The following is a 72089-nucleotide window of genomic DNA, read 5'->3' on the forward strand; positions in this document are numbered from 1 at the left end:
AACTGATATCGGCGAGGACTACAGTTGGACTTGCCACATCCAAAAACTGTAGGTTCATTTCTTTTGATACTTTTAATCAGTCATGGGCCCACGTGTCACTGTAAATTAAATTTTATACTTTGGTTATTTGTATTACAACATGTATGAATTTATTTTGCTTTTACGCTGTAAAAATTATTTACAGAGTATTCTAAAAATATTGTTTTATTAGAAAATTGAATATTTTATTCTAATAGTCATAATTTCATTTTAAATGAATGTTTTAGACATCCAAAATTATTTTTGATTATGAAATATGTGTTTTCCACTTATATACTACATTTTAAATGATTTTGAGATTTTTGGGAAAAATGACCAAAATACCCCTATGAGACGAAAATTATTATTTTATTTGTTTTAAGTTGGAAACAGCTTAAAATCTTTTAGAAAACGATATTCAACAACGGTTACTCACAGGGGAAATGAGAAGTTGATATTAAAGCCTTGCGGGGTTACGGTTGACATTCTGGGTAATGAGTGTCGATCGAGACGTCGTGGCGGTTGTCACGGGCTCGAAGGGAGTACCGAGTCGTGATAGTTTTAATGTTTAAACTTTATTTGATGATGATTTGAGACATTATGGAGAACTAATTTAGTTATCTAAGATTATGATTGAAATCAATACATAGTTTGAATTATTTATCTCTATTTTACTTATGTTTAATGATTTTAAGTTGTTTATTCTATCATGTTCTTAATCCTTCTAATTGTTTGATCAACAATTAGATTGATCTGGAAACCTAAGTTAAGCCTTGACAAAAAAGATTTAGGGTAGACCTTGAATAGAATAGCGTATGATCAAATGCACTTAGTTGATTAGGTGGTTTGATTTGCATATAAGGTAGACATATAACTATAACTCATACGTAGCTAGGATTAGAGCACGAACTTAATGAATCTTCTTCTATTTAATTTGCATATATATATATAATAAGTTAGTTGCAAGAGATATTTTTATAAGAAACTCAACAGAGACTTGTAAATAATTTAAGACTCTAAGTTTGCAACTTAATCCATTAAACTAAGTTAAGAGAAAGAGATAATAATTAGATGAAGCATTGAAAGATATCATAATCTTAGATCTGGTAGTTAATTGAATTTTCTAAACAAATTTGTTGATTAATTGTAAATTAGTTTAGTTTTAAGTTTGTTAGATTTAATTTTGCTTTTTAATAATTTAATTTGTATTGTTTGGATAAAATTAGGTTGTGTTAATTTTAGTAATTAACAGTAAGAATTAATTCAATTTTCTGCAGAATCGACACTCTACTTACCATTATATTGTCTGTTTGATATGTATACTTGAGTGGGTAGAAAATTAAACAAGTTTTTAGCGTCGTTACTAGAAAATTGATTTTTAATTCTTTCTTGTTAATATTAATACCAAGCATTCCTAATCTTACTTCAAACTTTTTCTTTTAATTTTCAGGTACTATTGGTCATTATATGTGAAGCACTAGAAATTTGGAAATTGTTCGTTTTGATTCAAAAATTGAAAAAACTTTTCAAAGACTTTAGAGGAAAAAGCAACAAGTTTCTACTCCAAGGAAAAAAATGGCTGATTAACAAAGGGAAAAGACCAAGTCTTTGAGGGAATATGTTGTCCCACTGGTACAAAGTCTCCACTCTAGTATCCAAAGACCTCCTACTCAAGCCAACAACTTTGAAATTAAACTAGCCATTATTCAAATGATTCAGACTTTTGTTTATTTTAGGGGTTGGCCTAATGATGATCTTAATGCTCATATTGTGAATTTCTTGAAAATTTGCGACACATTCAAGGCTAATGGTGTTTCTAATAATGCCATAAGATTGAGGTTTTTCTTTTTCTTAATGAGAGAAATAGCAAAGAGCTGGTTAAATTTGCTTCTTATTAGTTCCATTAATACTTGAGATAATTTGGCTCAGAAATTCTTAGCAAAATTCTTTCCACTTGCCAAGATAGCAAATATGTGGAATGATATCACCTCTTTCATGCAGTTTGATTCTGAATCATTATATGAGTTTTGGGAGAGGTACAAGGATTTGTTAAAAAAGTGTCCTTACCATGGGTTACCTAAGTGGCTGTAAGTTTAGACTTTTTATAATGGGTTGTTAAGACTTATTAGAACCACCATTGATGCTATAGCTAGAGGTGCACTTATGGGTAAGTCCATTGATGAGGCTTATGACTTGCCTGAGAAAATGACTTCTAATAACTACTAGTGGCCATCGGAAAGATTAGGTGCAAGAAAAGTTGTTGGAGTTCATGAGCTTGAAGCAATTAATGCTTTGACTTCATAATTGGCTTCTCTTATAAAGAAAATTGATAAATTGAGTTAATGTTGTTCAGAGCCGCTTTGTGACTTGTGAACTTTGTGGAGAAGGTTATTCCAATGATAATTGCCTTACCTATTCTAAATTTTGTCAGTTTGTTGGAAATAAGCAACAAAACAACAATCCCTATCCCAACACTTATAATCTCGGTTGGAAGAATAATCTTAATTTCTCATAGAGCAACAACCAATGATCTTCATTAACATCTAAGCTAAACTTGCCACTTGGATTTCCACCTAGAGCTCCTATGCTAGAGAAAAAGCCTACAATGAAGGAGATGTTCATGCAATTCATGGCAAAGACAGATGCCTACATGATAAAGAATAACGCCTTGATGACAAAGACTGATACCTACATGACAAAGAATAATGACATCATTTAAAGTCAACTAGCATCAATGAAAAATTTTGAGATATAAGTGGGCCAACTTGCTAGTGCAATAAATAATAAACCTCAAGGTACCTTACCAAGTGACACAAAGCCCAAACTAAGAAAAGAAGGTAAAGAACATTGTAAAGTAATTACTCTCTAAAGTGGAAAAGAGATAAATAAAGAAGTAAGTGGTAAGGATTTAAGTTCTGAAATTTCAATTCAATTTGATGAAAAAGAAATTGAAAAATATGCTAAAAAAGAAATTGTAGTTGAAAAATCTATTGAAAAGTCAAAAAAAGAAAAATCACAATTAAAAACTGCTCCCACGCCTCCACCACCTTTTCCTTAAAAATTTAAAAAAGAAAAACTTGAGAAACAATTTTAGAGATTTCTTATTGTGTTTAAAAAGTTGCATATTAATATTCCTTTTGTCAAAGCTATGGAGCAAATGCCAAGATATGTTGAATTCTTGAAAGATATCCTGTTTATAAAGAGGAAATTGGGTGAGTTTGAAAATGTAGCACTTACTGAGGAGTGTAGTGCCATTATTCAGAATAAACTTCCTTCAAAACTTAAAAATTCAAGTAGTTTTAGTATTCCTCACACTATTGGTACTCTTTGTTTTGCTATAACTTTATGTGATTTGGGTGTAAGTATAAATTTGATGTTACTGTCCATTTATAAAAAATTGGGTTTGGAAGAGATTAAGCCAACTTTTGTGACTTTACAGCTTGTTGATTGATCCCTCTCCTATCCTTGTGGCATTATGGAAGATGTTTTGGTGAAAATTGGTAAGCTATTTTTCCAGTAGATTTTATTATACTTGACATGGAAAAAGATTATGAAATATTGATCATCCTTGGGAGACCATTCTTGAGAACTGTCAGAGCTTTAATTGATGTGGAAAAATGTGAGCTTACCTTAAAGGTTGAAGATCAAAAGGTAACATTCAATATTTTTAGAGCTTTAAAATTTTTCACTGAACATGGTGAGTGTTTCTCAATTAATGTGGTAGATAGCATTACTAATAATGTGTTTATTGAGAATTATTCTAATGATCCACTTGAAGCATGTAATAAAGATTATATTATCTTAATTAAGTTTGTTGGTCAAATTTTAAAAATATGGCCACCTAATTAGATTAGGCAAATTTAATTAAGGAAAGTTTTACTAATTTGTTGGAGATTCTAGTAAAATTAGTAATCTAAAATTAGTAAGAATATAAACACAAAATTATAAAATGGATAAAACTAATTCCTAAAAATGTTTAGGACTCATGATCAAATTTAGAAAGTTTCCTAATTTGATTAGGACCAAATTTGGAAAGTTTCCTAAACTGTTAGGACAAATTTGGTAAGTTTCTTAAAATGTTTAAGGCCTTTAAAATGATCATAAAACCTTTTTAAAATGTTTAGGATGGATTTCTAAATTAGTGAAGTTTCTTAAATCGTTTGAGATTTTAATTAAAAAAGTTGAATTAAAATGAACGTACTATTCTAAAATAAATTCAAATGAGATTGGAATTGGCTAAAGTTATTAATTAGATTACTCTCTTTGGTGAGTGATTTCAAATATGTGTTTTCCAAATCATCTTTTATATTAGAGGACATCAAATTGTTCAAACTTTGATCTTCAAATGTTGAATGATAAATTTTGAATGAAATGCAAGATCATCATCATAAAGAACATGTCTACTTTTACATGTTCATAATTAGATTACGGATGTATGAGGATGGTTATGGACTATAGACCCAATGTGATTGTGGATGTTTGGTTAAATTGCTATCTTTTATTCTCTAGATTTGTAAAATTCTCTCCTCATCTTACTCTCCTTGAATATAAAATGAGGTTTCTAAATTCTCTTATAATTTGAAAATAGGATTAGATTAGGAAAAGAATTTTGTAATCCAAAGATGGAGATCTAAAGCACCATGAAGATTAGAGGAGGATGCAAGCTAAGGCTTATAATGCATAATGTATTTTATCACTTTGGATTTGACCAACAAGTTTCCTTTGATGACTAAAGGAAACTAGAGTAGAAAAGTTCACAACCATCTTAGTAGAATAGCATATGATAGATTTACTTTATGCGATAAATTAAATGCTATACATGTTAAATAAATGAAACCCGAAAAGAAATAATAAAATCCCTCATGAAATATTGAGTCACATGCCACGTATGATCAAGATGCTTTCCACCTTCATAGCAAAAATTAGAGTTCTTCATATCAGAGACTTGTTGAGTAAACTCCAGGTCAAACATTATTAAGAATATGTTTATACTATGAAAGGTGGGTCTTACTTAACTAGTTTTATAAAATCCGAATGCTTAGAAACTTGATTATTATGAAACTAGAGGCAATGACTAGGCGAAACATATACGATATGTTTTGGCAAAGAGTTGCCACCACTTAATTGAATCTATGAGTCACATAAGTGATGTGATCAATAAGCTAAATTATCCACCTAACTAGGCTTATCATGGCTTGTTGGGCAAACTTAAGGTCATGGTAAGTTGAACGGGGTTCTAGCCCATCAGAAAGATTCTAGTAAAGACTTTTTGAAATGACTTTGAGGGTTATCATTTTAAATAAAATAGTGGGAGAGCTATTTAAAATATTAAAACCTTATTTTAAATAGTCCATGCATAATATTTACAAATCATTTATTTATTAAGGCTTACTTATATACATTGCTATGGCTAAAAACCTATCACTCCAGAGCATCTTGGATGCAAAGCAAACCCACTAGACCAAACCTAATGGAATGTTACTAAGACTGAAGAATTGCTCTCAAGAAAAAGGTTGTTTATCTGTAGTAAGCTTTGCCATAAACCCTTGTTGAGGTCAATGGAAATAAAGCATGGAATGCTCATTAAACTCATTAAGCCACATATATGATATTGGCTACTATGACTCCAAAGCTTCAAAAGCAACATAAGAACATGTATGCTAAATGTATGACTTTGCAAGCAAAAAAATTGTTTTATAAACAAGGTCATTCCAAATAAAATCATATGAACTATATGCATTCAACATAAAATTCTAACTTATCCTTTGAACTAATAGAACAAAATTCTAGAGAAACAAACTCTCCACAAATACAATACAAGAGCCCGTTCTAAGATCATGGGGGACGAGCATTCAGAAAGGATGGACAAAATTGAGAAGAAGCAAGAAGAAATCATGGGTCAGTTATCAAAAATTTTGGAATTGATATCTACAGATAAAGGAAAAAGAGCGGCAGGGAGTTCTGGTACACTAGAAGACGTTTAACAGACAGAAGCCCATACAGACCCTGTGTATCCACTTGGATTTACACCACCACTTGCAAGGAATGCGTCTATTCCCATGCCATCAATGGGTCAATATCCATTTTTTGGGATGCCAATGTCTACAGGGCCACCACCGACTTATGCCCAACAGAGGCCAATTGGAGGGGCAAGTCCTTCAGATCCCATCTCTGTACCTGATCTGGACGATCCAAAGGAACAAGAGAAGCTCAAATGTGGATCCGTTGAATCGAAGGACAATCCCGATACTCACCAGAAATTTGACCTTTTTGAGGAAAGACTATGCATGATAGAAGGAATGTGAATGTATAGTTCTATGGATGCAATTGAACTCTATGTCTTGTTTCAAATGTGGTTATACCCCCAAAATTCAAAGTTTCAAACTTTGAAAAGTATGATGGAACCAAGTGCCCGATCACACACACCACCATGTATTGTAGAAGGATGGCCGCATATGCTCATGGTGACAAACTCTTGATACATTGCTTCCAAGATAGCTTTACTGGTGCTGCAGCAAAATGGTACATCCAACTGGACCGCAATCGAATCCACACGTGGAAAGACCTTGCTCGGGCGTTTGTAGCTTAGTATAAGCACGTTACAGATATGGCTCCAGATCGCATTTCTTTACAAAACATGGAGAAGAAACCCACTGAAAGCTTCAAAGAATACGCTCAAAGATGGAGGAATGTGGCCTCTCAAGTTCAGCCACCATTGATTGAGAAAGAGACCACTGTAATGTTCGTTAACACCCTACGAGCCCCTTACTATGAACGATTGGTTGGTAGTGCCACAAAGAACTTTGCTGATATGGTGATTTCAGGAGAAATGATAGAAACTGCCATTAAGCAAGGGAAGATAGAATGAGGTGATACGATAAACACGAAGAAAGGGGGAACTTTTAAGAAGAGAGAGGGAGAAGCCCAAGCCATCACTTCAGGATAACACCAAGGAGGAATATACAATCCCTACCAGCCATACCCACCATACCCCTATTACCCAGCTGTGAACAACACTTCATAAAGCCCATACCTATATCCACCCATACCAAATGCCTTTCCTAACTTGTACCCATATACTCTCATCCAACGGACACCTTACCCCACAAATATTCACCCACCTACTTCCACACCTGTTACAGCTTCAACCACCCAACAAATAACACCTTCAAACAACCATACTGCTAGTGAATCAAGAGGATGGCGAAACAAGCAAGAGAAAGTGCAGTTTGACCCAATCCCAATCTCATATGTTGAACTCTTCACTCAGTTAGTTGCAAACCATCTAGTGGCACCTCTTGACATAGAGCCATTAAAACCTTCATTCCCGAGATGGTATGACGTTTTCGCCCACTGTGATTATCATTATGGAATCGAAGGTCACACGATCGAGAATTGCACAGCATTCAAGTATAAGGTGCAAGGGTTGATTAATGCAGGAATCCTGAACTTTGAAAAAAAACGGAATAGAATGTCAACAACAACCCACTGCCAAACATGCTGGGGTAGGGGTAAATGCAATTGAAAGGGAGGTGTATGCTAAAAGGAACATTCGGGAAGTGGAAACCCCCATGGAGAAAGTATTTAAAGCCTTGGTAAAGGCCAATATGCTCGAGGTTTGGCCGGAATGTTCTAATGTGAATGACTCGGGAGATATCCAAGGACCATATTGCTTGTATCACGAAGGATGTGTGGGGCATTTAATCCAAGATTGTAGTTCTTTTCCGGAAGGAAGTGCAAAGAATGATGGACGAATCAAGGATTGAATTTTATGTGGAAGCTTCAAAGCCAGCAGTAAACATGATAACCAAGAAGTCCACTCACCCAAGAAAGATAAAGCCTTTAACTATTTTCTATGAACCAAGAGAAGGGTTTGTGGAAGACAGAACCCATGCCAAAATGACCATCGAAGTCCCTAAACCTTTCCCCTACAAAGATGACAAAGCTGTCCCATGGAACTACAATTGCAATGTACAAGTTTCAAAAGCGGGGAAATGGATAGTTGAATCTTAAAGATGATGCTGCAAATATAACTGGTGTTGGAGGGATTACTCGCAGCGGACGTTGCTATTCACCGGAAGCATTGGATAATCTTAGGAAGGAGAAGGGAAAGGAAAAAGAGCAAAGTTCGAGAGAAAAAAAAGGTGCAACCTCAAGAATCGACAAATAGCTCAAAAGTACCAGTGTTAAAAAAAGAAGCTGTCGAGTTCCTTAAGTTCATTAAACATAGTGAGTACAATGTGGTTGAGCAATTGAACAGGTTGCCTACTCGTTTTTCACTATTATCTTTGCTCCTCAGCTCGGAACCACATAGGAACTCTTTGATGAGGATTCTGAACCAAGCATATGTGGATCACGACATTTCAATTGAAAATTTAGACTACATCATTGGGAATATTTCAGTGGGTAACATAATATCCTTTAGCGATGAAAAATTCCCTTCTGGAGGTAGGGAAAACTACAAAGCCTTGTATATCACTACCAAGTGTAAAGGCTGTACCGTCATAAAAGTGCTACTTGATAACGGATCGTCCTTAAATGTGATGCCTATGAGGACCCTGGCCTGCTTACCCATCAACATGTCCTACATGCGAAAGAGTCAAATGATCGTGAGAGCCTTCGACGGAACAATGAGAGAAGTAGTAGGGGACATTGAGATACCGATGGAAATTGGCCCGTGTACCTTTACCATTGAATTTCAGGTTATGGATATCACTCCTTCATACAATTATTTGTTGGGAAGACCTTGGATCATATGGCTGGGGCCATACCTTCATCTCTTCATTAGAAGGTCAAGTTCATCGTGGATGGGAAGATTGTCTGTGTTAACGGGGAAGAGGACTTACTTATAAGCAAGCCAGTGGATACTCCTTACGTGGAAGCTGCGAAAGAAGTGCCTGAATGTTCCTTCCGATCCTTCGAGTTTGGTAACACCACATATGTTGGAGAAGGAACCACACCGCCTATTTCGAGGCTTTCCAAAACCACCAAGATGGCTGTCAGTCAGATAGTAGGGAAAGGATACCGAGCGAGGGCAAGACTGGGAATAGAACTACAAGGCATTAGAAGGCCCATACGTGCTACCAAAAATGAAGAAAGGTTCAGCCTAGGGTATAAGCCAACTAAGAAGGAAATAGAAAATATGATAGCCGAAAGAAGAAAGGAAAGGTTGGCTCGCTTTAAGGGGCATGAGTTGGAAATCCATGGAATGACATATCCTCATCTCTACGATACATTTCAATCTGGAGGCTGTATCTTTCTTGAATCACTCACCCTTGGGAGCCGAGAACCAGTGTCAGCTTTAGGGGAAGCCTTTTTTGATTTATCAATATGTGCAACGGAGGAAGGTGAAAAGCAGCCAGGAAATGCGGATGGGATTCCTACTACATACCTCGGGCCATCGAATTTGAAGTTGAGTAGTTGGACCACCATGAGTTTACCAATCACTTGTGATTTAATTTCAAAGTAATGCAAATTAAACATCCGTTCTTATGCCCAAAAGCATTGGAAATTTTATGTATCGGGCTTTTTATCATTTATCATTCTAATAAATTGACATGCGTAGTGCATTTCTCATATCTCTCTTCATGGTTCACCATTTCCATTCGTGTCATTTCATCCCTTTATTTTAACTATTTATCTATACAATAGCTCTACATATTTCAATTTTCTTTACCTTACAAGACTCTAAATAATGAATGTGAAGATGATAATGACAGTGGTTTTGAGGTTAATTTTGAAAAAGGTATAAGTGTCAGCAAACTTGATGATACAGAAAACGTTGAGGATTATGATTTAACTCCGGACTTGTTAAGACTAGTAGAACATGAGAGGAGACAAATTGTCCCACATCAAGAGACACTTGAAACGATTAATTTGGAAAATGAAGAAAACAAGAAAGAAGTTAGAATTGGTATGACGTTGGTGACAATTGAAAAAGAAAAACTAATAAAGCTACTCCATGAATATGAAGATGTGTTTGCATGGTCCTATCAAGATATGTCAGGACTTAATACAAACATTGTAGCCCATAAACTGCCTTTGAAACCTGAATGCAAACCAATTAAGCAAAAGTTGAGAAGAATAAAACCTGAAATGCTGTTGAAAATTAAAGAAGAGGTGAAAAAGTAGTTCGATGCAAGATTCTTGAAAGTAGCTAAATATCCCGAATGGGTTGCAAATATTGTCCCAGTGCCTAAGAAGGACGGGAAAGTGAGAATGTGTGTGGATTATCGAGACTTGAATAGAGCAAGCCCAAAAGATAATTTTCCTCTTCCCCATATTGACACCCTTGTTGATAATACTGCCCGCCATTCCATGTTTTCCTTTATGGATGGCTTTTCAGGGTATAACCAAATTAAGATGGCACTAGAGGACAGAGAGAAAACTACCTTCATAACTATGTGGGGAACCTTTTGTTATAAGGTAATGCCATTTGGTTTGAAGAATGCTGGGGCGACTTATCAACGAGCCATGGTGACTCTTTTCCATGACATGATGCATAGAGAAGTCGAGGTGTATGTGGATGATATGATTGTAAAAGCTCACAAAACAGAGGACCATGCGACCAATCTTGAAAGGTTATTTAAGAAGTTACAGAAATTTCAGCTCAGATTAAATCCGGCAAAGTGCACTTTTAGAGTCACTTCAAGAAAGCTACTGGGTTTTGTCGTCAGTGAAAGAGGAATAAAAGTTGACTCGGATAAGGTTCAAGCAATCCGTAATTTGCCTCCTCCCAAAACGCAGAAGGAAGTTAGGGGATTCTTAGGAAGGTTGAATTATATAGCCCGGTTCATATCACAACTCACACTCAAATGTGACTCGATCTTCAAGCTCCTTCGCAAACATAATCCTGGGGCATGGAACCAGGGATGCCAAGTTGCTTTTGACAAAGTTAAAGAATATCTATTGAGTCCGCCAGTATTGGTACCACCTGTGGCCGGGAGACCCCTCCTCTTGTACCTGACAGTAAATGAAGGATCCATGGGATGTGTGTTGGGACAGCATGATGAAACTGGTAAGAAGGAAAAGGCAGTTTACTACGTGAGTAAAAAGTTCACTAAGTACGAGTCCAAGTATTCCTCGTTGGAAAAAATGTGTTATGCTTTAGCATGGACGGCTCATCGACTCAGGCAGTACATGCTATATCATACCACTTGGCTCATTGTAAAGTTGGACCCTATTAAATACATCTTCGAGAAACCATCCTTATCAAGTAGAGTGGCAAGATGGCAAATGTTGTTGTCTGAATATGATATTATATACGTGTCCCAAAAAGGTATCAAAGGAAGTGCAATCGCAGATTTTCTGGCGAAAAGGGTGGATGAGGATTATGAACCAATGGAGTTTGAGTTTTCAGATGAGGACTTGATGTCAATATGCCAAACAAGTGAGGAGGAATCGAAGAAAGAGAATTGGAAGATGTTTTTCGACGGAGCTTCAAATGCCTTGGGGCATGGCATAGAGGTCGTGTTAGTGTCACCAGAAAGAGATCATTATCCCGTCATAGCTAAACTCAACTTCTATTGCACCAATAATGTGGCTGAATATGAAGCTTGTGTCATGGGTCTTCAAGCAGCAATCGAGAGGAAAATTCACGTTTTGGAAGTGTATGGGGACTCTGCTTTGGTTATTTATCAGTTGCGAGGAGAATGAGAGACACGTGACTCGAAGTTAGTCTGGTATCACAAGTATGTTTCAAAGCTGATTGAAAATTTTGATAAGATTTGCTTCACCCATTTGCCCCGAGAGGAGAACCAAATGGCCGATGCATTAGCCACGCTGGCGGCAATGTTCAAAGTTGGTACCAATGTCAAGATTCAACCCATCATGATTAATCTTCGAGAGTGCCCCGCACATTGCTCCAGTGTAGAGGAAGAAGTATACGGGAAACCGTGGTACCATGATATTGTGCATTATCTCAAGTTTCAGCAGTATCCGGAGCAAAGCTCAGAAAACAATAAGAAAACCATTAGAAGGTTGGCAATGAATTTCTTTTTGGATGGGGACATTTTATACAAGAGAAGTAGAGATCAAGTGCTTTTGAGATGTGTGGATTCAGCCGAAGCTCGGAGAATAGTTGAGGAAGTTCACGAAGGAATTTGTGGGGCACATGCAAGTGGGCATATGTTGGCAAGACAGGTCATGAGAGCAGGGTATTACTAGCTCATGTTGGAAACGAATTGTATAGATTTCGCTCAAAAGTGTCACAAGTGTCAGATATACGCAGACGGAATTCACACTCCTGCTAATTCACTGCATGTATTGACATCACCATGGCCATTCTCAATGTGGGGCATGGATGTGATTGGGTTAATATCCCCGAAGGCATCAAATGAGCATCGATTTATTCTGATGGTAATTGACTACTTCACGAAGTGGGTAAAAGCAGCATCTTATGCTAATGTGACCTAGAAAGTGGTATGTAAGTTCATCCAAAAAGAAATAATATGCCGCCATGGTCTCCCGAAAAGGATCATCACAGATAACACTAGTAACCTTAATGGTTCAATGATGAAAGAGGTTTGTGCCAAGTTCAAGATCAAGCATCACAATTCAACGCCTTATCACCCAAAGATGAATGGAGCGGTAAAAGCAGCCAACAAGAACATCAAAAGGATAATTGAAAAGATGACAGATGTATACAAAGATTGGCATGATAAGTTACCCTTTGCTTTGCATGCTTATCGCACAACAGTCCGAACTTCCACGGGAGCTACACCGTTCTCTTTGGTATATGGGATGGAAGCAGTTTTGCCAATTGAAGTAGAAATCCCTTCCTTTCGAGTCCTTAAAGAAGTACAGTTGGAAGAAGCTGAATGGGTTAACGCTCGTTATGAGCAATTGAATCTCATAGAAGAAAAAAGGTTGATGGCACTTGCCATGGGCAGTTATATCAAAAGAAAATGATGAAGGCATATGGCAAAAAGGCACATCCTCGACAGTTCTGAGAAAGAGAGTTAGTATTGAAAAGAATTCTCCCGAACCAGCAGGATCCTCGCAGGAAATGGACACCGAATTGGGAAGGACCATTTGTGGTGAAGAAAGCTTTTTCAAGAAGAGCACTAATTTTGGCAGAAATGGACGGAATGGAGTTTTCCAACCCAGTGAATGTCGATGCTATCAAGAAATATTTTGCATAAAAAAATCAAAAAAAAAAGAAAAAATAAAATTTTCAAGTTGAAAACCTGAAACGGCGGCTTGAATATGGGAGATGTGTTTAAGGCGAAAACCCGAAAGGGCGGTCTAGACATGAAGGAGGTCCGAGTACTACAAAGGCTTAACACAAAATGGGCGAAAATCATGATTCGAGATGTTCAGACAAAAGACAAGGGAGCTGACGATTGTGCCTGTTTCGGGAAAAATTTCGAGACTACTGTCAATATCTATCGGAACAGTCATTAAGAAAGAACTGTATCCCTTTTGTATTAATTGATTTTCCCCTGTTCCTTGTCATTATGCCTGATTGTAGAAACTTCCATTTTTTCTAATGAAAAATAGCCTTTCTGCTTCCAACATTGTCATCATTTCTATTCTGCCAAAAGAGGAGATATGAGTACATTGCATTGCATTTGTCATAAAATTGGAATGATATTTAATAAAGAGCATGATAAAGTAAAGAAATGTTTGCAGTATTTTGAAAAAGGATCATAATTGACGGGGAATGAAATGGAGTTTGGTAATATAAAAAAAGAAAGAGAAAAGACTAAGAAAAGAGAGAAAAAAATGGAAATAACAACAGAATGGAGAACAGTAAAAATGTGACGAATGATTGAACCATGCATATGATAGAGGAAGAAAATAGTTGCGAGCAATGAATTGGGGGAGATGAGAGATCGAAAGCGTCATCGGTTCATCCCCTATTGATCAAAGAGAAGGCTAAAAAAAAACTGATGAAGTTAATTAGGATATTTAAATTGCCATGTTCAAAATTTTAAAACAACTGAAGAAGAGGGAAATTCATCTTTAAAGTTGTAGAATCTCATATGAGGAATTGATTATTTTTCACCATTTCAAAAAAGAGAAAAAGGTTTCGTTACCTCAGTTTTGAGGAGTTCATTTTTAAAAAAGTCTCATTGCCTCAGTTTTGAGGAGTTCATTTTAAAAGTTCGTTGCCTCAGCTTTGAGGAGTTTATTTTAAAAGTTCGTTGCCTCAGTTTTGAGGAGTTCATTTTTAAAAGTCTCATTGCCTCAGTTTTAAGGAGTTCATTTTAAAAATTCATTGCCTCAGTTTTAAGGAGTTCATTTTTAAAGTCTCGTGGCCTCAGTGTTGAGGAGTTCATTTTTAAAATCTCGTTGTCTCAGTTTTGAGGAGTTCAGTTTAGAAGTTTCGTTGCCTAAATTTTGAGGAGTTTATTTTTTTTAAAGTCCCATTGCCTCAATTTTGAGGAGTTCATTTTTAAATTTTGAGGAGTTTATTTTAAAAGTTCGTTGCCTCAGCTTTAAGGAGTTCATTTTTAGAAGTTTCGTTACCTCAGCTTTGAAGAGTCTCATCTAAAAAAAAAAGTAGAAGAAGGAACCTTGGTAAGAGAATTAAAGAATTTAGTCAAATACAGTGTCTACGTCTTTTCACTATTTTGAATTTTTGAAATGTGCAAAGAGAGGCAGCTGTAGACACTGTAAAAGAAAAAAGAAAAAAAAATTCTAATTAATTAAAAGTGAACAAAAAATAAACAAAAAAAATAAAAAACAAAAAAAAAAGAAAAAGGGAAAAGGTACGACTAGCAGGGTGCGGACGCACCCTGCCAAGCACCTCCCTCACCCTACCAAACGCGAAAAATTCGAGGATGGCAGGGTAGTGGAGGCACTACACTCGGCCAAAAACTAAGTGTATAAAGCCCCCACTGTAGCAATCACAAGGGGGAGGCCAGAACCTGCAAAATCAAAAAAATCGAAAAGAACCAAGCAACCAAAAAACACAAAAATCCTTAGTCTCTAATAGCCAACAATCCCTAGCCACAATAACCAAAGAAAATAAAAAAACCTAGAATAATCTAGCAGCCAGTAACCACAAAGAAGAAATAAAAGTGTCGTCAGTTTTGGGTGAAATGAGATCTGGGTAGGTGTCCCAATCGGAGGAGAAAATAGGAAGCTTGAGGGAATGCCGCCGGTTGTGGGAAAGGAGATCTGGTGTGTGGGTTCGCTGCCTGAAGAAGAAGGAAAGGTTGGGGTCTTGCTACCGTCGACGAAAGGAAGAAGCAAGGAAGCTCGAGGGACCGCCGGTTGTTGGTGCTGTCGACCATCGTGCCACCAGATCCAGCGAAAGGCAGCCCACAGCAAGGTAAAAGAGAGAACGTCGGCGAAGGGAGGTCCGGTTGTAAGAAAGCCAACGAGTAACGTTAAAGAGAAAGGTGAGATTTTTAGAAAGGGAAGAGAGAGTCCGACGATAGAGAGAGAAAATAAAGGCAGAAAATGAAGATCTGAAGGAGAAAGAGATCTTTTATACTCAGATCTACGCTCAAACGACGTCGTTTCAAAAAAGGGTTGTAAACAATTAAAAAGCTTGAAACGGTACCGTTTTGGGCACCAAAGGGCTGAATTCTTGAGCCAGGCTTACAAGCTTTTCGGGTCAGCCCGATCCACCTTGAGCCGGGTCGGATAGTGCTTTGGGAATGGGCCGTGGGTCGGCTTGACAGCTTGGGTCCACTTGACCCATAAAGGTAACCTTTTTATTTCATTTTTTATTTTTTATTTTTTTAAAATTTTGTTGGGTGATTTAGGTTGATTTATTATATTGGGTTTTAGGATTAATGTTTAAATAGGTATGATCTAGATTTAATAGTCTTAACTTGATATTCTAAACTACACAAATATTAAAATAATTATAATAAAATAAGTATGAGAATCCATATTAGAAAGTTAACTCTTTAAGAAAGAAATAAATAAAAAAATATATATAATATATCATTATATTAACTACAAGCATAGTATAACCGAGGATGGGATAATCAGTCGGGACGCGAGAAGTCGCAATCCCAAACCCATATTCTCTAGGTTCGGAATTCAAATTAAGGCTCCACCAGTACGATGGGAGGGCCTCGATTTTGATATCCCGAAATTTTTTATGAAAAAATAAAAAAAATCACAACACAAAATCTTCAAAATAATAATAATAGTAATAATAAAAAAAATAATAAATAGACAAATAATAAAAAATATCAAAGAATTAATAAAAAATAAAATGATAATAACAATGATTCAAATATGTATATATATAAATTTATGAAATGTTAATATCCATGACATTAAATAAATAGACAAATAGTATAAATCATCAATAAGGAAATTCCAAATAAATAAGTAGTTTAGAAATTAAACATTAAATATTTAATAGTACAAACTATAGATTAATAAAAATGTTAAGTAAGGAAAAAATAAGATAAAAAGTGGAAAGAACAAAATAGAATTCAATATAAACATAGATGTAAAATTTTAGGCATTAGATTTGAATAAAAGATTGCTTACAAAAAATAATAATAATATAATAATAATCGAAATATAATAAATATATAATAAATAATATAAAAATAAAAAATAGTAAAAAATAATAAAATTCTTGTTCACTAAAATAACATGGAATCATAAATAATTTATCTAATTATAAAAGGAAAATATAGGAGAAATTTAGAATAAAAATGTAAGGCATAAAAAATAATAATTAGACATAAAATAGAAAACATGATAAAAAAATAAAATAAAAATAATAATTAAATAATAAAAATTGACAAAAAAAATATATAGATAATTGCATTAGCCTAGCATATATATATGTTGCATCATGCATATCATTGCATATAAACATTTCTGTTTTCGAGTTTAAGCCCCGATGATAAGACTTTCTGAGGATCTTGCGAAGGCGTGGTATTTCTCGGATAGTTCCCTAAGTGAAAAGATGTCCTCAGATCCCACCAGCATGATGGGAGGGCTCGAGAAACATCTTTAATAAAAGGCTTTTGCCCGAATTAGGCTCATTATGCACGAAAATATTTTTTTAAAAGAAAACGTACGATGACTTCGATGATGAGAATTACTCGTCAAATTTGCGAAGGTGAATTTCTCGGATAATTCCCTAGGTGAGAGAATATCCCGAATCCCACCAGCATGATAGGCGAATCTGGGAGAATATCCTCGATAAAAGGTTATTCGTCCAACATTTTTATCTCACACCATGCATTTCATCTTACTTCACATTTGCATTCCATTTTAGGATAAATAAGGGATAAAATAAGAGAATCATAACTAAGGAAGTATAATAAAAGTCTAATAGGATAATCTAAAAATGGTATCGTTCATGGAACGGGCATCCCGGGGGTGCTAATCCTTCCTCGGGCGTAATCGTACTCTCGAACTTAGATATAAAAAAACGTCGACCAATTTAAGGTTCTTTTCAATGAGCTTAAAATTAATTTAAGGCTTCATTGATTAGAATCGAGTCAACAGGTGGCTAATCGTACCTAGTAAAAAAGATTGGTGGCGACTCCTAATTCCTAATTTTTTAGTGAGTTCTCACATCACGTTTGGCAGTCGGGTTCCCGGACCCGCACGTTACGACACATTAGTAGTCTAAATTAGTTTAATTTCAATTTAGTACCAATGTAGTAAGTTTCTCGATTTTGTACTATGTCTAGGTGGTGAATCCTCCGATAAAGGTAAGAAAATTGTACCCGAGGATCGATAGTCAGAGTACTCTAGAAATTCGACTCTCGAAATGGTGAGTAACCTTATCATCATTTTAATTATCTAAAGTATGTTTTAACTCGGTTTTGGTGAAATTTTATGAAAATGAGTTAAATGCCTAAGTTTAGGTTTTGCAAACAAAAATGTGTTTAAATGAAAAGATTTTATAAATTGTCTTGAAATGAAATAATGATTTTAAAAATAGAGTAATTGGAGACCACCGGTATGTTATAAATTTATGATTGGAAATTGATGGCTTATGTTATATTGTTATTGTGTTGGCATGACTAGTTGGGCTGTGTTTTATGAATTGTATGAATTGTTTTATTTTACCCTTGCAGGCTAGGTAGTAAAATATTAGCCTTGTCATGCTGTTAAAATTTTATTGTATGGTGGGCTTAGCTTACTACAGTAGGCGAATTTTGTGGACCAGCCTATTAGAGGGGCACGAAATCTAGATATATATATATATATATATATATATATATATATATATATATATATATATGTACCTCGGTCGGAGAGGCATGTAGGGTATCTCCTGAGGTATGGACAGAGTTCAAGTCATGCCGAACCACCTCGTGATGATGAACTCCGCTAACGCCAAGGAATTGTTGTGTTTTTCAAACTAAAAATATGTTTACGTGTATACGAAATTTTTAACTGCCTTGACGGACTCGGTTAGATGCCTCGGTCAAGGTATCCACGAGAATGATTTTGGCAGGAGCCAAGTTTTTAAGATACTCATAAGCCATGTTGAATATTTAAAAGAAATGAATATTTATGTTATGAAATAAATATTGAGATGAAATATTTTAATTGTCTCCTTTTACTCGACTTTAGATATTTCGGATGATGTTTGTTTACTCACTGGGATTATAAAATCTCACCACTCTCCTTTCCACCCATTTCAGGTTCAGATTAGGTTGTAGATAGTTGATTTCATCGAGGACTACCCTTGGATTTGCAGTCCTTCAAACTGTAGGTTCACAGTCCTCTTTACTTTTGGTTATTCAGGGGTCCACTTGTTATTGTAAATTAAATTAAATATGCTGACTTACTGTATTACAGTATGTATGAATTTATTTAGCTTTTGCGCTACAAAAGTTATTTACGTATAACTCTATAAATATTATTTTATAAAAAATAGAATATTTACTTAATATTTCTTTTATTTTCTTATTATATCCAAATAATCGCAATTTTGTTTTAAATGAAGATTTTAGACTTTAAAACTCATTTTTGATTATGAATTATGTGTTTTGTATTTGCTTACTACATTATTAGCGGATTTCGAGATTTTTGAGGAAAAATGACCAAAATGCCTCTGTGAGGAAAATTTTATTTTTTCTATTGTTTTGAATTGGAAATAGTTTATAATCTCTCGAAACATGATTTTAGCAACTAATACTCATGGGGGAAGCAAGAAAAATTGATGTTAAGCCTTGTGATGTTTTGATTGACATTTCGAGTAATGAATGTCTATCGGGACGTCACGGCGATTGTCACGGGCTCGGTGGGAGTTTCGGGTCGTGACAATATATATTAAAAGACATTATATGTTAATTAACAATAATAGTTTCATGAATTAATTTAATTAATTATATGAATTTGTTCTTAATTTCATGAAATTAAAAAGAACACTTAGGTTCCAAAACTATTCTAATATCAAAAGCTTTCTTTAAATATATATATATATATATATATATATATATATATATATTAGAAGATTATATAAACAATGGTATATATATTATAATTAATAATTTTATAAGTCATAATTTTTGTAATGTTAATACAAAATAGAAAGTAAATATATTTAAATTAAAAGTATATAAATAATATATATAAAAGTAGGATAACTTATTAGGTCAATTGGTTGACACATGTCATTCTCAATTAAATTAATTTTTTATACACCTTATGTCAAAATTATGTATTTTTTACATTTGAAGGGTTTTTTCCTTTTATTTATTTTAGTAAAAAATACTTGAAAACAATAATTTATAACTTTTAATGCTTAAAGGATGGATTTATTTAATATTTATCAATTACAATTTAATATTATTTTTTGTTTATATCCTCTTATTTTACATGAACTTGAATTCATAGTATTTAGACATCTCTTTTATATATGAATGTTTAAATTCAAGTAAATATCCATCCAATTCATTGAACAAAATAAAAAAAGTCAAGAAAGTTTATTCAGTTCTTAATAAGCATAACACACAGTTATCATTGAATAAATAAATCAACTGAATTTGATAATCTTTAGCCATTCATTTATATATAAAAGGTAAATACTATTAGAAATAGTAACTATTTTCTATTGATAAGATTTTTACATTATATTATTGCCTTATATTGTAAAACTATTTATCTCAATTTGCCAATAGTATAGACTATATACTTTCTCATTTCTTAATGTTTTATTATATATCTAACAATCTTTAATAGGATATATTATCTTCTTTGAATAAGTATTGTTTTATAACTATATATGTAGGTGCAGGTTTTCGGTAAACCAGCAAGAACTATACATTTATGTAGTTCAGTAATACAATATAGCTTTCCCTACAAACTTTTTTGAAGGTACCAAATTGAAGTTCACTCTAACATAATTTATACTTCTTGTGATCTTTTCTGTAATGTAGTTACAAGCACTATCCTTGTAAAGCCTGACCTTATAAAATACTCGTCATGACATACATGTGATGATAGCATGATTGCATGCTAGGAAAGTCCCGAAAAATTTACAAAAGTCGGTATTGTACCTAGAGGTACAACAAAGTTGATTTAATCCTCGAACTAGATCAAATACTAATTTTAAGGTGCAATTAAGAGCTTCACAGTCCATGGATGACTCAAAATGGTAATTCAGAGTTTGAGGATCAATTTGGAGTCAAACCGGAATTTTCACTATCTAGGGGCAAAATGATCATTTGCCACCTGAGGACAAAGTGGGAATTTTAGAAAAGATTTTTTTTGGTCCCATTTGACTTATTGGAGTATGATTTGAGTATTGGAGTATGATTTAGAAGTGAAAAATTTTAATTTCGGTATAATTTAGAGTATAGGGGTAAAATGGTAATTTTGCCACCCCAAGGGCAAAATTGTAATTTTCCACCACCAGGACATTTGTCCAGCACATGGTCTTCCTTTATCCTCATTTTTGACCTTTGACTAATCATGTGGTGGAGATAAAAAGTTTAAATTTTTAAAGTTTTAAAAATGGACCAATAAGAAAATGCCATATGTCAAGCTTATGATATTTTATTATTTAACTTAAAAATCAGCATAAATCAGCCCATTACTCTCCAAATATTCGGCCAAGCAAGGAAGAGAGGGAAAGAAAGGAAGAACAAACCCTAGGTGAGGAATTTCAAGAGAAAAAGTGTGGAAAATCAAGGAAAACAAGTGAAAAAGGTAGGATTTTTCAACTTAAGCTTGAAATCTATTTTCCTTAAGCATTTCTCCTTATTTTTCATGCTTAAATTACATGTTTTTATGATGAATTGTTGGCTGATCAAAATGGGTATGGAGAGAGAAAGTTGTTGGATTGATTTGATTTTAAGTTATGTTAGTATTTTTAGTTAGTTTAGCATATTTAGAAACAAAACAATAAGAAAAGAATTTATTTTCTCCAACCACCATCAATGGCCGAATTTACCATGTGTTGAGTGGGGATGAATTTGATTTTTATTCTGGGAGAATTGGTTAGAAAATGATGAATTATGGTGTGAAAAAGTAGTAGGAAAAATCACGGTGTTAATGCACCATTATTGGCCGAAAATTTTAAGAAGAAAAGTGAAGATAGTTTTGCCAAAATTTAGGTTATTTGAAATGAGTTTGGTGAATTAAGATATTGGAAAAGAATTGAAACAATTTGGAGTAATTTGGGATTAAATTGGACACGTTCGTAATTTAATCGGGTGATAAGACGAATTAGGTCAATACCGGGTTTAAATAGTTACCAGTGCATTTTTGCATTCCATATCATGCATTAGTAGTCTAAATTAGTTCAATTTAGTACCAATGTAGTGAGTTTCTCAATTTTGTACTGTGTCAAGGTGGCGAGTCCTCCGATAAAGGCAAGGGAATTGCATTCGAGGACCAGTAGTCTGAGTATTTCGAGAATCGGCACTCTAGACATTGTGAGTAAACTTACTGTCATTTTAATTATCTAGGGTGATTTTTAGATGATTTCATTAATTCTATGGAAAAATGGATTTAAAAAGGTAAATTTTCATGTTTTATGAATAAAGGTGTTCCAATGAAATTAATTTATAAATTGTTTTGAAATTAATAGTGATTTTGAAAAATAGAGTACACGGAGATTGTTAATTGTGGCAATTTGATTGTTTAAATTGATTGACTTATGATAAATCGGGCATGATTGGCTAGTTGGCAATTGTATTGAAATACGAATTGTTTGGTTGCCCTGAAAGACTGCGAATTACAAAATTACCATATCATGTTATTGAGTTTTATTGTATGGTGGATTATATATTAATTAATCACTGCAGTAGGGGGTTTATGTGGACCAGCCTTTTAGAGGGGCACGGTAAACCCCATTATATTCTTACCTTGAACGGAGAGGCGCGTAGGGTATCTCCTAGGGTAAAGCTTATGGTTCACTTCACGCCAAACCATCACGTGAGGGGGAACTCAGCCAACGCCAAGGAACGGCTATGTTTTCAAAACAAAAACATGATTTATGTGAAATGTGAATTTTAATAGCCTTGGCGATCTCGATAGGATGCCTCGGCCAAGGTGTCCCTGAGAATGGATTTATGGCACAAGCTTGGTTTTTATGAAATTCATAAGCCTCTTCACGTATTTTAAATGAAATATATTCTAATGCTGTGACCCAGTTTACGATGATTTACTTTATTGTCTCCATGTACTCAACTCTAGATGTTTATGATGATGTCTGTTTACTCATTGGGATTTTATAATCTCACCACCCTCCTTTCCACCAATTTCAGGTTCAGTATAGACTGTAGATAGCTGATCTCATCGAGGACTACCGTTGGATCTGCATTTTCCAAACCGTAGGTTCACAGTCCTCTTTACTTTTGTTTATTCGAGGGCCCTCTTGTTATTGTAAATTAAATTAAATATTTTGGCTTACTGTATTACAGTATGTATAAATTTATTTAGCTTTTACACTACAAAAATTATTTACGTATAACTCTATAAATATTGTTTTCTAAGAAAATAGAATATTTTACTTAATATTTTTTTTATTTTCTTATTATATTCAAATAACCATAATTTCGTTTTAAATGAAGATTTTAGACTTTTAAACTCATTTTGAATATGAATGATGTGTTTTGTACTTGTATATTACATTTTAGCCAGTTTCGAAATTTTTAAAAAAAATGACCAAAATACCCCTATGAGATAAAAAAATTAATAATTTTTTTTGTTTTAAGTTGGAAACAGCTTAAAATCTTTTAGAACACGATATTTGACAATGGTTGCTCACAAGGGAAATGAGAAACTGATAGTAAAGCCTTGTGGGGTTTCGGGTTGACATTTCGAGCAATAAGTGTCTACCGGGACACCGCGGCGGTTGTCACAGGCTCGAGGGGAGTACCGAGTCGTGACAATCCTAGTATATATATAATAGTAATTATATTCCTTTATAATATGATATAATATTCATATTATTTAAACATAATTAACAATCTAATAATTTTTTAATTTAAATATATTAATATCATCATATTAATAATTAAAGTAATCATACTTTTCATATATTTGTTAGTTTTTAACAAAAAGAATTACTTGTAAAGTTGGTAAAAATTGTAAATTTTTAATTTAATTATTAAAATAATAATAAAATAATAAAATATTTATAAATAGTAATCGGGTTTGAGTAATGGATACCTAAGGGGTGGTACCCGAACTCGATACGGGTACTAAAATCACTTCCCGAATCCATCTCAAACCTGGTCATAGGGTGCCTTAACCCTATATAATGGGGTCGGATATCCGTAGATACCCTACAAGTGAGTACACATTGTCATCCTATCCATTTATGTTAAGGCTTATGACTATGAAATGTGGGATATCATTACCGATGATCCTTTCATTCTTATGATTACTAATTCGGTAAATGGTGAGAGAACTCTCAAAGATAGAAATAAGTGGACAAAAGTTGAAATGAGGAGAGTACAAATAAACTCTAAGACCATGCACATCCTCATTTGTGCACTTGATTATAGAAAATACAATAAAGTGTTCATGTGCAAATGTGCCAAGGAAATTTGAAAAAAATTAAAAGAGTTATATGGAGAAACAAAGAAGGAAAAGGAATTGGAAGACAAGTCTTGTGAAAATCAATGCTCAACAAACAACATGACAAATACAAGCAAGGAATCAAGTGAAGATGAATCTTCAAATCAAAACACACAATAACATATCTCCTCTACATTTTGCTAGTTCCTCATGCTTTTTTTTTTCTAAAATTTTAATTGATGGGATGCCATCAATCGTTTCAAACTTAAAATCCTTCGTCTCGTCTCCTTCTAATATAGTATTGCAGCATTAATATCAGACGAGGATTCCTTGTCATCAGTTTCATCTCCATATGTATCCATATCATTATTTGAAAATAAATCCTCTCTTTCAGAATTCATCAACGCATCCTTCAAAGAAGGATTGTTATGAGCCACAATTGTATCGCCAATTGACAGATTCTCCAAACTCTCACTATATAAACGAAATCTTTTTCTCGACTGATCATCCAAAAGTGAAGGAGTGTCCATATTGAGTAGCGCACCTTCCGTCACCTCCGCCTCCATTTCTTATAAAAAAATAAAAAGATTTATGGAACAAATCATCCTATTAAAAAAAATAATTAACACAACTTCTAGCTTTAGAATTGTAATCAATTTTATAAGTTGTATCCTTCATTCATGATAAATCAAATTAGTGAATAGTAAATAATATTTTTTTACAAAATTATCTGTTTATGTGATCTAATAATTTAATTATTTATTTTTATTATATCAAAAATCAAAATGGAAGGTGTATTTCAATACTGTGAAATGTATACTCTAATAACTTTGTTGAAAGTCTAAGCCCTGACGGGTAGTAGACGGAAGGACTGAAAAGTAACCGAAGTGTTAAGTAGTGGCATGCGTGTTGTAGCGATGACAAACGTAGACGTGGAAGTGCTATAGCCTTTGGATTCAATTTCGTCATTTTGCACATAAACCGTCGGATCAAAATCCTTAAAATTCAGGGTCGAACATAAAAACCCTAAGGCGTAGACACTGGAGCTGGCTCTGTGGGTTCTAAGAAACCTCTTCCATCCCTCATTTTCATCCTTGCCGTAGCGGCATCTATTCTCAATACTTATAAAGGTTCAATACTTAATTCGCTGTTTCTTTTACGACTCTTTGGTATTTTCATTACTATCTTCCATTTCTGTCAGTTTTATTTCCGTCTCTTACTTTGGTTGGCATAACCCTGCTGCTTCTTTTTCTGGGGATAATGTGTTCTACTCTGCCCCTTTGTCTTTAGATCTAGTAGCGTGGATTAATTTGGTTTTGGGTTGTTTATTTATGTTTTTTGGATGAATATTTATTGGAATTTTATGTGAAATGTATCTGTTAGATATTTTGGGGAAATGTATTTTCTGAGTCTGATTTTCAATTCACTTTGGCTCCTTTTGTTATCTTTGTGGTATGGAACATGCATTTCACAAGCTTGGAAGCTTAGCCCTCTACTTGATGATGCTTTTCATGTTTACATGCATCTCTTGAAAACCCTGAATTTATCTTTCTTTAGCTTCCGAGCTTCGCTTATGCCTTATGTTCACAGGATATAATAAGTAAATAAGCGCATCTCACTTAAATTCTGCTTAGTATTTTATTTAGCTTATATATTGTGTTGAAGTTTTGATCAACTTGAACGTCATCCTCCGTCCCCCTTTCATGCAATATTAGTATCATATGATTATCATTATAATTTTTGCACTCTCAGTTTTTATTTTTCCCTTTTTTTATATTCTTTCCTGTTTTTCCCCTTGGTCTTCCCTTTCTCTTATATTACAATGAAAGGCTTCAGAAAGGAATAAGTAGTGACCGGAGAGCCTTTTCCGTTTTATTTTTTGGGGTTTCTCTCTTTGTTATTTTGTTGTTTATGGTTATGCGATGATTTCTGAGCCTATAGCACCTGTCGTATCTTTTTTGTGCATGACTGATAGTTTGCTGTAACGGAATTTTATAATTTTGCTGTTGTCAGAGGTTTTCTTGCTGGATGAGTTGTTTCTTATGCTTCATTTGTAGTGTGTTTTATTTATTGGTTTTTTATCTTGTTACTTTTGATGAGCTCATAACTTTTAAGTCTTTCTGTGTTTTGATTGTGAGTATCTTTGGCCTCGTTTGATGTAATTTTCTTGTTTCATGACCTGAATGTTTTACTCCTTTGTGCAGATGAATGTCGAGAAGCTCATGAAGATGGCTGGTGCTGTCCGCACTGGTGGAAAGGGTAGCATGAGAAGGTATATTCTTGGTTTGGATTTTGGAAATTCCTTAGATAGGCTAGCTAAATGAAATTTTATGGCCGATTGTCTCCAAATATGTGGAGATAAGTGTTGTTCAGATATTTAGGAGAGACGCTTGAATCAAATTTTTGTCTGCTGTGTGATGTTTTTTAACTAGCTAGCATGTCAAGTCGAAATTTTATCTGTGTTGCTTCCTTGTTCATAATTTGGTCATCTGGATGGTGTTTGGAATTTGATGGCTCTGTATAGTTTGCATCTTAATCATTATCTTGTTATTTTAACCTATGTTAACAGAAAGAAGAAGGCTGTCCACAAGACAACTACCACTGATGACAAAAGGCTACAGAGCACCCTCAAGAGAATAGGAGTGAATGCTATTCCTGCAATTGAGGAAGTCAACATATTCAAGGATGAAGTTGTTATCCAGTTTATTAACCCAAAAGGTAGATATTGCTTAATAGATGTGGAACATGTAATCTATTCAAATGTTTTGTACAACAAACTAACGCATGATGTTCTTTATTTCAGTTCAAGCTTCTATTGCTGCCAACACCTGGGTTGTTAGCGGTTCCCCACAGACAAAGAGTACACCTCTCATTGCTGTTTACTCTTTATGAAATTTTGTTATTACTAATCCCAAATGCATCAAAGACTAGTGTTTTTCCTCATCCATTATACACTTTTTCTAGGTTTTTGGCTTTGTTATGCCTGATATTTTGCCATGTGTTTTTTCCCCGCTTGCAGAATTGCAGGATATTCTCCCGGGAATTATCAACCAATTGGGTATGTACTCTGTATCCATTTAGGATTTTTTTCCTTTTTTGTGGTTGTATTGACATTGCAAATGGATATCAGCTTTTGACTCTAATTCTAAAACTTTTAGGGCCAGATAACTTGGACAACTTGAGGAAGTTGGCAGAGCAATTCCAGAAGCAAGTACCTACTACTGGTGATGGTGCGACGGCCACTCAAGAAGAGGATGATGATGATGTACCACAACTTGTGGGTGATGAGACCTTTGAAGCTGCAGCAGAAGAAGGCCAAGTTGCTAAATAGTGTTTCTAGACAGATTTTTGTTGTGATATTTCATATGTTTTGGAAGAATTACTATGGTTTCTTTTTGCCAATTTACTCTTTTGTGACCCGCTGGATGGTGTTACTTTAATGTTTTGGTTCAGAGCGAGTCTTCTATTTCCTAGAATTCATGTTATCGCTGCCCTATATGGTCTTAGAACGCTTTGCATGTGCAGAAGCTGTGACAAATGGGCTGGTTTGCGTGGATCTGAAATGGATTAGGTTATAATCAACCCCGTTTGCCCATTTGTAGCCCATTTTAGCTTTTTGTGGAACTCCCAGCTGCTCCATCTGTCATTACTGCGTGTAACGTCACTGCCACCCATTTAATTTTGACTAACAAATTCCTACGGTCAAAATACTCATCAATTTTTTATATTTATGTATTTTGTTTAATTTACTCTTTAAATTAAAAATTAAAATAATTTAATCTTTTAATTTTAAAAATTATTTTAATTTAGTCTTTCCTCTAATGGTATTTAATTTTGTCATTAGAATGGATAACGTAAGTATTGATATTAACATTAATGTGGACATGGCATCATATGATGACATGACATGTCACGTGATGTCAATGTCACATGATACTAACGTGAAAAAATGACAGTATCACATGTCATGATCCGGTACTCCCCTCGAGCTTATGACAACCGTCGCGGTGTTTCGGTAGACACTCATTGCCAGGAATGTCAACCCGAAACCCCGCAAGGCTTTATTATCAGTTTCTTTGTTTCCTTTTGAGCAACCATTGTCAAATATCGTGTTTTAAAAGATTTTAAGCTGTTTTCAACTTTAAACAAATAAAATATTAATTTTTCGTCTCACAGGGGTATTTTGGTCATTTTTCTCAAAAATTTCGACACTGGCTAAAACGTAATATACAAGTACAAAACACATAATTCATATTCAAAATGAGTTTAAAAGTCTAAAATCTTCATTTAAAACCAAATTATGGTTATTTGAATAAATAAGAAAATAAAAGAAATATTAAGTAAAATATTCTATTTTCTTATAAAACAATATTTATAGAGTTATACGTGAATAATTTTTATAGCGTAAAAGTTAAATAAATTTATACATACTTAAATACAGTAAGCCAAAATATTTAATTTAATTTACAATAACAAGAGGGCCCCCGAATAAACAGAAGTAAAGAGGATTGTGAACCTACGGTTTGGAAAATGCAGATCTCACTGTAGTCCTTGATGAGATCAGCTATCTACATTTTATACTGAACCTGAAATGGGTGGAAAGGAGGGTGGTGAGATTATAAAATCCCAATGAGTAAACAGACATCATCATAAACATCTAGAGTTGAGTACATAGAGACAATAAAGTAAATCATCATAAACTGGGTTATAGCATTAGAACACATTTTGTTCAAAACACGTAAAAAGGCTTATGAATCTCATAAAAATCTAGGCTTGTGCCATAAATCCATTATCGGGGACACCTTGGCCGAGGCATCCAACCGAGACCGCCAAGGCTATTAAAATTCACATTTCGCATAAATCATATTTTTATTTTGAAAACATAGCCGGTCCTTGGCATTGGCTGAGTTCCCCTTCACGTGGTGGTTTGGCGTGAAGTGAATCCTAAGCTTTACCCTAGGAGATACCCTACGCGCCTCTCCGTTCAAGGTAAAAATATAATGGGGTTTATCGTATCCCTTTAAAAGGCTGGTCCACAGAAACTCCCTACTGCAGTGATTAATTAATATATATAATTCACCATACAATAAAACTCATTAACATGATATGGCAATTTTGTAATTCGCAGTTTTTCAAGGCAACCAAACAATTCGCATTTCAATACAATTGCCAACTACCCAATCATGCTCGATTTATCATAAGCCAGTCAGTCAATTTAAACAATCAAATTGTCATAATTAACAGCCTCCATGTACTCTATTTTTCAAAATCATTATTAAATCCAAAACAATTTATAAATTAATTTCATTGAAACTCATTTATTCATAAAACATGAAAATTTACCTTTTTAAATTCCTTTTTTCATAGAATTCATGAAAGCATCTAAAAACCACCCTAGATAATTAAAATGACAGTAAGTTTACTCACAATGTCTAGAATGCAGACTTTCGAAACACTCTGTCTACTGGTCCTCGGATGCAATTTCCTTGCCTTTATCGGATGACTCACCACCTTGACACAGTACAAAATCGAGAATTTCACCAAGTTGGTACTAAATCAAAATTAAACTAATTTAGACTACCAATGTATGATATGGAATGCAAAAATACACTGGTAACTATCTAAACCCGGTATTGGCCTAATTCGTCTTATCACTTGATTAAATTCCTAACGCGTCTGTTTAAACTCCAATTTAATTCTTTTTAGTTTCTATACCTCAATTGCACCCAAATTAACTTAATGTCCCTCAGTGTGGTGCAAATTATCAGTCTCGATAGTAAATTACGAAAATACCCCTAGTGGGTAAAAATTCATATTTTTGCTCCGAAAATTCTCATTATTTTTCTAGGCTCATAATTCATCATTTCTTAACCAATTCTACTAGAATAAAAATCAAACTCATCCTCACTCACTACATGGTAAATTCAGCCATTAATGGTTGTGGGGGAAAATAAATTCTTTTCTTATTGTTTTGTTTCTAAATATGCTAAACTAACTAAAAACACTAACATAAATTAAAATCAAATAAATCCAACAACTTTCTCTCTCCTAACCCATTTTGATCAGCCAACAATTCATCATAAAAACATGCAATTTGAGCATGGAAAATGAAGAGAAATGCTTAAGGAAAATAGATTTCAAGCTTAAGTTGAAAAATCATACCTTTTTCACTTATTTTCCTTGATTTTCCACACTTTTTCTCTTGAAATTCCTCACCTAGGTTTTGTTTTTCCTTTCTTTCCCTCTCTTCCTTGCTTGGCCGAATATTTGGGGAATAATAGGCTGATTTGTGCTGATTTTTAAGTTAAATAATAAAATATCCTAAGCTTGACACATGGCATTTTCTAATTGGTCTATTTTTAAAATTTTAAAAATTTAAGCATTTTATCTCCACCACATGATTAGTCAAGGGTCAAAGATGAAGATAAAGGAAGACCATGTGCTGGAAAAAATATCCTGATGGTGGAAATTACAATTTTGCCCCTAGGGTGGCAAAATTACTATTTTACCCTTTTACTCCAAATTATACCGAAATTAAAATTTTTCACTTCTAAACCTCAAATCATACTCCAATAAGTCAAATTATACTCCAATAAGTCAAATGGGGTCAAAAAAATATTTTTTAAAATTTCCATTTTGTCCCTAAGTGGCAAATGATCATTTTGCCCCTAGTTAGTGAAAATTTTGATTTGACTCCAAATTGATCCTCAAACTCCAAATTACCATTTTAAGTCATCCATGGACTGTGAAACTCTTAATCTCACCTTAAAATTCCTATTTGATCTAGTTCGAGGATTAAATAAACTTTGTTGTACCTCTAGGTACAATACCGACTTTTGTAAATTTTTCGGGACTCTCCTAGCATGCAATCATACTATCATCACATGTATGTCATGAATAGTATTTTATAAGGTCGGGCTTTACATCACATGACATTAATATGATGATATGACATATTGACGTATCATTAACAAGTTAACGCGTTAGATAAAAAAATTTTCAAAAAAAGTTTGTGTCACATTATAGAGATGAAATTGAACAAATATATAATAAAGGGATAAAATTAAACAAAATTGAGATGATGAAGGACTAAATTAAAAAAATATTTGAAAAATACACATTTTTAAGTAGATGATAGATATATTTATCAATAAGTCAAATATTTAAGTGTAAAAGACTTATGGTGTTAAAAAATATATATAAATATTTTCTTATTTGATTATTTGATTCTAAAATATGTACACTAATTATTCTTTTTGCAAAAATTAAGTTTGAATTCTTCTTCTATAATTTTTTTTAAAAAAAATTCAAACCTAAAGTCAAATTTAGATGAATAACTTGCATTATGTTATAATAAAATAATATAAAAAGACTAAATAAATTCTTTTTTCTTCAATTTATCATAATATAAAAATTTGAAATTTATTTGACCTAATTTTTAATTTGAGTTGAACTCAAATTAGGAAAATAAGTTGATTTGGTTACAATTTTCACAATTTACAAATACCCATTCTTTTGAAATTATTCAATTCATACCCAATATACTTTTTATTTAAATTTATTCAAAGTTTTTTGTAAAACAATTTTATTTAAATTCAAGTACAACAATCAAATTCTGCTAAATTTAAATTTAAATTATTAATTTGGATCTATAAAAAAATTATAAATACAAAATAAAATGGTACAAATATTTATAATTATATTTAACTCTATTAACCATAAAATGCAATCTTTAATCTAGAAAATTTCAACCTAAAAAATATAATCTGAAATATTAAATAAAATAAAAACATAAAAAATAAATAAAACATTAAAGGGGTGGAGTAATTCAGATTCTATAAAATAAGAGGTTTTTCATACTTAAATTAAGCAAGTCAAAACGAAGAATTATTTTTATAATAATCATTAACTCTATATCTCCCTTCTTCATTTTTTTAAAAGAAAAACACTAAATCAACCTATTTTGCTTATTTGAGTTCAGCTCAAGTTAAAAACTAAGTCAAATAAATTTTAAATTTTTGTACTATTATAAATAACAAAAAAAAAATTATTTAGTATTTTTATATTATTTTATTCCAACATAATATAAGTTATTCATTTAAATTTGACTTTAGGTATGAAATTTTTTTCAAAATTTTTTTATAGAAGGAGAATTCAAACTTAATTTTTGCAAAGAAGATAAATTAATTTACATATTTTACAATCAATTAATCAAGTAAAAAAATATTTATAAATATCTTTTAATACCATAAATCTTTTACACTAAAATATTTGGCTTATTTATAAGTATATCTATCATCTACTTAAAGATTTGTATTTTTTAAATATTTTTTCAATTTAGTCCCTTAATATCTCCAATTTGTTCAATTTAGTCTTGATACTATATATTTTTGTGTAATTTTGCCCCAATGACGTGGCATAAAAGTTTTTTTGAAAATTTTTTTGACCTGCCACGTGCCACTGGCACTTCAACATATCAATGTCACATCATCATTTCCACGTCTTCATATTAGTTCCACGTGGCATTGCCACATCATCACGTTGATGCCATATGGCATGCCATGTCATCATGTGAGTACCACATCATAAAAATGTATCACGTCAACGCTAATGTCATCCCTTTTAATGACAAAATTGACTGTCATTAGAGGGAGGGACTAAATTGAAGTAATTTTCAAAATAAAAAAACTAAATTGTTTCGATTTTGAGTACAAAGATTAAATTGAGTAAAATGCATGGGTACAGAAACTTGGCGGGTATTTTGACCAAATTCCTCTCCAATTATGTACGAAGATGCATTTTTTATTTTAAAAAATATAAATTGATTAGCCATGTGTTTATATTTAATTATAAAAATAATTACACATGTATTATTTAAATTATAATTATGTTTGCTTTGCTATTTAAAGTCTAAAGGTGTTTTGTATTTCTGGTAGCTGTAACGATTGTTTGGTGGTGGCTATCAAGGAGGAAATATTTTATTCAAATGTTTTTTCTCTAAGTTGGTTACTCCTTACTAATGCTCTTTCTCATTCTTCTATAACATAAAAGAGGTTTGTATTAGACATTTTTTAGGACATTTGGACGAAAATTTTTCTCAATTATCAAAATTATTAAACCCCTTAATGAGCATTTTAAAAGATATTTAATAATAAAAAATTAAATAATTTTGAAAAAAAAATCTAAAAGAAAATCAATCTAAGGAAAGTTTCCTAATTTTGTTACATATTTAAACCTAAGAGTCAAATTTCAAATAAAATCGACCTCACACAAAATCTATATAAAAGGTAAATGCAGTTTCATGAAATACGCATAAAATTGGAAAAAAAAAAGTCATACTTTCTGACTTGGAAATTAGTTTTTTAGATGTTTATTTAAAAGTCTTTTTGGAAAGAAATAAGGTTTAAGAAATATAAGAAAAATGTAATTTATAGTATTTCATAATCTCACTATTGGATCTCAATTTCATTCAAAATGATCTTTACTTAATTTCTTTGAAATTGGGATAATTTCTCTTCCGATTCCATATAAATAAGTTGGTTTTGAGGTATTTATAGTAATAGTATTGATGTATGCGCTACAAGCGAACAAACTTAGTTGTAATGATACATTAATGTCGATTTATACATTTAGCCTAATAAAAAATTTATCTGTTAAGTTCATGTAATTATAAATTGATGTTCACTTATAACGATAAAGTTTTATTTTTAAACAATTCTTAGTCAATGCTTTATCAAAACAAGACATTAATAGAAATTGAAAGACTAACAAATATTTTGTTTCTTTCCTACGAAATAAGCATTTAGTTTTATAGATTTAAATATGAAAATAGTTGAAACAAATATGTGAATGCTGGTTAGTAGAACAAATTTATTGAACATGATCTGCCATGAAAATTCCATTTGTCTTTCACCCAATTGTTTATGGTAATATTCTCACGTATCAATTGCATAAGTGATCCTTAGACTTATGATCATCAGGCTATGTTGTGTGAGAATTGCTAAACTTTGGTAATGTCTTAGGTAGTCCTAACCAAAGATGTACAATGGAGTAGGTATTAGATATAACATGAAGCACATGACGATAAATGAATGAATAATGAAAGATACATCAACCTAAGTGATGTTAAAGGAGATATCTCATTTTCTTGGTATGTCTTAACTAAAGAAAATCATTGATCAAGGTAAAATAATTTGGAAAAGAATTATTTCAAATTTCATTAAAGAGTTAAGAATAAACTTTAAGAACTAAAATGATAAAGACTTATATAAGGTAAAGACAGTACTATGCTTTTTGTGATATTAGGATATTAGATGATGAAGGATTGAATTACATTATAAGACTATGCATTGAAGGGCTAAGCCAATATTTTGGATGATGATAACACATTGTTAGATGTCAATCATGATTCATAAATATGAACAAACCAAATTGGAAATTGATGATGAATGCAAATGTTTTTTATTCATCTCATCCTAATTGGCTTTGAATTATAATTTATATTTTTTTAGCAACATGTTAATAACCTAATGGGTTACACACATTAAAGATGATAATGTAAATGAAATACCCCATACTTTGATATGGTGATAAATAAAGTTGATCGAATGCAAATTGAGGTCAATTAAAATGTTTAAAAGTGATAAAGGACGAAAGGAGTAGTTTAGGATAAAATATTCCGAAAGTGAGGCATAATAAGGTATTTCAGGTACTAAGGAGAGAAGATAAAATTTTTAAAATATTAATATTTAGCCGGATGTCGAAATCAGTCAAGAAGAAAGATCATATGGTTGATTCAAGTGGGGGAGAAGATGACAAGCCCGACTCTATAAAAATAATTGTCATGACATACATGTGATGGATAGCATGTTTGCATGCTAAGAGAGTCCCGAAAAAAATTTACAAAAGTCGGTATTATACCTAAACGTACAACAAAGTTGATTTAAACCTCGAACTAGATCAAATAGAGAATTTACGATGAAATTAAGAATTTTAAAGTCCCAGAATGGTTTAATATGGTGATTCGGAGTTTGAGGATCAATTTGGAGTCAAACTAGAATTTTCGCTATCTAGGGGCAAAATGGTCATTTGCCACCTGGGGACAAAATGGAAATTTTTAGAAAAGATTTTTGGCCCCATTTGACTTATTGGAGTAAGATTTGAAGTTTAGAAGTGAAAAATTTTAATTTCAGTATAATTTGGAGTTAAAGGGTAAAATGGTAATTTTACCATCTGGAATCAAAAATTTAATTTTTGAAAGGATTTTGATCAAATTTAATTATTTGGAGTGTGAAATGAGTATGAGGAGTGCAAATTATGCATTATGGCAAATTTTCAATTTTTGGGGTAAAAATGTAATTTTTGAAAAGTTCGGGGGCAAAAGTGTAATTTTGAAAAATTTGCTCCACCAAAACTTTGGAAAAATCTGAAAATTTCACTTAAGACTTGGATAAGTCAAAGGGAATGCATGGTGGAAAAAGTAGGACAAGTGGATGGCTAGAAAAAAAAATGAATTAATAAAATATTTAAAATATGAATAAAATAATATTATTTCATTAAACAATAAAAAGGCATAAAAAAAAATCAGCCCACCCATTCTTCTTCTTCAACATTCGGCCAAGCAAGAAACAAGAGAGAGAAAGGAGAAAATAAAACCCTAGCCAAGAAATTTAAAGGGAAAATAGGTGGAAATTCAAAAATCAAGTGATAAAAAGTAACATTTCTTAAATTTGTCTTGTGCTTTACCTTTCCCATGCATTTCCCATCATTTTTCATGGTTGAATCATGTGATTTGAGGATGATTTCAATTCTGGTCATATGGGTTTAGAGAGAGAAAGTTGTTAGATAAATTTGATTTTGAGCTATGTCAGTGTTTAGTGTTAGTGTAGCATGTTTATGAGTAAAACAACAAGAAAAATATTTATCTTCTCCATGAATTTCCCTAGGCCGAATCTAGCCAATGGTATGTGAGGATGAGGTTGACTTTATTTTAAGAGAATTGGGTGGAAAAATGATGAATTATGAGATTGGAAATTAAATGGGAATTTTCGGTGCAATAAATTGAAAATTTTACCCACTAGGGGTAAAAGCGTAATTTATAGTCCGAACTGATAAATTGGACCAAATTCACAGTCATTGAGGTATTGTGGATATAATTGGATAATTGAAATTGAAATGGATGGAATTGGAGTCGAATTGGGGATTTTAGGACTTTACACCGTGTATAGGCGAGTTAGGTCGGACACCGCAATTAAGCGATTGTTTAAACATTTCAAATCCTATCTAGTGCATATGCATGGATAAGAGCCTGAAATAATTTATGATAAATTGACACAATTTATTGAATTTTGTGTTATAGATTATGGATAGGTGGTGAGTCAATTGTTTCGGGTAAGAGACTGCACCCGAGGGCGGAAGATAGAAGTATTTCTACTCCTAATACTGTGAGTAAACTTATTATCTTCTTAATTATCTAGAGTAGTTTTATACAACTGTGTGATTTTATGGAAAATGGGTTTAAATGGTAAATTGCTATGTTTTAAGAGAAATTGTAATTTTATAAAATGATTTTATAAATTTTCTAGAAAATCGAATATTGGTTTTGAAAATAGAGTAATTGGAGACTGCTAGTTTGTGTTGTAAATTTATGGTTTTGAATTGAATGGCTTATGACAATAAATGAGCATGAATGGCTAAATTGATTTTGGTGTTAGAATTATTTATACTGTGTATTCAGCCTTGAGAGGCTAGGTTGCGATAAATTGCCATGTCATGCTAGAATGAATTTTATTGATTAGTGGATTATATATTAATTATTTACTGCAGAGGGGGTTCCGTGGACCAGCCTATTAGAGGGGCACGGTAAACTCCATTATATTATTACCTCGAACGGAGAGGCTCGTAGGGTATCTCCTGGGGTATAACTTAGGGTTCACTTCATGCCAAACCACCACGTGAAGGGGAACTCAGCCAACGCCAAGGAACGACTGTATTTTCTCAAACTAAAAATATATTTTAAGTGTATACGAAATTTTAACAGCCTTGGCGGACTCGATTGGATGCCCTGCGCAAGGTATCACCGAGTATGAGTTTTGGCACGAGCCAAAGTTTTAAGAAATTCATAAGCCAAGTTGATTACTCGATTTATATGGATTGATTTTATTTGGTTGAAATGAACTGAAAGGTAATGAAATTACAGTATGATGACTTATTTTAATTGTCTCCATTTACTCGGCTTTAGATGCTTTAAATGGTATCTGTTTACTCACTGGGATTATAAAATCTCACCCCTTCTTCCTATACATTTTTCAGGCTCAGGACAGTTTGTAGATAGTCGAGTAAGACGAGAACTAAGCTTGGAACTACATTATAGAAAGTAAGAGTTCATAGTCTTACATCCTCTTGGTCAATTGGAGCCCACGTGTCATTGCAGATCAAAACTTATATTTTGGTTATCTGTATTTCTATTCATACAATTTTTACTTTACTTTCATGTGCGAAAAATTATTTACGAATATTTCTATAAAAATTTATTTTATGAGAAAATAGAATATTTTATTTATTATTTTTGAATAGTACTAGTTGTCAACAATTTGCTTTCAAATGAACGTTTTAGATACTTAATTGTTTTTAAATCATTAAATATATATTTTCTGCTTACCTACTACATTTTTAGCAAGTTTTGAGATTTTTGACGAAAAATTACGAAAATACCCCTGTGAGCCAGAAAATAATATTTTATTGTTCTTATTTAAAAATGACTTATGATTTTTTTTGAAATGCGAGATTTAATAACTGTTGCTCACTAGGGAGATGCGAAAGTTGATGTTAAGCCTTGCGGGGTTTCAATCGACATTTGGGGTGAAGAATGTCTGTCGAGGCCTCGCGGCGGTTGTCACGGGCCCGATGGGGAGTTCCGGGTCGTGACAGTAAAAGTGAAAAAAAAGGAATAAAGTTGGACTTAATTGCAAAGAAGTTTTGATTTCAAGGATTTAATTAAAGGGACTCAATTAAATTAAGGCAATTATACAATTAGCATAAAAGTTATGCTAAACATATTAGTGTTAGAATTGCTTATAAATACCATGCTTATGTTGTAAACTAAGGGCACTTGAAAGCACTTAAAAATCAAGAAGTTAGTAAGACAAAAAAGGAGAGAAATCGGGCTTGCAAGACAAACATTATATCGGCAAAACACCCACTACTAAAAAACAGAGTTTTCTCAATGGAATATTCCAACAGAAAAGCTTAAAATTTCTTCGAAATTGGTCTTTAACGACTAATTTTAGACCATCAAAATGTTGATTGGGAAAACAATTGTTAGTAATATCATTCTGTAGGTGATGAGAGTTTTTCGTTAAAAAATTTACCACTGGAATATTTCGTGGCGAATTTCATTGGCAAGAAAGAAAAATTTATCAAAAAATCCATCGGTATATTTTTGACAAATTATAAATGTAACACTAAAAAAAAATCAATGGAATTAACGTGTGAAATACGAAAAGTATCCGTTTTTAACACTATGAGATTTTGTCAGCGAATGGAATTGATTCCATTGAAATTGGCTTTTGGTTAGGTCGACAATACCGACGGATTTTATCAGTATTATGAGTTTCATCGATAATGACTCCAAATTTCATTACTAAAAGTTATAATTTCATTACTAATGCTTTCAATTTTGTCTATAAACCCCGTCAATAATTATTTGAGAATATGAAGAAACAATTTTATATACAATGATATTGGTTGGTAATTTTGTTCATAATTGTTATTTCAATGCAATGAGATTAAGGATGGCAACAAGTAGGGTACCCAGTAATTTCGAAGTATCCGACCCTGAACCCTATAAATAAGTAGGGTACACGAATCCTACAATTACTTGGATAATTTTAGAATTTACTATTCAAGCCCGAAACCTAATACATACCTACCCGGACTCCTTTAAAACTTGATTATGTAAAAATTTTTTATTAAATAGTGCATGGGTATCTAATTATCTAAAATCGAATTGTACTTGTACCTTTATACAATAATAAATTTTATTTCCCTAAGCAAAATAAAATTATATTTCACATCCATACAATTCACTAATAATTCAATTTATAAAAGCAAACAAATTTACTAGATTTACGCCATTATTGATTAATGTTTGGAAAAAGATGGCTCTTGCACAAACTTTGGAGAAACCTTTGTCAATGAAAGAAGTTGATCACCGAAGAGGAGTACTAAAAGGATCCAAACCACTAATGTTGGTGGCAATGATGCAATGGTCCAAGACACCACTATGAAGTCTTTTAAAGACTCTTTGTTGTATGAAAGAAAAGATGTTGAGAATGCTGTGGCTATGAGAAACATTAATAAAATCACCTTTAATGCTAAGGAAGAATGGTGAGATGATGATGATATAGCTAATGGAGAATTAAATGATATCCCTCAAGTATGCATCAATAAAGAATAGAAAAAGGCACTTAAATGCCCTTGGAGCTCTTCTTTAATCATTAAATTGCTAGGGAAATCCTTAAGTTTCTCATCCCTACAATATCGGGTTTTCAAACTTTGAAGCCTTGAGGGAGATGCTGAGTTAATTGACTTGGGACTTGGCTATTACATTGTTAAGTTTGATCATAAGAATGACATGATTAAAGTCCTTACTGAAAGGCCTTGGAACATATTGGATCACTATTTAATGATGTAAAGATGGCAACCAAATTTTCGGCTTTCTACGGCTATTCTTGGCAAAATTGCCATTTGGATTTGAATACCTAAACTTCTCATTGAATATTTCAATGACGAACTTTTGATGAAAATCGATTTGTTGATTAGAAAACCCTTGAAGTTGGACACATATACGAGCTTGGCTGTTCAAGGAAAGTTTGCAAGAATTTGTGTAGAAATTGATCTCTTTAAGCCATTAATCTCTAAGATAAAAATTGGGGAAGTCATGCAATTTGTTGAGTATGAAGCCATGCACACAATTCGCTTTCACTATGGGATCGTGGGTCACTACATGGAGAATTGTCCATTGAAGCAAGTGCGACAGCTGCCATGATAGAAGAGGGAGGCTCCGTCAACGGTGTGGCAAGTGTGGACAACAATGTTCCAAGCAAGAAATACGAGACTTGGATGTTGGTACAACATAAGTCAGGGAGAGGATCAGGATCAAAGGCAAAAAAAAATTAGATGACTTCTACGTTGAGGATTTTTTAAATCAGTTTAAAGTCTTGGTGGAGGAAAGTCAAGAACTTGCTACAACTACTCATGTTAAAGAAAGTCTTGTTAGGATTGAAATTCAAAGAGAATAAACAAGTGTAAAGGCGATGTCTTTTTGGCAATTTAAAGAGAAATTAAAGAAGTTAAAGGCTGAAACTCTTGTGGAGGAGAACCTTCCAAATTTGGTAAGCAATGAAAATATTACAAAGGCCAAGGAGAAGTCAGTGAAAGCTTTTAGGTTATTACCTAGGAAAATTTTTTATTTTAAAGCCAAAGCTGTTAAAAACAAGGAAAATTCATTGGTGATTGGTAGACCTAAAAAAATTTTAGTAAAAGAGCTCAAGATAAGTGGCTCGGATTTAGAGTTACGAGGAAGTAATTTGGGTGACCAAAATTTATTGAAGTCGACCCAATTACATACTTCTAACTTTGAACATCATATGGACCCACCAAAAATGAGCTTGCTTATGAGTGCAGGGAATCGACTAGCACCTAAACCTCTTGATATTTTGATGGAAGAGTCAGTGAAACATTGTGGTTAGGCAAAATTAAGTGAAAGTCGAGAATTAGTGCTTGTTAAATAAGCAAAGGTCATGCATCAGTTATGTTATTAATAAAGATTATCTCATGAAATTATAGAAGTATTCTTAATAAAAAATGACTTAAAAATTGTAGAGATTTGACGAGAAGTTATGTTCTAGACGTTCTTATTCTTTTTGAAACCAAATATGGTGATGCTGATATAGCTAATGTTTTCGGTAAAAAGTTAGGATCTGATTCCTCTTCTGTAGTGGCTGCCTTTGGTTATGTAGGAGCTATTATTGTGCTTTGGAAACGAAGAGGTGTGGGCATTTATGTGATTAGCTCGAATAGTCAAGTGGTGCATTTAAGGGTGCATGAATCAAATTTAACTTGGTTTTTGTCAATAGCTTATGTTCAACCTCATTGTCAATTAAAGGAAATATTTTGGGATGAGCTAAAGAATTTCTCTAGTAATCTGAACTAGTCATGGGTTGTATTGGGTGATCTTAATGACATAGCAAGCTTGGAAGAGAAGTGTAAAGGGTTTATATTTGTGTTAACCATGCTTGGGTTTTTATGGAAAGATGGGATGCATGTTAGCTCTCGGATATTGAGGTGATAGGAATCAAATTTACATGGTTCCATAAACTTAATGGTAGAGTTGTGATCAAGGAATGTCTTGATAGAGCACTGTTAATTTAGTTGGCCCATGAAAAGTTTTCTGAGGCTAAAATGGCAAATTTGTCGTGTCTTTATTTATATCACTGTCCCATTTTGTTTCATTTTGCCATGGCCAAGCCTTCACCTAAAGAGAATAGACCATGTTGCTTTCAAGCAGCCTAGTTTACACATAAATGTTGATAGTACATTTATTGCAGCTTGGGAATGGGGAGATTCTTTATTACAGTTGATTGTTTCTTTAACGATAAAAATGAAAAAATTGAGTGTTAATTGTTTTGGAGATATTTTGTGAAAAAAGAGAATTTTGGTTGCACAGATTGATGGTATTCCAATAAGTGAGGCATATTTGTACTCTTCCTTTCTACAGCACTTGTAGGTAGAACCAAGACAGGAATTTCAAGATGTTTTTTATCAGGAAGAACTACTTTGGTATCAAAAGTCTCAGACTTAGTGGATACAAGATGGGAAAGGGATACGAGGTTATACCATATGTCTACGGTGCTTCGAAGGAATAAAAACAAGGTGTAGGTTTGATGATTGATGATAAATGGGTGACAGGCATTGAAAACCTAAAACAACAAATAGTTTCTTTTTTTGTAACTTTTTTTGTTTGACGAGATATAGTTCCTTTGGTATCCAACTACATCAAATGACAGCCCCTGATGAATTTAGATAATTAGGCTCTTCTGGTGAGAACGCTTGAGATAAAAAGGTTAAAGTAGCGTTGTTCTCCATGAAAGGTCTTAAAGCTCTAGGTCTTAATGGTATTTAGCTTTTCTTTTTACAACGAGTTTAGGTGACAGTCAAAAATCATATTTGTGTTTTTATGAACCAAGTGTTGTACGACAGGTTTTTTTCTTTGGAATTATCGAAGGCCTTTATCAATTTAATCCTTAAACAAGATAGTCCGATGATTATGATGGACTATTAACCTACTTAATACCTTTTACAAAATTTTGTCTAAACTAATCGTGAATAGATTGTGACCATTGTTGCAAAAGATGGTGGGTCTTTTTCAAAGTAGCTTTTTACTCGGAAAAAACACTCATGACAATACTGTGGTTACACAAGAAGTAGCCTATTCTTTAATGAGGAGGAAAAGAATAAAGGAATGGGTGAATATGAAAATTGACCTCCATAAGGCTGATGATAACGTAAATTGGGAATTCTTAAGGCAAGTGCTCATTAAGTTTAATTTTCCTCTGCAGTTGATTAGATTAATTATGTTTTATGTGACTTTTAATCAATTGCTTGTTATCTAGAATGGCAAAGCATTACTTTATTTCTTAGCACAAAGATGTCTCAGGCAAGGTGATCCTTTATCACCCTATTTGTTTATTTGGTGCATGAAAAAGTTATCTCATAAGATATAGTACATGGTACATAGGAAACAGTGGAAGACAATCAAAGTTGCTAAAATGAAGCCATCGTTATCTCAATTTTTTTTTGCAAATGATCTATTACCTTTTGCTCAAGTTGAGATTAGACAAGTAGAAGTTGTCGTGGATTGCATTAATTAGATTGTAGCTGCTTCGAGTTTATTTATCAATTTATCTAAGTCAAAAATATTTGTTTCTCCTAATGTTTCTCGAAGTTATGCAAATTCATTGAGCATAACCTGCAATATTCTATTAATGGAAGACTTAGGAAGGTACTTAAGTGTTCTGATTATTCATAAAAAATGCTTTAAAAAGTTGTATGCCTACATTATGGTTAAGGTGAGAATGAAGATGGCTTGCTAGAAAAAGAATGTTTTATCCAAGGTTGGTTATCAATTGCTTATACAATAGGTCATGGAAGCTATCCTTGTGTATGCAATGTAGATAGCCTTGTTGCTTATATTGACTTATCGTTAACTAGATTAGATTTCTTAAAATTTTTTATGGGAAGGTACAAAGAAAAGTTCTAAAAACCATTTACTGAATTAGAATACAATTTGTCTGCCTAAAGCATGTGGGGGGTTGGGTTTGAGATCGGCTAGAGCTTCAAATTTAGCCTTACTTTCAAAGATTGGGTAGGCAATTGAGAATCACTCAATTTGGTTATCTTTCTCAATTTTGTGTAGTAAGTATCTCCATAATTGTGATTTCAATTCTACACTTGTTCATGTTAACTCTTTCTCCACTTGGAAAAGTATTTTGAAGTGTAGAACAGTCCTGAACTTAGGTAGAAAATGGTTGGTTGAAAATCGAGCTAGCATTAGCATTTGGAATGATTAGTGGGTGGGGGATACCCTTTTTATCCATTTTGCCCTTGGTGCGATTAGTGTATGAATTGCTTTCTTTGAAAGGTATTAAATTTATTGATGACTATGGAGAATGACAACTTAATTATATTCTTCACTTAATTCTTTTGGCTAAGCTTTCGGAAATAAAGGCAACCCATATTCCAAGAATTCATGCTTAGGGGGATAGGAAATTTTGGTTTGGAGAAAGCAATGGATCATTCTCAGATAGATCTGCTTTTCACCTTTTGCAAACGCGTTGTTTAAATAGTCAATAGGCGAATGATCATAACTGGATTTGGAGATTGGCATGTAATGAGAAGGTTTTGGGTATTCATTTGGTTGTTATTCAAATATAGACTCAACATAAATGAAAATAGAGTGAAGCAACAAAATACTCAATCAAGTTTCCTGCTCACATTACACAGATGGTGATGAGTCAATTCTACATCTATTCAGAGATTGCCACTTTGTGAAACAAGTTTTGAGTTGTTGGCCCTTACTAGGTACAAATGAGCCAACCTTTTTTAATTTTGATCTTAAAGAGTGGTTATTTCTTAATTGTGCTAATAAGGCAATTTGGGTTGTTAATGTGCCTTGGAGTGTTCAATTTTTGTTGAAATTATGGTTCATTTAGAAGAGTTGAAATAATTACATTTTTAGCATGTTGTTGACTCCTCAAGCTGAGTATGGAGTGCTGCAAAAATGATGGCCAAAGAGGTTGGCAGAGGTTTGGAAAAGAAGAGTCTTGCTACTTGGGTGGCTCGATGAATTAAGTGGCAACCACCAAACATGTGTTACTTCATTCTTAATACAGATGGGACTGTTCAGTCTGGTTTGGGATGTGTTTCTGCAAGTGGACTCATACTTAATAATGGGGGAAAGTGGCTTGGTGGATTTATGTCCAACATTGGTGTAATGTATAATCTGATGGTGGAGCTGTAAGGTACAAGAAAAGGTCTTTTTTTTGGCAAAGTCTATGGATCTAAACCAAGTTGTTGTTGAACTTGATTCTGCTTTGGTTGTGCATTTCTTGAATACGAGGGTGAAAGCTTCTCATCCATAGTCTATTTTTATTCAAGATTCTATATTTTTAACTCAAGAAAAGTGGGTTAAAGAAATTCGCCATATCTTTAGATAAAGGAATAAATGTGTTGATTTTCTTGCGAATTTAGCTCAAAACCGTAAACTTTGGATACGATGTTGAATTCTCCTTGTTTGGAACATATTCCTTCCTTGAAGACTGATAAATTGGGAGTACCTTGTATAAGGATGCAAGCAGGTTGTTTTCAGGCATCTTATGTACAAAAAAAAAAGTAAACAAACAATAAAATTAAAATTTTTAAATGACTAAAAGCAAATATTTGAAACAACAACTTATCAAACAAACTTAAACAACATTACAATAACCATTGTTTAATTTCTGCGACAAGGCAACAAGTCATGAAAAATTCAATCCTATTCTTCAATATCATTAAATGTCCAATTGAATCTTCAATTATACATGATCTTATACAAATAAAAGAGATAAGAATGCAACACTTAAGATAATAGATAATTTTTTGAATAACACAAATGAAATGAAAATATAATGAATTTATTTACTTTCCATTTCATTCCTCAAACAATTTTGAGTGCACCTCAATGCCTCCAAAGTGTATGGATTAAGCCTACTTCAATAATTAGTCACCACTCTCCCACTAGTGCTATAGGCTTAACTCAGATGTAACTGTAGAAACAAGAATAGCAAGAAAGCTTCTAGAAATCATTTGCAAAGTGTGATACTTTATCCCATTTGTTTTCCACCAACTCAAAATATCAAAAACTTTAGAAAATGTCAAAATTTTCTCCTTTAAATAGTGATCCAATTTCGTATGCTTATCAATTGAAGCATTGAGATATTCAAACAACATACATTCTTTTACTTTTGATGATTTGTCAAAAGTTCTTGGTATTGAATTCTGAGAAGACTTTGATTTTGGATTAGTGGATTACTTTGGTATTCATAAAGTAAATCATAACAAGTCTTCTTAACTTGTTCAATCTCATAACTTGTAGCATCACTATAAATTTTAGAAAAAAAAATACTCAATTATTACCTTCATTTTCTACCTAAAATCCAATATAATCGTCACAACTAACACAATATAAATATACTTTCAATATTTTCCAAACTTGTCAAACATTTTCTTTGATAGTGCACTAATTTTCACATTAGTAAAGCACATCCAATTCACAATTACAATTTGAAGTTTACAAATTTTGACAAAAAAAAAAAATTTGCAGTAAGATACTTTATCCCAGAAAACGATTTAAAAGATTTTTATAGTGATTTAAAAACAAATTTTGACATCATAAAACATTGCAAACTTCTTAGCAATATTTCTTGCTCCTTCTCAATCTTCCTAACTAGGCACACAAAAGTAATGCTTATATCTAAGTTTCAACTTAGGGAAAAGATTTTTATACCCTATAGCAGTTCGCAGTCTGAAGCATCACGTAAGTTGAATTTCACCTAATTCTACAATCTAGATTTAAATTTTTGGAATGTGGCACTTTAGCTTGACGAGCCACTTTTTCAAAGTTTTTCCAATTTAGATGGACTAGCTGAGCAATATACTATACTATTACAAATATTTTTAATTACATCTTTCATCACAAATAATCCATCTTTCGCAATAGGATTCAAAATATATGCACAACATTATATGTGAAGAATTTTTCATTAAGTAAAAGTTCAAAACATAACTTGTCCATTATGGTGGAAACAATACCATCATCAAAGCTACAATTATCCACAATGATAGTAGAAAGTTTGTTCTCTATATTCCATCTAGTCAAGGCAATCATCATTTCTTGAGTAAGAACATCCATGATGTGAGTTGTAAGCACATAAAAAAATCTACATGTTTAAAAAATAACATTAACGAATTTGCTTAATTTTTTTTCATAAAACAATAATGAATAATGTAACACAATTTAAAGAATTAAAATAAAAATTGTTTACCTTAAGATACAACTTTGCAACACCCAAGAGTCATCAATATAATGAGCAATGATAAACATGCAACCTTTATTTTGATTTGAAGTCCATATATGTCACGACCCGAAACTCCCCATCGGGCCCGTGACAACCGCCGCGAGGCCTCGACAGACATTCTTCACCCCGAATGTCGATTGAAACCTCGCAAGGCTTAGCATCAACTTTTGCATCTCCCCGGTGAGCAACAGTTATTAAATCTCGCATTTTAAAAAAATCATAAGTCATTTTAAATAAGAACAATAAAATATTATTTTTTAGCTCACAGGGGTATTTTCGTAATTTTTCGTCAAAAATCTCAAAACTTGCTAAAAATGTAGTAGGTAAGCAGAAAATATATATTTAATGATTTAAAAACAATTAAGTATCTAAAACGTTCATTTGAAAGCAAATTGTTGACAACTAATACTATTCAAAAATAATAAATAAAATATTCTATTTTCTCATAAAATAAATTTTTATAGAAATATTCGTAAATAATTTTTCGCACATGAAAGTAAAGTAAAAATTGTATGAATAGAAATACAAACAACCAAAATATAAGTTTTGATCTGCAATGACACGTGGGCTCCAATTAACCAAGAAGATGTAAGACTGTGAACTCTTACTTTCTATAATGCAGTTCCGAGCTTAGTTCTCGTCCTACTCGACTATCTACAAACTATCCTGAGCCTGAAAAATGTATAGGAAGAAGGGGTGAGATTTTATAATCCCAGTGAGTAAACAGATACCATCTAAAGTATCTAAAGCCGAGTAAATTGAGACAATTAAAATAAGTCATCATACTGTAATTTCATTACCTTTCAGTTCATTTCAATGAAATAAAATCAATCCATATAAATCGAGCAATCAACTTGGCTTATGAATTTCTTAAAACTTTGGCTCGTGCCAAAACTCATACTCAGTGATGCCTTGCGCAGGGCATCCAACCGAGTCCGCCAAGGCTGTTAAAATTTTATATACACTTAAAATATATTTTTAGTTTGAGAAAAATACAGCCGTTCCTTGGCGTTGGCTGAGTTCCCCTTCACGTGGTGGTTTAACGTGAAGTGAACCCTAAGCTTTACCCCAGGAGATACCCTACGCGCCTCTCCGTTCGAGGTAATAATATAATGGAGTTTACCGTGCCCCTCTAATAGGCTGGTCCACGGAACCCCCTCTGCAGTAAATAATTAATATATACTCCACCAATTTAATAAAATTCATTCTAGCATGACATGGCAATTTATCGCAATTTAGCCTCTCAAGGCTGAATACACAATACAAATAATTCTGACACCAAAATCAATTTAGCCATTCATGCTCATATATTGTCATAAGCCATTCAATTTAAAACCATAAATTTACAACACAAGCAGACAGTCTCCAATTACTCTATTTTTAAAACCAGTATTCGATTTTTCAGCAAATTTATAAAATCATTTTATAAAATCACAATTTCTCCTAAAACATAGCAATTTACCATTTAAACCCATTTTTCATAAAATCACACAGTTGTATAAAACTACTCTAGATAATTAAGACGATAATAAGTTTACTCACAGTATTAGGAGTAGAAATACTCCTATCTTCCGCCCTCGGGTGCAGTCTCTTACCCGAAACAATTGACTCACCACCTATCCATAATCCATGACACAAAATTCAGTAAATTGTGTCAATTTATCATAAATTATTTCAGGCTCTTATCCATGCGTATGCACTAGATAGGATTTGAAATGTCTAGACAATCGCTTAATTGCGGTGTCCGACCTAACTCGCCTATACACGGTGTAAATTCCTAAAATCCTCAATTCGACTCCAATTCCATCCATTTCAATTTCAATTATCCAATTATATCCACAATACCTCAATGACTGTGAATTTGGTCCAATTTATCAGTCCGAACTATAAATTACGCTTTTACCCCTAGTGGGTAAAAATTTCAATTTATTGTATCGAAAATTCCCATTTAATTTCCAACCTCATAATTCATCATTTTTCCACCCAATTCTCTTAAAATAAAGTCAACCTCATCCTCACATACCATTGGCTAGATTCGGCCTAGAGAAATTCATGGAGAAGATAAATATTTTTCTTGTTGTTTTGCTCAAAAACATGCTAAACTAACACTAAACACTAACATAGCTCAAAATCAAATTAATCTAATAACTTTCTCTCTCCTAACCCATTTTTCAGAATTCAAATCATCCTCAAATCACATGATTCAACCATGAAAAATGATGAAAAATGCATGGGAAAGGTAAAGCACAAGACAAATTTAAGAAATGTTACATTTTTTCACTTGATTTTTGAATTTCCACTTATTTTCCCTTTAAATTTCTTGGCTAGGGTTTTATTTTCTCCTTTCTCTCTCTTATTTCTTGCTTGGCCGAATGTTGAAGAAGAAGAATGGGTTATGGGCTGATTTTTTTATGCCTTTTTTTATTGTTTAATGAAATAATATTATTTTATTCATATTTTAAATATTTTATTAATTCATTTTTTTTTTAGCCATCCATTTGTCCTAATTTTTCCACCATGCATTCCCTTTGACTTATCCAAGTCTTAAGTGAAATTTCCAGATTTTTCCAAAGTTTTGGTGGAGCAAATTCTTCAAAATTACACTTTTGCCCCCGAACATTTCAAAAATTACATTTTTGCCCCAAAAATTGAAAATTTGCCATAATGCATAATTTGCACTCCTCATACTCATTTCACACTCCAAATAATTAAATTTGATCAAAATCCTTTCAAAAATTAAATTTTCGATTTCGAATGGTAAAATTACCATTTTACCCTTTTACTCCAAATTATACCGAAATTAAAATTTTTCACTTCTAGACCTCAAATCTTACTCCAATAAGTCAAATGGGGCCAAAAATCTTTTCTAAAAATTTTCATTTTGTCCCCAGGTGGCAAATGACCATTTTGCCCCTGGATAGCGAAAATTCCAATTTGACTCCAAATTGATCCTCGAACTCCGAATCACCATATTAACCCATTCTGGGACTTTAAAATTCTTAATTTCATTGTAAATTCTCTATTTGATCTAGTTCGAGGCTTAAATCAACTTTATTGTACCTCTAGGTACAATACCGATTTTTGTAAATTTTTCAAGACTCTCTTAGCATGTAAACATGCTATCCACCACATGTATGTCATCACAAATATTTCTGTAGAGTCGGGCTTGTCATCTTCTCCCCCACTTGGATCAATCATATGATCCTCCTTCTTGATTGACTTCGACATCCAGCTAAATATTAATATTTTAATATTATTTTATTCTAAAAATTTTATCTTGTCCCCTTGGTACCCAAAATACCTTATTATGCCTCACTTGACTTCCAAATCGCCTTTTATCTCACAAATTCTCCTCTGATAAAATTATTATTATTTTATTATTATTTTCTCACTTGCGAAACATTTTATCCTAAACTACTCCTTTCGTCTTTTATCACTTCTAAACATTTTAATTGACCTCAATATGCATTCGATCAATTTTATTTATCACCATATCAAAGTATGGGGTATTTCAATCTCCCCCACTTAAATAGAATTCGTCCTCGAATTCCCATCGATGTTGCGTTATCAATCTCCTTCTATGATCCTACTCCTTGTTCCTTCTATGGGGACATTCAATTTATTTCCTTCGTTCACCTTCAGTTCAATTAAATGCTTTATTTACGGCAATTATCATCCTTTGGAATCGGATCAGTAATACTTTTCACAACCATGATCTCTTATATCTAGACACTAAGCATGCCTTTATCACCATTATTACATTTGAACCATAACTTCATCTCAATTATACCGATTTCGATCACATATCATACTTACTTATGTATACCTATTCATCGTTTTATTAATTTGCTCCATACCAATTTTCTCAACCTTGATTCATCCATCTTATACTGGTCCAAACCCTTCCTTTAATGGAGTTCCATTAAAAACTTAAACAATTTAAGGTTTACTTTCAAAGTCATTCATAACTTTAATCGTTCATTACATGTCTGTTAACACTTTAGCTCACTAACCTCTCTGGACACTATTTCAAAATCTCTCAATTACCGAGAACCATTCTTCACTTCAGTTAGTAAAATTATCAATTTCATATATACATATATACATGCATTTTCAAATGTCAACCTCTCTCTTTATATATAGGAATCCATGTGTTCACATGCCTTGGACTACATTCCCCCATTATTCATCTGTATCCCAATCCTAGTTTCAATATAATAATTCTTATAGTGCATGTCAACCTTCTTATTATACTTGTGTATAACTTCATATCATTCATATCATTTCCAACCATATGTTTGAGTTTCCTTATACTATATATCATTCATCACAATGTCATCTCCATTGAATTATAATCTATTATACGTGTATGCTTTATAATCCTATTGATGCCTCAAAGATTTATCTCAACTTGATCATTGCATCTCATGCAATACCATAATTCCTAAGAGTTATCCTTTTGTCTTTAATCATCTTTCATGCCTCTATATTACCTTGTATCTTTCTTGCATTACGATATTGATTTGTCACTGAAGACTCGAACCCATTTGAATCATGTATGCCTTAAGCATTTTCGAATTCCAATTTCCATAATATATTGGGAAAGTTTCATTATCTGACTTCATTTTCAAGGTCAACTTCTATTATCTTTTGTTCCACTCCTTCATATGAACATAACATCATTCTTCCTTAACCAATTTATAAATTGTACTTGAAATTGTAAAATTTAAAACTAGATTCTCCTCAAGTATTTTTCAATATTAATACTAATATCACTCTCAGCTTACAGCGTCCTTTTTATAAACACATAACTTAGTGCTTGCTTTAACGAGATCCAGAGCAAAACTTCTCTTAAGTATTTCCTTGGGAATATCTATCTTAAACTTATGTCTCACAGCATGTGATTCCTTAACTTGTGATTAGCTTTAGGCTTCTCAGCAAGTTTTAAAAATTTTACGTTTCATACTTGTTGTGTATGATTAGAATCTCTTCTCAAAGATGTTTATGTATTCCTAAAACATTTACTCTTAAAGATATATAAATACATACTCATCCATTCAACTCCTAACTCATCTTCATAAGTTTCTAGGGTGCCACACAATTAGCCTCATGTTGTTACTAACTCTTGTCATTTTACTGTATCAAAACAGATATTACAAATTCTCATAATGATATTCTACATAAACTGATTTTCTATACCAGTCTCGTAATTCTTCCTTCACACTTTCATTACTTGGTATCTCATCTCAATATAGTCATCTCAAGAATCTTTTAATTTTTTTTTCTTTTAATTATATGCCTATATACAAGGCAATAAAGAAGTTTTTCAATTCATTTGGGTAAACATACTCCAGAATATTTAAGACTCCCAGATAACAAAACACAATGACCAACAACCAAAATTCAATTTGTAAGCTCATTATCGTGTCACTCCCATCTTACTCATGCATCATAGGCGTGAGGTATTCGAAGCATTACAGCGTTGAACAGTCAATGTTGAAGCACTGTAGCTATTAGAAATTTTCTCATCAAAGCTATTTGTCTGCATTCAAAGTCACCACATCAATCATTCTCAACCAGTGGTTTCCCTTTTAGATATATATCATGAGGTCCATAAGTATAGGTACCTTCTATTTTCTTATCATACACATTAAGCCAGATTAATACTTCCATCTCATGTCATCTTTTGACTTTTATCAACATTCATAAAATTCCACCTCAAAACATCCTTTCCATACAGTGTAATAAATTCATGATAAATATACCACTCCACACATAAGTTGCTTACTATCTACAACTTTCCTCAAATTTATTATCATCCCTATCCAATTATCTTCTTGACTTTCGGTATAATTAACTACGAAAATAGCCCGGCTTCCTCCTCACTTTATTCTCACAATCCTTACTGAATCAAAATTTTATATTCCCCATATTCCATAATTTAACTTTATTGGGTTATATTTGTGCCCAACTATTATCTCATATTGTCATAACATCACTGAATAATCCCCTTCATGCTTAAATTACAATCATTAAAGTAATCACATTATCCATTCCGAATGTCATTTATAACCTTATTGCTTCCTTCTATAACCTTCCTCAATAATTATATTACCAATTTAGCTCTATCATACTAAAGATTCCCATATACCTTCAGTTACTTAAATAGCCATTTTATAATACATTCTAGTCCTATACTTTAAAAGCCAAACTATTTTTACTTCTTTGTACAGATAATTATTATCTCTTTTACACAACATCTACTTAGAATTAAGGTAGTGTAAAATCCTACGAAAATATTACATGTCCTTGGGATCATCATCTTAATCTGATCTTATCGAAAGATTCTACTCCGAGTCCTCCTAAAGATCCTCTTCCGAGTTTTCCTCCTGAGATTTTTTTTTCCTTTGCTCCTCAATCCAGGCTTGTTGTATTTTCCTATATTCTTCATCACTCACCGTTGCAGCATTTCTTCCACAACCGGGAGGAAAATGTCGTACACCTGACACTTTTCTAAAGGGTTTACTTGCAGCTGTTACTTTCTCCTTATCCTTTTCTGGTTGTCCCCTTACATTTCTCCCACAACCTGGTGGAAAGTGTCGGACTACTGTCACGCTCTTCCTAGAACGAATATATCCCCTTGCAATTTCTTCCCTCGTCCATTCTCTAAGGTGCTCTCCAGGTTGTTCCTAAAGGAAATCTTGTTCAATTTTCCATGGATTGGAGCTACTCTCACTTTCAAAATTCTCGCTACTCTCGAAGCTCCCCTTATTATGAACCCATTCTGATAAGTTCTTAAGAATTCTATTATCAGGAATTCGGGATGGACCACCTTCCGAATCACCTGTATCAAGGTGCCATTTGCTTCTAGCTGTAGAATCTAAAGATCTCTCGCTATCACTATGAGAGGTATCGAGACTACCACCACTTCTAGACATGGTGTGTATGTCACCAATGCACCTCAAAACCTATATGCAATCAAATAATAATTGTTTAATTATTTATGCATCTCAAAAGTAGGTAGATTTCTATATGAAGATGCATACATTCTATTCAATCTAACCTAACTTAACTTATCTTAATTTAACTAGACTTGGGGCCACGCAATGTCAGTGTAGATTCCTTAAAACAACTTTAAAATCAAAAACTTTTAAATCCAAAGCTTTAAAATCAAAATATCTGATCTTTAAACCATGCTCTGATACCAATAAAATTGTCACGACCCGAAACTCCCCATCGGGCCCGTGACAACCGCCGCGAGGCCTCGACAGACATTCTTCACCCCGAATGTCGATTGAAACCTCGCAAGGCTTAGCATCAACTTTTGCATCTCCCCGGTGAGCAACAGTTATTAAATCTCGCATTTCAAAAAAATCATAAGTCATTTTAAATAAGAACAATAAAATATTATTTTTTGGCTCACAGGGGTATTTTCGTAATTTTTCGTCAAAAATCTCAAAACTTGCTAAAAATGTAGTAGGTAAGCAGAAAATATATATTTAATGATTTAAAAACAATTAAGTATCTAAAACGTTCATTTGAAAGCAAATTGTTGACAACTAATACTATTCAAAAATAATAAATAAAATATTCTATTTTCTCATAAAATAAATTTTTATAGAAATATTCGTAAATAATTTTTCGCACATGAAAGTAAAGTAAAAATTGTATGAATAGAAATACAGACAACCAAAATATAAGTTTTGATCTGCAATGACACGTGGGCTCCAATTGACCAAGAAGATGTAAGACTGTGAACTCTTACTTTCTATAATGCAGTTCCGAGCTTAGTTCTCGTCCTACTCGACTATCTACAAACTGTCCTGAGCCTGAAAAATGTATAGGAAGAAGGGGTGAGATTTTATAATCCCAGTGAGTAAACAGATACCATCTAAAGTATCTAAAGCCGAGTAAATGGAGACAATTAAAATAAGTCATCATACTGTAATTTCATTACCTTTCAGTTCATTTCAATGAAATAAAATCAATCCATATAAATCGAGCAATCAACTTGGCTTATGAATTTCTTAAAACTTTGGCTCGTGCCAAAACTCATACTCAGTGATACCTTGCGCAGGGCATCCAACCGAGTCCGCCAAGGCTGTTAAAATTTCATATACACTTAAAATATATTTTTAGTTTGAGAAAAATACAGCCGTTCCTTGGCGTTGGCTGAGTTCCCCTTCACGTGGTGGTTTAACGTGAAGTGAACCCTAAGCTTTACCCCAGGAGATACCCTACGCGCCTCTCCGTTCGAGGTAATAATATAATGGAGTTTACCGTGCCCCTCTAATAGGCTGGTCCACGGAACTCCCTCTGCAGTAAATAATTAATATATACTCCACCAATTTAATAAAATTCATTCTAGCATGACATGGCAATTTATCGCAATCTAGCCTCTCAAGGCTGAATACACAATACAAATAATTCTGACACCAAAATCAATTTAGCCATTCATGCTCATATATTGTCATAAGCCATTCAATTTAAAACCATAAATTTACAACACAAGCAGACAGTCTCCAATTACTCTATTTTTAAAACCAGTATTCGATTTTTCAGCAAATTTATAAAATCATTTTATAAAATCACAATTTCTCCTAAAACATAGCAATTTACCATTTAAACCCATTTTTCATAAAATCACACAGTTGTATAAAACTACTCTAGATAATTAAGACGATAATAAGTTTACTCACAGTATTAGGAGTAGAAATACTCCTATCTTCCGCCCTCGGGTGCAGTCTCTTACCCGAAACAATTGACTCACCACCTATCCATAATCCATGACACAAAATTCAGTAAATTGTGTCAATTTATCATAAATTATTTCAGGCTCTTATCCATGCGTATGCACTAGATAGGATTTGAAATGTCTAGACAATCGCTTAATTGCGGTGTCCGACCTAACTCGCCTATACACGGTGTAAATTCCTAAAATCCTCAATTCGACTCCAATTCCATCCATTTCAATTTCAATTATCCAATTATATCCACAATACCTCAATGACTGTGAATTTGGTCCAATTTATCAGTCCGAACTATAAATTACGCTTTTACCCCTAGTGGGTAAAAATTTCAATTTATTGTATCGAAAATTCCCATTTAATTTCCAACCTCATAATTCATCATTTTTCCACCCAATTCTCTTAAAATAAAGTCAACCTCATCCTCACATACCATTGGCTAGATTCGGCCTAGAGAAATTCATGGAGAAGATAAATATTTTTCTTGTTGTTTTGCTCAAAAACATGCTAAACTAACACTAAACACTAACATAGCTCAAAATCAAATTAATCTAATAACTTTCTCTCTCCTAACCCATTTTTCAGAATTCAAATCATCCTCAAATCACATGATTCAACCATGAAAAATGATGAAAAATGCATGGGAAAGGTAAAGCACAAGACAAATTTAAGAAATGTTACCTTTTTCACTTGATTTTTGAATTTTCACTTATTTTCCCTTTAAATTTCTTGGCTAGGGTTTTATTTTCTCCTTTCTCTCTCTTATTTCTTGCTTGGCCGAATGTTGAAGAAGAAGAATGGGTTATGGGCTGATTTTTTTATGCCTTTTTTTATTGTTTAATGAAATAATATTATTTTATTCATATTTTAAATATTTTATTAATTCATTTTTTTTTTTAGCCATCCATTTGTCCTAATTTTTCCACCATGCATTCCCTTTGACTTATCCAAGTCTTAAGTGAAATTTCCAGATTTTTCCAAAGTTTTGGTGGAGCAAATTCTTCAAAATTACACTTTTGCCCCCGAACATTTCAAAAATTACATTTTTGCCCCAAAAATTGAAAATTTGCCATAATGCATAATTTGCACTCCTCATACTCATTTCACACTCCAAATAATTAAATTTGATCAAAATCCTTTCAAAAATTAAATTTTCGATTCCGAATGGTAAAATTACCATTTTACCCTTTTACTCCAAATTATACCGAAATTAAAATTTTTCACTTCTAGACCTCAAATCTTACTCCAATAAGTCAAATGGGGCCAAAAATCTTTTCTAAAAATTTTCATTTTGTCCCCAGGTGGCAAATGACCATTTTACCCCTGGATAGCGAAAATTCCAATTTGACTCCAAATTGATCCTCGAACTCCGAATCACCATATTAACCCATTCTGGGACTTTAAAATTCTTAATTTCATTGTAAATTCTCTATTTGATCTAGTTCGAGGCTTAAATCAACTTTATTGTACCTCTAGGTACAATACCGATTTTTGTAAATTTTTCAAGACTCTCTTAGCATGTAAACATGCTATCCACCACATGTATGTCATCACAAATATTTCTGTAGAGTCGGGCTTGTCATCTTCTCCCCCACTTGGATCAATCATATGATCCTCCTTCTTGATTGACTTCGACATCCGGCTAAATATTAATATTTTAATATTATTTTATTCTAAAAATTTTATCTTGTCTCCTTGGTACCCAAAATACCTTATTATGCCTCACTTGACTTCCAAATCGCCTTTTATCTCACAAATTCTCCTCTGATAAAATTATTATTATTTTATTATTATTTTCTCACTTGCGAAACATTTTATCCTAAACTACTCCTTTCGTCTTTTATCACTTCTAAACATTTTAATTGACCTCAATATGCATTCGATCAATTTTATTTATCACCATATCAAAGTATGGGGTATTTCAATCTCCACCACTTAAATAGAATTCGTCCTCGAATTCCCATCGATGTTGCGTTATCAATCTCCTTCTATGATCCTACTCCTTGTTCCTTCTATGGGGACATTCAATTTATTTCCTTCGTTCACCTTCAGTTCAATTAAATGCTTTATTTACGGCAATTATCATCCTTTGGAATCGGATCAGTAATACTTTTCACAACCATGATCTCTTATATCTAGACACTAAGCATGCCTTTATCACCATTATTACATTTGAACCATAACTTCATCTCAATTATACCGATTTCGATCACATATCATACTTACTTATGTATACCTATTCATCGTTTTATTAATTTGCTCCATACCAATTTTCTCAACCTTGATTCATCCATCTTATACTGGTCCAAACCCTTCATTTAATGGAGTTCCATTAAAAACTTAAACAATTTAAGGTTTACTTTCAAAGTCATTCATAACTTTAATCGTTCATTACATGTCTGTTAACACTTTAGCTCACTAACCTCTCTGGACACTATTTCAAAATCTCTCAATTACCGAGAACCATTCTTCACTTCAGTTAGTAAAATTATCAATTTCATATATACATATATACATGCATTTTCAAATGTCAACCTCTCTCTTTATATATAGGAATCCATGTGTTCACATGCCTTGGACTACATTCCCCCATTATTCATCTGTATCCCAATCCTAGTTTCAATATAATAATTCTTATAGTGCATGTCAACCTTCTTATTATACTTGTGTATAACTTCATATCATTCATATCATTTCCAACCATATGTTTGAGTTTCCTTATACTATATATCATTCATCACAATGTCATCTCCATTGAATTATAATCTATTATACGTGTATGCTTTATAATCCTATTGATGCCTCAAAGATTTATCTCAACTTGATCATTGCATCTCATGCAATACCATAATTCCTAAGAGTTATCCTTTTGTCTTTAATCATCTTTCATGCCTCTATATTACCTTGTATCTTTCTTGCATTACGATATTGATTTGTCACTGAAGACTCGAACCCATTTGAATCATGTATGCCTTAAGCATTTTCGAATTCCAATTTCCATAATATATTGGGAAAGTTTCATTATCTGACTTCATTTTCAAGGTCAACTTCTATTATCTTTTGTTCCACTCCTTCATATGAACATAACATCATTCTTCCTTAACCAATTTATAAATTGTACTTGAAATTGTAAAATTTAAAACTAGATTCTCCTCAAGTATTTTTCAATATTAATACTAATATCACTCTCAGCTTACAGCGTCCTTTTTATAAACACATAACTTAGTGCTTGCTTTAACGAGATCCAGAGCAAAACTTCTCTTAAGTATTTCCTTGGGAATATCTATCTTAAACTTATGTCTCACAGCATGTGATTCCTTAACTTGTGATTAGCGTTAGGCTTCTCAGCAAGTTTTAAAAATTTTACGTTTCATACTTGTTGTGTATGATTAGAATCTCTTCTCAAAGATGTTTATGTATTCCTAAAACATTTACTCTTAAAGATATATAAATACATACTCATCCATTCAACTCCTAACTCATCTTCATAAGTTTCTAGGGTGCCACACAATTAGCCTCATGTTGTTACTAACTCTTGTCATTTTACTGTATCAAAACAGATATTACAAATTCTCATAATGATATTCTACATAAACGGATTTTCTATACCAGTCTCGTAATTCTTCCTTCACACTTTCATTACTTGGTATCTCATCTCAATATAGTCATCTCAAGAATCTTTTAATTTTTTTTTCTTTTAATTATATGCCTATATACAAGGCAATAAAGAAGTTTTTCAATTCATTTGGGTAAACATTCTCCAGAATATTTAAGACTCCCAGATAACAAAACACAATGACCAACAACCAAAATTCAATTTGTAAGCTCATTATCGTGTCACTCCCATCTTACTCATGCATCATAGGCGTGAGGTATTCGAAGCATTACAGCGTTGAACAGTCAATGTTGAAGCACTGTAGCTATTAGAAATTTTCTCATCAAAGCTATTTGTCTGCATTCAAAGTCACCACATCAATCATTCTCAACCAGTGGTTTCCCTTTTAGATATATATCATGAGGTTCATAAGTATAGGTACCTTCTATTTTCTTATCATACACATTAAGCCAGATTAATACTTCCATCTCATGTCATCTTTTGACTTTTATCAACATTCATAAAATTCCACCTCAAAACATCCTTTCCATACAGTGTAATAAATTCATGATAAATATACCACTCCACACATAAGTTGCTTACTATCTACAACTTTCCTCAAATTTATTATCATCCCTATCCAATTATCTTCTTAACTTTCGGTATAATTAACTACGAAAATAGCCCGGCTTCCTCCTCACTTTATTCTCACAATCCTTACTGAATCAAAATTTTATATTCCCCATATTCCATAATTTAACTTTATTGGGTTATATTTGTGCCCAACTATTATCTCATATTGTCATAACATCACTGAATAATCCCCTTCATGCTTAAATTACAATCATTAAAGTAATCACATTATACATTCCGAATGTCATTTATAACCTTATTGCTTCCTTCTATAACCTTCCTCAATAATTATATTACCAATTTAGCTCTATCATACTAAAGATTCCCATATACCTTCAGTTACTTAAATAGCCATTTTATAATACATTCTAGTCCTATACTTTAAAAGCCAAACTATTTTTACTTCTTTGTACAGATAATTATTATCTCTTTTACACAACATCTACTTAGAATTAAGGTAGTGTAAAATCCTACGAAAATATTACATGTCCTTGGGATCATCATCTTAATCTGATCTTATCGAAAGATTCTACTCCGAGTCCTCCTAAAGATCCTCTTCCGAGTTTTCCTCCTGAGATTTTTTTTTTCCTTTGCTCCTCAATCCAGGCTTGTTGTATTTTCCTATATTCTTCATCACTCACCGTTGCAGCATTTCTTCCACAACCGGGAGGAAAATGTCGTACACCTGACACTTTTCTAAAGGGTTTACTTGCCACTGTTACTTTCTCCTTATCCTTTTCTGGTTGTCCCCTTACATTTCTCCCACAACCTGGTGGAAAGTGTCGGACTACTGTCACGCTCTTCCTAGAACGAATATATCCCCTTGCAATTTCTTCCCTCGTCCATTCTCTAAGGTGCTCTCCAGGTTGTTCCTAAAGGAAATCTTGTTCAATTTTCCATGTATTGGAGCTACTCTCACTTTCAAAATTCTCGCTACTCTCGAAGCTCCCCTTATTATGAACCCATTCTGATAAGTTCTTAAGAATTCTATTATCAGGAATTCGGGATGGACCACCTTCCGAATCACCTGTATCAAGGTGCCATTTGCTTCTAGCTGTAGAATCTAAAGATCTCTCGCTATCACTATGAGAGGTATCGAGACTACCACCACTTCTAGACATGGTGTGTATGTCACCAATGCACCTCAAAACCTATATGCAATCAAATAATAATTGTTTAATTATTTATGCATCTCAAAAGTAGGTAGATTTCTATATGAAGATGCATACATTCTATTCAATCTAACCTAACTTAACTTATCTTAATTTAACTAGACTTGGGGCCACGCAATGTCAGTGTAGATTCCTTAAAACAACTTTAAAATCAAAAACTTTTAAATCCAAAGCTTTAAAATCAAAATATCTGATCTTTAAACCATGCTCTGATACCAATAAAATTGTCACGACCCGAAACTCCCCATCGGGCCCGTGACAACCGCCGCGAGGCCTCGACAGACATTCTTCACCCCGAATGTCGATTGAAACCTCGCAAGGCTTAGCATCAACTTTTGCATCTCCCCGGTGAGCAACAGTTATTAAATCTCGCATTTCAAAAAAATCATAAGTCATTTTAAATAAGAACAATAAAATATTATTTTTTGGCTCACAGGGGTATTTTCGTAATTTTTCGTCAAAAATCTCAAAACTTGCTAAAAATGTAGTAGGTAAGCAGAAAATATGTATTTAATGATTTAAAAACAATTAAGTATCTAAAACGTTCATTTGAAAGCAAATTGTTGACAACTAATACTATTCAAAAATAATAAATAAAATATTCTATTTTCTCATAAAATAAATTTTTATAGAAATATTCGTAAATAATTTTTCGCACATGAAAGTAAAGTAAAAATTGTATGAATAGAAATACAGACAACCAAAATATAAGTTTTGATCTGCAATGACACGTGGGCTCCAATTGACCAAGAAGATGTAAGACTGTGAACTCTTACTTTCTATAATGCAGTTCCGAGCTTAGTTCTCGTCCTACTCGACTATCTACAAACTGTCCTGAGCCTGAAAAATGTATAGGAAGAAGGGGTGAGATTTTATAATCCCAGTGAGTAAACAGATACCATCTAAAGTATCTAAAGCCGAGTAAATGGAGACAATTAAAATAAGTCATCATACTGTAATTTCATTACCTTTCAGTTCATTTCAATGAAATAAAATCAATCCATATAAATCGAGCAATCAACTTGGCTTATGAATTTCTTAAAACTTTGGCTCGTGCCAAAACTCATACTCAGTGATACCTTGCGCAGGGCATCCAACCGAGTCCGCCAAGGCTGTTAAAATTTCATATACACTTAAAATATATTTTTAGTTTGAGAAAAATACAGCCGTTCCTTGGCGTTGGCTGAGTTCCCCTTCACGTGGTGGTTTAACGTGAAGTGAACCCTAAGCTTTACCCCAGGAGATACCCTACGCGCCTCTCCGTTCGAGGTAATAATATAATGGAGTTTACCGTGCCCCTCTAATAGGCTGGTCCACGGAACTCCCTCTGCAGTAAATAATTAATATATACTCCACCAATTTAATAAAATTCATTCTAGCATGACATGGCAATTTATCGCAATCTAGCCTCTCAAGGCTGAATACACAATACAAATAATTCTGACACCAAAATCAATTTAGCCATTCATGCTCATATATTGTCATAAGCCATTCAATTTAAAACCATAAATTTACAACACAAGCAGACAGTCTCCAATTACTCTATTTTTAAAACCAGTATTCGATTTTTCAGCAAATTTATAAAATCATTTTATAAAATCACAATTTCTCCTAAAACATAGCAATTTATCATTTAAACCCATTTTTCATAAAATCACACAGTTGTATAAAACTACTCTAGATAATTAAGACGATAATAAGTTTACTCACAGTATTAGGAGTAGAAATACTCCTATCTTCCGCCCTCGGGTGCAGTCTCTTACCCGAAACAATTGACTCACCACCTATCCATAATCCATGACACAAAATTCAGTAAATTGTGTCAATTTATCATAAATTATTTCAGGCTCTTATCCATGCGTATGCACTAGATAGGATTTGAAATGTCTAGACAATCGCTTAATTGCGGTGTCCGACCTAACTCGCCTATACACGGTGTAAATTCCTAAAATCCTCAATTCGACTCCAATTCCATCCATTTCAATTTCAATTATCCAATTATATCCACAATACCTCAATGACTGTGAATTTGGTCCAATTTATCAGTCCGAACTATAAATTACGCTTTTACCCCTAGTGGGTAAAAATTTCAATTTATTGTATCGAAAATTCCCATTTAATTTCCAACCTCATAATTCATCATTTTTCCACCCAATTCTCTTAAAATAAAGTCAACCTCATCCTCACATACCATTGGCTAGATTCGGCCTAGAGAAATTCATGGAGAAGATAAATATTTTTCTTGTTGTTTTGCTCAAAAACATGCTAAACTAACACTAAACACTAACATAGCTCAAAATCAAATTAATCTAATAACTTTCTCTCTCCTAACCCATTTTTCAGAATTCAAATCATCCTCAAATCACATGATTCAACCATGAAAAATGATGAAAAATGCATGGGAAAGGTAAAGCACAAGACAAATTTAAGAAATGTTACCTTTTTCACTTGATTTTTGAATTTTCACTTATTTTCCCTTTAAATTTCTTGGCTAGGGTTTTATTTTCTCCTTTCTCTCTCTTATTTCTTGCTTGGCCGAATGTTGAAGAAGAAGAATGGGTTATGGGCTGATTTTTTTATGCCTTTTTTTATTGTTTAATGAAATAATATTATTTTATTCATATTTTAAATATTTTATTAATTCATTTTTTTTTTTAGCCATCCATTTGTCCTAATTTTTCCACCATGCATTCCCTTTGACTTATCCAAGTCTTAAGTGAAATTTCCAGATTTTTCCAAAGTTTTGGTGGAGCAAATTCTTCAAAATTACACTTTTGCCCCCGAACATTTCAAAAATTACATTTTTGCCCCAAAAATTGAAAATTTGCCATAATGCATAATTTGCACTCCTCATACTCATTTCACACTCCAAATAATTAAATTTGATCAAAATCCTTTCAAAAATTAAATTTTCGATTCCGAATGGTAAAATTACCATTTTACCCTTTTACTCCAAATTATACCGAAATTAAAATTTTTCACTTCTAGACCTCAAATCTTACTCCAATAAGTCAAATGGGGCCAAAAATCTTTTCTAAAAATTTTCATTTTGTCCCCAGGTGGCAAATGACCATTTTACCCCTGGATAGCGAAAATTCCAATTTGACTCCAAATTGATCCTCGAACTCCGAATCACCATATTAACCCATTCTGGGACTTTAAAATTCTTAATTTCATTGTAAATTCTCTATTTGATCTAGTTCGAGGCTTAAATCAACTTTATTGTACCTCTAGGTACAATACCGATTTTTGTAAATTTTTCAAGACTCTCTTAGCATGTAAACATGCTATCCACCACATGTATGTCATCACAAATATTTCTGTAGAGTCGGGCTTGTCATCTTCTCCCCCACTTGGATCAATCATATGATCCTCCTTCTTGATTGACTTCGACATCCGGCTAAATATTAATATTTTAATATTATTTTATTCTAAAAATTTTATCTTGTCTCCTTGGTACCCAAAATACCTTATTATGCCTCACTTGACTTCCAAATCGCCTTTTATCTCACAAATTCTCCTCTGATAAAATTATTATTATTTTATTATTATTTTCTCACTTGCGAAACATTTTATCCTAAACTACTCCTTTCGTCTTTTATCACTTCTAAACATTTTAATTGACCTCAATATGCATTCGATCAATTTTATTTATCACCATATCAAAGTATGGGGTATTTCAATCTCCACCACTTAAATAGAATTCGTCCTCGAATTCCCATCGATGTTGCGTTATCAATCTCCTTCTATGATCCTACTCCTTGTTCCTTCTATGGGGACATTCAATTTATTTCCTTCGTTCACCTTCAGTTCAATTAAATGCTTTATTTACGGCAATTATCATCCTTTGGAATCGGATCAGTAATACTTTTCACAACCATGATCTCTTATATCTAGACACTAAGCATGCCTTTATCACCATTATTACATTTGAACCATAACTTCATCTCAATTATACCGATTTCGATCACATATCATACTTACTTATGTATACCTATTCATCGTTTTATTAATTTGCTCCATACCAATTTTCTCAACCTTGATTCATCCATCTTATACTGGTCCAAACCCTTCATTTAATGGAGTTCCATTAAAAACTTAAACAATTTAAGGTTTACTTTCAAAGTCATTCATAACTTTAATCGTTCATTACATGTCTGTTAACACTTTAGCTCACTAACCTCTCTGGACACTATTTCAAAATCTCTCAATTACCGAGAACCATTCTTCACTTCAGTTAGTAAAATTATCAATTTCATATATACATATATACATGCATTTTCAAATGTCAACCTCTCTCTTTATATATAGGAATCCATGTGTTCACATGCCTTGGACTACATTCCCCCATTATTCATCTGTATCCCAATCCTAGTTTCAATATAATAATTCTTATAGTGCATGTCAACCTTCTTATTATACTTGTGTATAACTTCATATCATTCATATCATTTCCAACCATATGTTTGAGTTTCCTTATACTATATATCATTCATCACAATGTCATCTCCATTGAATTATAATCTATTATACGTGTATGCTTTATAATCCTATTGATGCCTCAAAGATTTATCTCAACTTGATCATTGCATCTCATGCAATACCATAATTCCTAAGAGTTATCCTTTTGTCTTTAATCATCTTTCATGCCTCTATATTACCTTGTATCTTTCTTGCATTACGATATTGATTTGTCACTGAAGACTCGAACCCATTTGAATCATGTATGCCTTAAGCATTTTCGAATTCCAATTTCCATAATATATTGGGAAAGTTTCATTATCTGACTTCATTTTCAAGGTCAACTTCTATTATCTTTTGTTCCACTCCTTCATATGAACATAACATCATTCTTCCTTAACCAATTTATAAATTGTACTTGAAATTGTAAAATTTAAAACTAGATTCTCCTCAAGTATTTTTCAATATTAATACTAATATCACTCTCAGCTTACAGCGTCCTTTTTATAAACACATAACTTAGTGCTTGCTTTAACGAGATCCAGAGCAAAACTTCTCTTAAGTATTTCCTTGGGAATATCTATCTTAAACTTATGTCTCACAGCATGTGATTCCTTAACTTGTGATTAGCGTTAGGCTTCTCAGCAAGTTTTAAAAATTTTACGTTTCATACTTGTTGTGTATGATTAGAATCTCTTCTCAAAGATGTTTATGTATTCCTAAAACATTTACTCTTAAAGATATATAAATACATACTCATCCATTCAACTCCTAACTCATCTTCATAAGTTTCTAGGGTGCCACACAATTAGCCTCATGTTGTTACTAACTCTTGTCATTTTACTGTATCAAAACAGATATTACAAATTCTCATAATGATATTCTACATAAACGGATTTTCTATACCAGTCTCGTAATTCTTCCTTCACACTTTCATTACTTGGTATCTCATCTCAATATAGTCATCTCAAGAATCTTTTAATTTTTTTTTCTTTTAATTATATGCCTATATACAAGGCAATAAAGAAGTTTTTCAATTCATTTGGGTAAACATTCTCCAGAATATTTAAGACTCCCAGATAACAAAACACAATGACCAACAACCAAAATTCAATTTGTAAGCTCATTATCGTGTCACTCCCATCTTACTCATGCATCATAGGCGTGAGGTATTCGAAGCATTACAGCGTTGAACAGTCAATGTTGAAGCACTGTAGCTATTAGAAATTTTCTCATCAAAGCTATTTGTCTGCATTCAAAGTCACCACATCAATCATTCTCAACCAGTGGTTTCCCTTTTAGATATATATCATGAGGTTCATAAGTATAGGTACCTTCTATTTTCTTATCATACACATTAAGCCAGATTAATACTTCCATCTCATGTCATCTTTTGACTTTTATCAACATTCATAAAATTCCACCTCAAAACATCCTTTCCATACAGTGTAATAAATTCATGATAAATATACCACTCCACACATAAGTTGCTTACTATCTACAACTTTCCTCAAATTTATTATCATCCCTATCCAATTATCTTCTTAACTTTCGGTATAATTAACTACGAAAATAGCCCGGCTTCCTCCTCACTTTATTCTCACAATCCTTACTGAATCAAAATTTTATATTCCCCATATTCCATAATTTAACTTTATTGGGTTATATTTGTGCCCAACTATTATCTCATATTGTCATAACATCACTGAATAATCCCCTTCATGCTTAAATTACAATCATTAAAGTAATCACATTATACATTCCGAATGTCATTTATAACCTTATTGCTTCCTTCTATAACCTTCCTCAATAATTATATTACCAATTTAGCTCTATCATACTAAAGATTCCCATATACCTTCAGTTACTTAAATAGCCATTTTATAATACATTCTAGTCCTATACTTTAAAAGCCAAACTATTTTTACTTCTTTGTACAGATAATTATTATCTCTTTTACACAACATCTACTTAGAATTAAGGTAGTGTAAAATCCTACGAAAATATTACATGTCCTTGGGATCATCATCTTAATCTGATCTTATCGAAAGATTCTACTCCGAGTCCTCCTAAAGATCCTCTTCCGAGTTTTCCTCCTGAGATTTTTTTTTTCCTTTGCTCCTCAATCCAGGCTTGTTGTATTTTCCTATATTCTTCATCACTCACCGTTGCAGCATTTCTTCCACAACCGGGAGGAAAATGTCGTACACCTGACACTTTTCTAAAGGGTTTACTTGCCACTGTTACTTTCTCCTTATCCTTTTCTGGTTGTCCCCTTACATTTCTCCCACAACCTGGTGGAAAGTGTCGGACTACTGTCACGCTCTTCCTAGAACGAATATATCCCCTTGCAATTTCTTCCCTCGTCCATTCTCTAAGGTGCTCTCCAGGTTGTTCCTAAAGGAAATCTTGTTCAATTTTCCATGTATTGGAGCTACTCTCACTTTCAAAATTCTCGCTACTCTCGAAGCTCCCCTTATTATGAACCCATTCTGATAAGTTCTTAAGAATTCTATTATCAGGAATTCGGGATGGACCACCTTCCGAATCACCTGTATCAAGGTGCCATTTGCTTCTAGCTGTAGAATCTAAAGATCTCTCGCTATCACTATGAGAGGTATCGAGACTACCACCACTTCTAGACATGGTGTGTATGTCACCAATGCACCTCAAAACCTATATGCAATCAAATAATAATTGTTTAATTATTTATGCATCTCAAAAGTAGGTAGATTTCTATATGAAGATGCATACATTCTATTCAATCTAACCTAACTTAACTTATCTTAATTTAACTAGACTTGGGGCCACGCAATGTCAGTGTAGATTCCTTAAAACAACTTTAAAATCAAAAACTTTTAAATCCAAAGCTTTAAAATCAAAATATCTGATCTTTAAACCATGCTCTGATACCAATAAAATTGTCACGACCCGAAACTCCCCATCGGGCCCGTGACAACCGCCGCGAGGCCTCGACAGACATTCTTCACCCCGAATGTCGATTGAAACCTCGCAAGGCTTAGCATCAACTTTTGCATCTCCCCGGTGAGCAACAGTTATTAAATCTCGCATTTCAAAAAAATCATAAGTCATTTTAAATAAGAACAATAAAATATTATTTTTTGGCTCACAGGGGTATTTTCGTAATTTTTCGTCAAAAATCTCAAAACTTGCTAAAAATGTAGTAGGTAAGCAGAAAATATGTATTTAATGATTTAAAAACAATTAAGTATCTAAAACGTTCATTTGAAAGCAAATTGTTGACAACTAATACTATTCAAAAATAATAAATAAAATATTCTATTTTCTCATAAAATAAATTTTTATAGAAATATTCGTAAATAATTTTTCGCACATGAAAGTAAAGTAAAAATTGTATGAATAGAAATACAGACAACCAAAATATAAGTTTTGATCTGCAATGACACGTGGGCTCCAATTGACCAAGAAGATGTAAGACTGTGAACTCTTACTTTCTATAATGCAGTTCCGAGCTTAGTTCTCGTCCTACTCGACTATCTACAAACTGTCCTGAGCCTGAAAAATGTATAGGAAGAAGGGGTGAGATTTTATAATCCCAGTGAGTAAACAGATACCATCTAAAGTATCTAAAGCCGAGTAAATGGAGACAATTAAAATAAGTCATCATACTGTAATTTCATTACCTTTCAGTTCATTTCAATGAAATAAAATCAATCCATATAAATCGAGCAATCAACTTGGCTTATGAATTTCTTAAAACTTTGGCTCGTGCCAAAACTCATACTCAGTGATACCTTGCGCAGGGCATCCAACCGAGTCCGCCAAGGCTGTTAAAATTTCATATACACTTAAAATATATTTTTAGTTTGAGAAAAATACAGCCGTTCCTTGGCGTTGGCTGAGTTCCCCTTCACGTGGTGGTTTAACGTGAAGTGAACCCTAAGCTTTACCCCAGGAGATACCCTACGCGCCTCTCCGTTCGAGGTAATAATATAATGGAGTTTACCGTGCCCCTCTAATAGGCTGGTCCACGGAACTCCCTCTGCAGTAAATAATTAATATATACTCCACCAATTTAATAAAATTCATTCTAGCATGACATGGCAATTTATCGCAATCTAGCCTCTCAAGGCTGAATACACAATACAAATAATTCTGACACCAAAATCAATTTAGCCATTCATGCTCATATATTGTCATAAGCCATTCAATTTAAAACCATAAATTTACAACACAAGCAGACAGTCTCCAATTACTCTATTTTTAAAACCAGTATTCGATTTTTCAGCAAATTTATAAAATCATTTTATAAAATCACAATTTCTCCTAAAACATAGCAATTTACCATTTAAACCCATTTTTCATAAAATCACACAGTTGTATAAAACTACTCTAGATAATTAAGACGATAATAAGTTTACTCACAGTATTAGGAGTAGAAATACTCCTATCTTCCGCCCTCGGGTGCAGTCTCTTACCCGAAACAATTGACTCACCACCTATCCATAATCCATGACACAAAATTCAGTAAATTGTGTCAATTTATCATAAATTATTTCAGGCTCTTATCCATGCGTATGCACTAGATAGGATTTGAAATGTCTAGACAATCGCTTAATTGCGGTGTCCGACCTAACTCGCCTATACACGGTGTAAATTCCTAAAATCCTCAATTCGACTCCAATTCCATCCATTTCAATTTCAATTATCCAATTATATCCACAATACCTCAATGACTGTGAATTTGGTCCAATTTATCAGTCCGAACTATAAATTACGCTTTTACCCCTAGTGGGTAAAAATTTCAATTTATTGTATCGAAAATTCCCATTTAATTTCCAACCTCATAATTCATCATTTTTCCACCCAATTCTCTTAAAATAAAGTCAACCTCATCCTCACATACCATTGGCTAGATTCGGCCTAGAGAAATTCATGGAGAAGATAAATATTTTTCTTGTTGTTTTGCTCAAAAACATGCTAAACTAACACTAAACACTAACATAGCTCAAAATCAAATTAATCTAATAACTTTCTCTCTCCTAACCCATTTTTCAGAATTCAAATCATCCTCAAATCACATGATTCAACCATGAAAAATGATGAAAAATGCATGGGAAAGGTAAAGCACAAGACAAATTTAAGAAATGTTACCTTTTTTCACTTGATTTTTGAATTTCCACTTATTTTCCCTTTAAATTTCTTGGCTAGGGTTTTATTTTCTCCTTTCTCTCTCTTATTTCTTGCTTGGCCGAATGTTGAAGAAGAAGAATGGGTTATGGGCTGATTTTTTTATGCCTTTTTTTATTGTTTAATGAAATAATATTATTTTATTCATATTTTAAATATTTTATTAATTCATTTTTTTTTTTAGCCATCCATTTGTCCTAATTTTTCCACCATGCATTCCCTTTGACTTATCCAAGTCTTAAGTGAAATTTCCAGATTTTTCCAAAGTTTTGGTGGAGCAAATTCTTCAAAATTACACTTTTACCCCCGAACATTTCAAAAATTACATTTTTGCCCCAAAAATTGAAAATTTGCCATAATGCATAATTTGCACTCCTCATACTCATTTCACACTCCAAATAATTAAATTTGATCAAAATCCTTTCAAAAATTAAATTTTCGATTCCGAATGGTAAAATTACCATTTTACCCTTTTACTCCAAATTATACCGAAATTAAAATTTTTCACTTCTAGACCTCAAATCTTACTCCAATAAGTCAAATGGGGCCAAAAATCTTTTCTAAAAATTTTCATTTTGTCCTCAGGTGGCAAATGACCATTTTGCCCCTGGATAGCGAAAATTCCAATTTGACTCCAAATTGATCCTCGAACTCCGAATCACCATATTAACCCATTCTGGGACTTTAAAATTCTTAATTTCATTGTAAATTCTCTATTTGATCTAGTTCGAGGCTTAAATCAACTTTATTGTGCCTCTAGGTACAATACCGATTTTTGTAAATTTTTCAAGACTCTCTTAGCATGTAAACATGCTATCCACCACATGTATGTCATCACAAATATTTCTGTAGAGTCGGGCTTGTCATCTTCTCCCCCACTTGGATCAATCATATGATCCTCCTTCTTGATTGACTTCGACATCCGGCTAAATATTAATATTTTAATATTATTTTATTCTAAAAATTTTATCTTGTCTCCTTGGTACCCAAAATACCTTATTATGCCTCACTTGACTTCCAAATCGCCTTTTATCTCACAAATTCTCCTCTGATAAAATTATTATTATTTTATTATTATTTTCTCACTTGCGAAACATTTTATCCTAAACTACTCCTTTCGTCTTTTATCACTTCTAAACATTTTAATTGACCTCAATATGCATTCGATCAATTTTATTTATCACCATATCAAAGTATGGGGTATTTCAATATATCTATCATGATTGTTATTCGAATATTTAACTTCTTAAACTAATGTTGTAACTAGGACTTTTTTTAGCAATAAATCTTGTGAATGTCTTCTTTAATCGCATTGAAGAAACCATCATAAATAATGGCTGAAAACTAGCAACAAACTTTTTAAAACCAACATGAGCAATAATAGGAAGATGATACTCATACAAAATTATAGCACAAGCCTACTCATGTCTTGAAACGTCTTGATCAAATGAGTAATTTCAAGTCTGAATCTTCTTATCAGTTTTCATCTCTATGCTAAGTTGCTTTTTCCTTTCAAAGCATTGTTCAATGCTTGAATTTTTTTTCCTTGCACAAGAACCCATGTGATTTTTTAGGGATTTTGTTCCATTCTTACCCTCAAAATGTGAATTGAGTTTAGATGGTGACATATGATTGAATGACATGCCTTTAGCAAGTTTCGAGAACTTGTTATTTGGGATTACATACCTTTAGC

The 72089-nt window shown here is 32.9% G+C and overlaps 1 protein-coding gene and 5 long non-coding RNA genes across 6 annotated transcripts; 2 read left to right on the top strand and 4 right to left on the bottom strand.

Annotated features, from left to right (window-relative positions):
* The first annotated feature begins 24947 nt into the window (after window positions 1-24947).
* Window positions 24948-27535, top strand: LOC18598710 (basic transcription factor 3-like). Its single transcript, XM_007028357.3, has 6 exons — window positions 24948-25070; window positions 26145-26212; window positions 26510-26658; window positions 26744-26800; window positions 26960-26998; window positions 27099-27535. The coding sequence occupies exons 2-6, from the start codon at window positions 26145-26147 to the stop codon at window positions 27269-27271; spliced, it is 486 nt and encodes a 161-aa protein (XP_007028419.1). The 5' UTR covers window positions 24948-25070; the 3' UTR covers window positions 27272-27535.
* Window positions 27536-28331: 796 nt separating this feature from the next.
* Window positions 28332-30210, bottom strand: LOC148762544 (uncharacterized). The gene is made up of 3 exons (XR_016026541.1): window positions 30103-30210; window positions 29368-29451; window positions 28332-28526 (listed from the first exon to the last, which is right to left on the bottom strand). It is a non-coding gene; the product is annotated as an uncharacterized LOC148762544 (long non-coding RNA).
* Window positions 30211-35515: 5305 nt separating this feature from the next.
* Window positions 35516-37446, top strand: LOC148762545 (uncharacterized). The gene is made up of 3 exons (XR_016026181.1): window positions 35516-35653; window positions 36299-36383; window positions 37252-37446. It is a non-coding gene; the product is annotated as an uncharacterized LOC148762545 (long non-coding RNA).
* A 16819-nt stretch (window positions 37447-54265) lies between these two features.
* On the bottom strand, window positions 54266-56132 carry LOC148762546 (uncharacterized). The gene is made up of 3 exons (XR_016026480.1): window positions 56045-56132; window positions 55316-55389; window positions 54266-54445 (listed from the first exon to the last, which is right to left on the bottom strand). It is a non-coding gene; the product is annotated as an uncharacterized LOC148762546 (long non-coding RNA).
* Window positions 56133-61423: 5291 nt separating this feature from the next.
* LOC148762547 (uncharacterized) lies at window positions 61424-63290 on the bottom strand. Its single transcript, XR_016026161.1, has 3 exons — window positions 63203-63290; window positions 62474-62547; window positions 61424-61603 (listed from the first exon to the last, which is right to left on the bottom strand). It is a non-coding gene; the product is annotated as an uncharacterized LOC148762547 (long non-coding RNA).
* A 5291-nt stretch (window positions 63291-68581) lies between these two features.
* LOC148762548 (uncharacterized) lies at window positions 68582-70488 on the bottom strand. Its single transcript, XR_016026476.1, has 3 exons — window positions 70361-70488; window positions 69632-69705; window positions 68582-68761 (listed from the first exon to the last, which is right to left on the bottom strand). It is a non-coding gene; the product is annotated as an uncharacterized LOC148762548 (long non-coding RNA).
* Window positions 70489-72089: the final 1601 nt, after the last annotated feature.

This window comes from Theobroma cacao, chromosome 5, assembly GCF_053813885.1.
Source record: "Theobroma cacao isolate CCN51 chromosome 5, ASM5381388v1, whole genome shotgun sequence".
Classification (NCBI taxonomy): Eukaryota; Viridiplantae; Streptophyta; class Magnoliopsida; order Malvales; family Malvaceae; genus Theobroma; species Theobroma cacao.

Bases quoted from the DNA above. Each gene is read 5' to 3' on its own strand.
- LOC18598710 (XM_007028357.3), top strand. From the start codon at position 26,145: ATGAATGTCGAGAAGCTCATGAAGATGGCTGGTGCTGTCCGCACTGGT. The intron at 26,213-26,509 runs GTATATTCTTGG...CTATGTTAACAG, and splicing joins GGAAAGGGTAGCATGAGAAG to AAAGAAGAAGGCTGTCCACA. The intron at 26,999-27,098 runs GTATGTACTCTG...TAAAACTTTTAG, and splicing joins GGGAATTATCAACCAATTGG to GGCCAGATAACTTGGACAAC.